Consider the following 71,536-nt stretch of genomic DNA (forward strand, 5'->3'; position numbering starts at 1 on the left):
AAATGTCTGCTACAATATATATCTAAGTGTGCTGAAAAATCGGGAAGGATACACTCCAAACTGCTAATGGTGGGTACTTCTGGGGAGAGGAGTGGGATGGCGGGGAAATGAAAGGAGTTCTGTGGAAAATACTAAAATTGCTATCCAACAACCCTTACCCACTTCTCTGTTGCTCACAAAAGAGCGGCAAAGGGATGAACCATTATTGGCCTGAGCCAAATGTGGCGATCTCATTCCTTTTTGCCTGTTAGTTGCTTTCTCAGCCTCCCTTGCAGCTAGAGGTGGCCATGAGACTCAGTCTGGCCAGTGAGATATGAAAGGAAACTGCTGGGAGAATAACTTCCTCCTCGATAAAAAGAAAACCTCTTTCTGACCTTTCCCCTCCCATTCTTGCTTGTAATACTGGTGTGAGGATGTGATGCTTGGAGTTGTTGTAGCCATGTTGCAACCATGAAGGAAATGCCTAGAGAATTATGGAGATGCATATTCAGTGTCCTGATATTTTAAGGCTGATGAATCAACCTTAGAATTGTCTACTTCTGGACATTCTGTTAGAAAATATCCTTATAAGGGTTTCTCTCATGTGTAGTTGAGGGCAGCTTAAGAGATAAATGCATTTTTACTTTTACCATATGTTTTCTGTTTTTCTGATTTATCCTTATAATTAAAATGTATTATTTATGTAATTCAAAGTTCAATTAAAAATATGTACCACTTGGCATTGGGCACCTTTGGAATCCCAATAGGCCTGAAGAGGCACTCTGGGAAAGGAGATTGGGAGGAGCTGAACAAAAAGAACAAATCGTTCTTTATAATTAAGTCCTAACTACATGGTATGAGGTGACCCTGCAGACTGGGGAATGGCTGAGAATACATTTCTTTCTCACTATTTGGGTTTAGGCCAGAGGTTACAAACTGTCAGCCTCTGGTCAGAACCTGGCTGGGGGACATGTTTTGCTTCTCCTGTCCAGGGCTTAAAAAAATTGGAATTAGCAATAGTGATTTAGGAATTGGGATACTGCACATAAATATCTGGCTTGCTGCTTTTCTTAGAAAAAATGAAATATCTGAAAAATATTTTTCATTTCAAAAAATGAAATATCTTAGAAAAAATGAAATTTCCTAACAGGAGTAATAGGCAGCTTAGTTCAGTCATTCCTTTTAGGTAGGAAAGGACTTCCAGTTTGCCACAGACCTTGATGCTCCCTAATGTTTGTCACCTAGTCTACGTCATTGATTTATATTACCTGATTCTGTGAGCATCTGCATTTGTGACCCCTGGCTTAGGTTTCGGATTCAAAGTGCACATGTGCATACGTGCACGCATGCATGTAAGATTCACAGACAACTGACTGTGTGGAAAGGCATGCAAACTTATTCACACAGGTGGGCAGACCTTGAAGAGGACTGAGTTTGGAGTGGTCACACTTACTCTGGACTCTTCTGTAAGACTAGAAGAGCTAAGAACACCCTTGACTGCCCTGCTGGGGCACCTGGAGTCTTAATCCAGCCCCAATAACTCAGACTTCTGAAGTGGGGTGGGGGATAATTCTGAGGCAAGACCTATATCTGTCGGTAAGGAGTAGTGTTTTCTGAAAGGTGGGTGGAGATTTGCCCAGTGCAGGCTTGAAGAAACTGGTGATCCTGGAGAGAGGCATGGGTTTGAGGAAGGGAGGCAAGGTCAGACTCTGGGGACAGTGTCCCAGTGCCCCCGACATCCCACTAGGAAGGAACCCCTTTACTTTAGGGCCTTCTCTCTGTACTCATTAGAACAAGACTGAGTTTGTGTGTTGGAGGAGAGTAAAGACCCAGCCACAGCCTTCCTTCAGCCTCCACCTTATTCTGCCATGGGTTGGCTCCCCCAGATGTCCACATCTTAGTCTCTGGAACCTGTGAATATGTTTTTTTAAAAAAATATTTATTTACTTATTTATTTTGGCTGTGCCAGGTCTTAGTTGCGGCACATGGACTACTTAGTTGTGGCATTCAAACTCTTAGCTACAGCATGCATGCGGGATCTAGTTCCCCGGCCAGGGATCGAACCTGGGTCCTCTGCATTGCGAGCATGGAGTCTTACCCACTGGGCCACCAGGGAAGTCCTGGAACCTGTGAATATGTTATGTTACACGGCAGAGGAGAATTAAGGTCACAGATGGAATTTCAGGCTGCTAATCTGCTGACTGTAAAACAGGAAGGTTATGCTGGTTTGTCTGGATGGGCTCAATGTAATCACAAAGGTGGAAGAGTGAGGCAGAAGAGAGAGAACCAGAGAGATGGCAGCATGAGATGGACTTGGCTCGACATTGTTGGCTTTGAAGATGGAGCAAGCGCCAAGGAAAGCAGCTTCTAGCAGCTGAGAAAGGCAAGGAAGCAAAAGCTTCTCTAGAGCCTCTAGAAAGGAATGCAGCCCTGCAGACACCTTGGTTTTAGCCCAGTGGGACCCAAGTTGGACTTCTATTTGACAGAACTATAAGATAATAAATTTGCTGTTTTAAGCCGTTAAGTTTGTGGTAATTTGTTACGGCAGCAAGAGGAAACAAAAGCACCAGGACACCTAGAGAGTCCACGTTGTAGGTGAGACTCCACTTTACTGCTGGAATCAACCTCCAGACGACATGTGAGATGATTCCAGTCGCTCCAGGCTTTGTGAGTTTCCCAGCCGAGGTCCCAGAGAAGAGCAGTACCCACTTCGCCTTGCCCAAATTCCTGACTCACAAAATCTATGAGTATAATAAAATGATTGTTTTTATGCCACTAAGCTTTGGGTGGTTTGTTATGCGGCACAGAAACTGGAACAGCGATCCATCTTAGCCTTGAACTTGAATCAGACGGAACTAGGAAAACAACACACACTGTTGAACCCAGAGCTCCCATCCCATCATTAATATTATTTTTAACTAAACCCTGAACTGAACGGAAGGAGACGGCGCCGAAATTGAAACTGAACTTGTATATTTTTTCATGCTGTTGAACTAGGATATTCAAATATTCTTGAGACAGTCGCATAAAGAATTCTACCCTAGCCCCTTCACTCCGTATATTTTGATTTGCCTAAGGTCACGTGGTCATGGCAGAGCTTAGAGGTTCTTAATCTTTAAAAACATTTTGTTTTACAAAGCAGCCAGCTGTGACTCTCTCTACCCTCCTTACCTTCCTTCAGAGCACATACCCTTATCAAAGTTTGCTGAGTAAAGGAAGGACTGAGCTGTGCCTGGGAGATGTGAATTTCTCACCATCCAAGGACAAGGGAGTTCCAGCCTGAACCTGATTCCTTGGGGGTCCCCGAGTGGAAGCTTCGTGCCCTTGGCTGAGAAATTGGAACTTTCCGTCAGGGCCAGTGATCCTCAGTATTTGAGTAGCCAGGCTGGGGTGTGCTGGGATCCAGGTGGCCTTCATCTCGTCTGGATCAGGACAGCACAGTTTGTGGCCTTCCCCCAAAGCAAAAGGAGGGGGGAAACTCTGAGGAGACTTGGGGCCCCTGGGGAGACATTCCTCTTTCCAGAGCTTTATCACTTTTTCCATAACAGTGCCCTCCCTTCAAGGTGGAAAGTCGCAGCTGGCGTCTGAGGATACTCTCAATGTGCTTTTGTTCTCCACCCTGCCCCCAGCCCAGGCAGCAGGGCGCTGGGCAGACACCAGCCTGCGCCGGACTTGCTGTACCGTCGCACAGTGCGATATAGTTGAGCCTTTCACACCATGGGACTAGACTTCCCTGGTTCGAATCCTGGCTATCTGCTAACTGTGCAACCTTGGCCGGGTATCTGCTATAGTTTCTCCATCTGAAAACTGGCATGGTGATAATATGAGAAGTTTTGAGGATTTAATATGCAAAAAGCACTTAACACTGCACCTGATACATGGTAAGAGTGACGGAACTGTTTGCTGTTGTTATTACATGACCTTGGGAGATTCTTCTTTCTCTGGGCCTCAGTTTCCCCAACTGTGCAATGAAGATGGCAGTTCCTACCTGCCTCTTGACAGCCGATCTGGGTGTGAATCCTGACTACACTTTCTTGCTGTGTGGCCTTGGACAAATTTCTTGTGTTCTCTTAGCCTCAATGTGCTCATCTGTTATCTGTTAAATGGTACCTATTAAGCAGATGGTGATGATGAAATGAGAAGATGTGTACCAAGCATGGAGCATGGGGCCTACCACATAGAAAGAGCTAAAACAAAGTTAGCTTTTTGCTTTTTTTTGGGTTTTTTTTTTGGTTTGTTTTTATGTCTGAGAAAGAACTTTCTAAACTATAATAGGCCATGTCCCTGGGAGGAATATTGTGGTTTTCTTACATGCTTTCCCAGCCATGCCTTATTTACAGACTCCTAGAATCAGAGAGATCAGGTTTGGAAGGGCCCTTTAACAGATTGGTTAATTAATCCATTCCACAAATATTTAGTGATCCCCTACGATGAGCCAGGTACTGAGGCAGGTGTTGAGGAGAGAGCAGCACCAAGGGTTTTGCCCTTGCGGACCTCTCATTCCTGTGGGGGAGGCAGACAGCAAACGTGTGAGTACATGAGTATATGCTACAAGCTCAGATTCAATCCCTTTATGTTACAGATGGGAAAACTGAGGCCCAAGAAGGGAAGAGAGTTTCCTAAAGTCCTCCAGTGTCTTAATAGGGCAAATACTCCCAAGCGAGTCTTCACGGTCTCAAAATATCTAACCCTAAACAAACTCTGGTTTCCCTAATGTTTTAAGATATGATAGCAGGAACCAGCATTTCCTGAATCTTCCTAGACACAGAAACTGTTATAAGTACTTGACACATCTTAAGTCATTTAATCCTCACATCAATCCTGAGGGAGGGAATTGTCATGAAGCCCATTTTATAGATGGGGAAACTAAGGCACAGAGAGATGGAAGAGAGCAGGGGTTGAATACTGACCCCCTGGTTTAGGGCCCATGCCCTCCACCACTGTGCTGTCTCGCTGTGTTGGCTGCATACTCACCCCTGCATCTAGTCTGCACTATTTCTTTCTTTCTTCCCTCCCCTGCCTTCCCCCAATCCTGGTCTCAATGATTTCTTCCACAATCTGAGTAGCTTTGGGTACTCCCTTTCTGGCCCTCAATTTCCCCATCTGTGAATTAAGAGGATTATTTTCATGACCACCCTGATTTTTAGCACCCTATCAGTTTGTAATTCTTTTAATCATATACGTGTTTTCTAGTCTGTTTTCCCCACCAGACTGTGAGCTCCAGGGAGCAACACCCTACTCCTTCTTCACCACTATGTCCCTAGAACCAGGCACTGTGCCCTGCACTTAGTAGGCCCTCAGTTAATATTTGCGGATGAAGAAAGGAAGGAATCACGCTGATTGTCCCCAGGTTTTTCCAAACCAGCTCCTGCGCTCTCTCCCTGGCCCTCTTCCTTTCTCAGCCTGTGGGGCCTCCTCCCTCCCTCCCTCTCACCTCCCAGGGCCGGCTTGGGCCCTCCATCCGGCCTGCATTTTTCTGGGTTTGATATCATTTTTTCCACTCTCCCGGGCTGCTGCCGGCTGCCTCTGCCAACTTTCCACAACTATAGCCCCTCCCCCCATGACCACAGGCCTCCAGAGACAGCTTAGGGTGGGGGAAGACCCTCCTCCTTTTCCCTTCCCCGGGCTGGAGTTGGGATAGGAAAGTAAGTACCATCAGTGCCCTGCTGGCAAGATTGGGGGGTCACCGCTGGGGACATGGCCGACGTGGGGGGCTGAGGCATCTGGGCAGGCAGCTGGCTGGGGGCAGGGGTGTCAGGCATCAGGGACACAATGGTCCAAACTGTTTGCATCATGTTCTCCTCTCAAAGTAGTGACACCACTTCCCCTTATGCTGGAAACTCCTGACCTGACCCCCAAGGCCCATCCCCAGCCATGGTGCCTCACTACCTCCTACTTCCCACACAGACACAGGAGGAGGCTGGGCCCTGAGGTCTGGTCCTTACCCTTACTGGCTGGGCGACTCTGGGGTGCTCACTTCCCCTCTCTGGGCTTCAATTTCCAAAGTTAGAAAACGGAATGAGTCGGACTAAATCGGGGGTCCATCCCGGGGATTAATGGATTGAGTTTCATGGAGTCCACCTGCCCCCTTTCAATTGTGTGCAAAATTGTGTTTGAAAGTCCATTTCCCTGGGAGTCTATAGTTTTTTGTCACATTCTCCAAGAGGACTGTGGATAAGCTGGCCACAGACTCTAGCCTCACAAGCCTGGGCTGGAATCCTGGCAACTTCACTTATAGCTGCTGTGTGATCTGGAGCACAAGCCTTCACTGTTCTATGCCTCTGTTTTCTAACTAGTTAAACATGGGTCGTGAAGATTAATAGTTGTGACAGCTTAGTACCCAGTCAGCTCCCAACAAACACCAGCTATTATATTGCTAGGATGAGGGCGAAGATTTTTTTTTCAGAGAATATTTTGTGAATTTATAATCTAAAAAAACGAGTTAATGAGAGAATAGGAGGTCATCACACTAAACTGTGGTTGCTTGTGCTGCACTGTGTCTCCCTCCAAGTCGTGGGGCAGGGGCTGTGCCCAGTGGTTCAGAGAAGGGCCTGAATGCATAATTGGTTCAGTGATTTTACTGACTAACCCTGACACCCAAGTCAGCAGGCCAACCCAGTCTGCAGCCCGTGTAGATGGAAAAGCGGGAGGTGGAGACGCCTGGAAGAGCCCAAAAGAAGAGATCTGGGCGCTCAGACAGGACATCCTTCTGGTCTAGTTTATTGTGGGGGAATTTCTGAGGGTTGGCCAGAGCCCAAGGACAAGGAAGACTTTTTACACAAAGACACGCACTGCATGAAAACCCCAATTTAGGCTTTGGCCCCATGGTCTGTCCATCACTTGCCCAGGGCAGAGAGGTCCGTGAAGTTGCGGCTGGGGAGATGCTCTGTACGTTGAGGGAGTGGACGGCCAAGGCCCACGATGTAGACTGCAAGCCACAGAGACTCTGCCTCTCCGTGGCCCTGGTGGAGGCTAGAATGCACCCCAGTGCCCCCCACCCAGAGAGTGGGTGGGTGGCCTCAGAGCACGGCCAGGTTGTGGCAGGACTTGGAGCGGGCCTTGAGTGCCCGGCGGCGGGCGCTGCGGGCAGTTAAGCGTGCCAGGAAGTGTCGAGCCCGCTGGCCTAGGCTTGCCCGTCGTCGGGGGGCCGGTGGCTCCCGGCCTGCGCAGTTCCTGCGGCGCAAGCGCAGTTGGCGCACTACGCCTTCGAAGAGCTCCGCCACGTTGTGCTGCAGCGTGGCTGACGTCTCGATGAATTTGCAGTCGAACACCACAGCGCAGGCGCGGCCCTCTGAGGGGGCGGGGTCAGTGAGCCAGGGCGGAGCCACAACCGGAAAAAGGAGATAAAGGTAGCAGGAGGTGTGTTCAATCTCAACCGGAAGCACGATTTTTCCTTTCCCCATCCCTCGTGCTGCGTGCCAGGGGACTCAGAGATAAATCTGGCTTTGAGGAGTTAGTTCACAGGTTAGTGATTGATACTGATAGCAGAATGAGGCTGGGAAGACCGGGAGGTCCCACGGAAGGGTCTTGACTGCCAGGGAAGGGGTCTAATCTGTGCAACAGAATTGTCTGGGGGAGCATGTTAAAATGCAGGTTGCTGAGCCCACCCGCAGATATTCTGATTCGGTAGGTGAGGCCTGGGAACTACCGATTCAACAAAATCTCCTGGGGATAATGTTGCAGAATTTTGGGACGTCTGCTCATAAAGCATATGGTCTTCCGTCTCCAGGATGCCACTGGGCTGGATGCAGGGGCCTGGGTTCTAGTCCTCAGTGGCTGGTGACCCTGTAGAACTGGCCTCCCCACTCTGGGTCTCAGTTTCCATATTTTTTATATTTCGCCCTGTGAGTAGGGCCATTTTTAGATCGTTATGGGTCCCACCTGATACACCAATTGTATTAAAATATTCCCCATCCCACTTTAAATACAATTTAAGTATAACTTTAAGCATTTTGGTTTGCAGTTGCTGGCTGACACAATATTATGTTTTGTACGCAAAGCTCTGTGAAATTTGAATTTATCATTTTCTCACTGTATTTTGGAGTCAATAATTGTCTTTTTCAGGTCTCAGATGTAAGCCCTTGGAAAGCTTACAGGCACTGAGCCTATCATGCCTGGTGAATAAAGTGTCTCAGACTAAGGGCATTGGGGCACATAGGGGAATTTTTAGGCAAAGAAGTGACAAGGTCAGCTCTGGTTCGGGAAAACTCTGGCAGCTGGTGAGGAGAACCGATTGAGTGGGGATAGATAGAGAAGTACCGGGGTTGGCCCAGGCTAAAGTGGAGATGCCAGGATGGGGCAGAGGCTCTGGGCATGGGGACAGGAAGGGAATGTGGGGTTAAGGGAGGTGGACTGACAAGGTCTGGGGACTGGTCTGAGGGAATGAGAGAGGACGCAAGCCAAGAATGGTTTCTAGCTTTCAGGCTTAGGCAAGTAGATGCAGGATGGAGGTGGCCGGGGTGGGGGTGGTGGGGCACGAGTCACTGAGATCGAGGAGCACTGGAGGAGACGCAGTGACAACGGGGCTAAGAGAAAGGTGGAGGAGGAGGGTGGAGTGGAGGGCTTACCTTCCACGGAGACTTCCCGGCAGCGTGCCAGGTCCGCCTTGTTGCCCACCAGGATGATGGGCACGTGGTCCGCCTGATATGTGCGCCGCAGCTGAATGCGGAGCTCAGAGGCACTCTCGAAGCTGCCCCTGTCTGCGATGGAGTACACGATAACGTAGGCGCTGCCCACCTGCAGGCACGACTCCTGGCTCCAGCTTTCATCCTGTAGGGGAGGGAACCCAGGCCCATCCTCAGACGGTACCTAGGCCCTGGCTGAGAAAGGAGGGGCTGGGATGGTCTATGGGTGGGATGGGGCTGAGGTTGATACTTTGGACAGGTTGGGGGACAAATTCTGCCATATTTCCCTGTGTCACCCTGGAAGACCACCGATCTTCTCTGAGTCACAGTTTCTCTGCTTGAAAAATTGGGCTAATGACACTACCTCACTCCATTCTCTCATTCATTGGTTCCTTCTGTAGGCCGGGCACTGGAGACAAAAGATTTATTGGGTTCTGCTAAGGAGAGTTCTGGCTTTGCCTTTTCAGCGCCTTTGTCTGGTTTGAGGAGGGTTTGGTCTTGCCAGACAGTCCTTTTGGCTTTTTGCAGTCCAGAGTTAAGAAAAAAAAAGGAAGGGAGAGAAGTGGGGACAGGAGGCTGTCTTCCAGGGGAGGTTTTTTTCTGGATACTCTTGAAGAGAGAGTTGAAGGAGCAACTGTGGCGTGTAAGGGAAGGGGGTGGGAGAGGCAAGGGGCATTTTAAGAAGTGGAGTCTATTCAAGATGTTTGACAAGGAAAGGAAAGAACTGGAGTAATTTTGATATTGTTTTGGATGACGCTCTTTTGTCAGGGACAGCACTCCGAGACTGAACCACCTAGGTAATGGCTTTCTAAGTGTTTCTAAGTGTTTAAGGAGACACAGTACCTGCCCTCCAAAAGCTCATGATTAGGAAGGGATGCTATGAAAATGGAGAGATATAATGCGGTGTGATAAGTACCATTAAGAGAGGCATATGCAGGGACGTCCCTGGCAGTCCAGTGGTTAAGACTCGTGCTTCCAATGCAGGGGGTGCAGGTTCGATCCCTGGTCAGGGAACTAAGATCCCACATGCTGTGCAGCTCAGCCAAAAAAAAAGAGAGCCATATGCAAGTGGCTGGAGGACCCATGGGGCTTGGGGCGGGGGTAGACCAGAAGAACTCAACTGGGCAGAGTGTGGGAGGGCTTCACAGTGGACTGGTGAGTGGGGTTACAAAGAATGAGCAGGCTGAGTAGGGAGGAAGAGAGTGGGCAGGAGTGGGAAATGCCAAGCGTGGTGGAAGTATTGTTTGTGAGGGGAAAAGAAGCCAGAAAAGTTTTCTGATAACCAAATAAGGTAGATAAATAGGAAAGCGTCAGATCCATGGTCAACATCATTGTCAAAAGGGGTAAGTTCTGAACAGCTGTACTGATCCTTCCCGGGGGCCAAATAACCCTGAACTGAGTCAGACAGATGTGGGTTCTTATTCTGGGTTCTTAGCTGTGACTATGGACAGGTTTCCTTCCTCCCTCAGAGTCTGTTTTCTCATTTGTAGAATGAGAGGGTGGGTCTTGACCATTCATTCATTCATTGCACAAATATTTATGGAAGATTTGCTATGTGTTGGCATCACAAAAGCTGGTTGGTACATGGATTGGTGGGTAAGAACCCCTTGGGGGTGTGATTAAAAATGCAGATTCCAGAACCCCACTTTTATAGGTTCTATTTCATTAGGTCTGGGGTGAGACTTGAGAATCTGATTTCTAATACTCTTCAGGTGACCCTGATGGTCAGCGAGGCTGACCAGCGATGACCAGCGAGAACCAAAGACTCTCCCAGTTCTGTCAGATTTTGCCTCTCGGACATCAACATGGACCCTCTCTGCATGGACCCTCTTTGGGAGCTGCCTTCACAGACACTGGCCAGGGAAACTGTAGGGAAATCAAGGGCCAGAGAAGAGAACACTTTCTCAAGGCCACCCAGCCAGCTGGGCACAGAATTCCAATTCCTGCCTTCTAGTCTGTCTCCCAAATGGGACTCCCAGTCTGATCACTCTTGTTAATTCACTGGACTCTGTCCCATAGGATTCTCAACTGCATCCAAAAAGTAGACCCTCCTTCACCAGTCTGTGAGCTCCGTGAGGCCAGGAGGCATGTCTGCCTTAGTCACTGATGGGTCTTCAGTGTCCTGGCCCATTATAAATATCCAGCCAGTGTTTCTTTCTTCTTCCTTCCTTTCTTTTTTTAAAAATAAAGCTTGGGTGTGAGCTGGCCACTGGATCCCCAAGGCCTTCCGCTGGCCCTAGGACGTGGGACCCTCCAGGCTGCTGCCCTCAGGCTGGCCCTGAGGCTGGCTGTGTGTGATGGGCCTGCAGGGACCTGACGTCGGACCCCTGGGCAGACCTTGCATATCTGGGTTTGGTCATGGTGCCCTCCCTTCACCCTGGCTGAGGTGGGGACCAGCCAGCCAGTGTTTCTTTTTTTTCTTTTTGCGGTACACGGGCCTCTCACTGTTGGGGCCTCTCCCGTTGCGGAGCACAGGCTCCGGACGCGCAGGCTCAGCGGCCATGGCTCACGGGCCCAGCCGCTCCGCGGCATGTGGGATCTTTCCGGACCGGGGCACGAACCTGCGTCCCCTGCATCGGCAGGCGGACTCTCAACCACTGCGCCACCAGGGAAGCCCCAGCCAGTGTTTCTTAATAAACAAGTGAGTGAAGGAGTGGAACCTCAGATGGAGGTTCAGAAGGTGATGCTCCCAGTGGGGATGGTCCTAGTGCATAAGAGTGTAAGCTTTGGGCTATTATAAATCTGGGTTTGAATCCCACTTGCTATCTGAGAACTTGGGACACATAACCTCTCTGAGCTTTGATTTCCTCATTGGTAGGATGGGAATCAGAAATACACTCATTGTATAGTTTTTGTCTTGATCGAATGTCAAAATATATGTCTAGTGTTTAGCACAGGGGCTGACACTTAGGAAGAAGGTGCTCCATAAATGTCAGCTGCTCTTAGAGAACCATCATCATTATTATGATGCTCATTTGGACCTGGGTTTCCTTTTATGCTAGTTAAAAGGAATTGGTCTCATAGCTCCTTCATCCCTAAATTTGGGCCTATCTCTGGAGCTGTCAGCCATTCTTGTCAATCACCCAACATTGCCCTCCTAAGCCCCACCCTGTGGGCAGGGCCTCCCTGAGTGTTAGGGGAGGGGCCTACCCCCTAGAGAGATGGGATCCCAGGTGATTTTTAGATCCTTTTTGCTTAGTTGCATTGCTTCAAAGTTCTACAATGAGCATGTGTTACCTGTATAGCAAGAAAAAAGACTCAACAAGATAAACAAAGGTAAGAAAACTCAAGCAAGATAAGAAAAGCATAATGGGGACATGTCCCTGCCCAATGCTCTCTTCCTGCTTTGGAATGGGCTAGGGAAGGACATCTTTGGTGTCCTCTTTTTACTAGCTACGAAGTCATGATCGATAAGAATTATCATTATTTACAATTCTTCACTCACGTTCAGCATTTTTGCATGCTCCAAACTGTGCTTATCTCTGTGAAACTGCATAAGAAGTTTAAAAAAACCAGCTGGTAAGGAAGGCAGGAATGATCCACCCATTTATTAGGTGAGAAAACTGAAGCTCAGAGCGGGTAAGTCAGGTGCACAAAGCCAACTGGTAAGACAAAGGAAGAGGGGGTTCAACCTCAGGCTAAATCTGGTGTTCCTTTTTCTGTACAATGTGGGTGGGTGGAATGGGATAAGGGTGCTCATGAGGGGAAGATTTGCAGGGGGAGAAGCACATCCTGGGATGGCTGTGAGGAGAGGATGAATGGAGTGAGAAAGGGGGGTCAGGGTCATGAGGTCCTCCTGGCTTTGGTTGGAAAGGCTGCTTAGGAGCTGCGGGTTTGGGGAGGTGCTGAGGATGGGCCCTGCCCTGTCCCTGCTCTGTAGTGTCCTAGAGGGTACAGGAGTCTGGTACTAGCCTCAGCATCCCTCCCCCCAGATCCTGCTTGTTGTACCATACCAGTTTCTCAGCCTCCCAGGTGTCCACGACCAGCAGTGTGGTATCCTCTCCGTCCACCGTGAGGGTCCTCTCGTACACATCTTCTGCAACTGAGGAAAGACACGGATTTCAGGGAGGAGATGCAGGTCTGGGGAGGATGCAGGCCTCCCTAACCCCTCTTTCCGCCCCCTCCACTTCTCCTTGAAGTGCTCACCATATTTGTTAGATGTCTGTCTCTCCTGATAGGCCAAGAAACACCATGAGGAGCCCCTGTCCCACCAGCTGCCAGCACGGTACCTGGCACACAGTAGGTGCTGAGAAAGGTTTTGTTGGTTTGGTTGATTGAATGAGTGTGGGGCGGTGGGGTTAAATTTGGGCTGGGAGTTCTCCCTGGCTTAGTTTATGCTTCAGGCAGGTCCCGTTACCCTCTCTGGAACTCTGTCTCCCTATCTGTCATACATACCGGTGTACGTGTGTACATATGGGTTCACACTCTGAGCAGTCAGGGCTGGGGAAAGGGCGTGGTCAGAGTGTCCCCACCTCCTCTCTGCCTTTAACCTGCCCTCTCCCCCCGCTCACCCTGGGTCCTCTCTGCCAGTCCTGCAGGGACTCATCTTCATTTCCTCTGTCCGGTCCCTGATCCCCATCATTCTGGGACCCCAGGCCCTCTCAGCTCACTGCACCTCTTGGGAATAAAGGAACCCAGGGCCCAACTTAAGAGTCTGGGAGTCTCCATTTTGGGTAGGACCTTAGTTCGGCTGCAGGTCATGGTGGGCATGGATGGTTGTGGGGCAGGGTCTGAGAGTTGGGAGGAAGTTCACCATTTCTTTCTACTTGGGACTTGTGGAACTCAGAATCGCTTCCCTTATGACATGAAAATGCATCACACACCTGTGAGAAATTAGCACAATTCTCATTCACTATTCAAGGAATTTCCCTCCTGTGGATCTTAGTGCAGGCTGTGCCCTGCACAACTCCGGGGGGTGATCATCACTTCATAGTCTGTGTGAAAGATGCCCCTCAGAGTTGAGCAGTGCATGAGTTGTACACCTGTTCTTGGCAGCGTTATGCCCCAGATAACAGGGATTTCACTCCATCGACCGCATCCCTTCCCAGCCCACAGGGTCCCTACCTCCCAGCTGTTCATGGAGATCCCGCTCTTGTTTTCCTGCAAAGAGGTTGGCCAGGCTGGTCTTCCCTACGCCAGGATCTCCAAGCAGTACCACACGGTAGAGGGCCTCCCAGGAGCCTTCAGAGTCGCTGGATTCAGAGGACCAACCACTGGGGGCAGATGAAGGTTGCCGGGTGGGGGTGTTGAGGGAGGCTGATTGGCCCAGTCGGGGATGCTGGGACTGTGTAGAAGGTGCTGTGCCCAGGAGGCCAGGCTGGTGGCCCCGGGTGGACAGGGGCAGTGGAGTACTGGCTCGGCGGCGCAGGGGGGTCTTTGCCTCTTGCTGAGTATTTAGTGTCATCCTTGGGAAGGGGGGTTTCCTTCTTTCCTTCGGCAGGAAGGGGGAGTGGGTGGTGAGCCAGGTGCTTTGAGCCCCTTCTCCTATGGAGTCCTGATGAGCTGCTGCGACGGCTTCCTCCAGAGCCGTCCTTCTAGTCCTTCTAGCAGTCCTTCCTTCCTTTGAGCTCAAATGGGAGGAGGAGGCGCCTCAGATCCTCCCTGTGGGGGCTTTCTGGCTTCAGGCCCAGAGAGAACCTGGGTCAGGCTGGGAGGGGTGAGTGCGTGTGAACACACACATGCATGCACACCCAGAGGCCATTTCCTATGCCTTGAGGATAACCCACTCCCCCATGATACACAGATAGGCAGAGGGGCAGCAGCCAGATAGGATGTCCACACAAGCACGCACACAGAGCTGCCCCAGCCATTCAGAACATGAGACCCACGTTCACGAAAGACACCCGAATTGCCCCCTTCTCTTCTTCCCCACAGGTCTCTTCCCCACGGTTCGGTTCGGGGTTGGGAGGTACGGAGGAGGGTTGAGAGCCCCGGGGGGATTCACTTCCGCTGCCCGATCCCACGAGGGCTGAGGAAGAGGCAGGACGGGCAGCTTGGTCCTGCTAAAGGCTAGGGGGTCTGGGGGTTCCCTCCAGCTGAAACCTGAGAGCCCCGGTGCCATGGGAACAGCGTGTCCGGCCCGCCCCCTCCGTGAAAAATTCAGAAGCGGCTGGCACTACGGCCTCCAGCTGCTGTGGGGGCGCGGGGGCTTCGAGGCAGCCGGACCCCAGATTTGGTGACAGGAAGGGGTCCCGGCGGTGAGGCGGGTGGAGAGGAGACCTACAGGGCCCAGGAGGGCATGCCATTCCCGGAGTCCGAGCTTCCCCGGCCCGGGGGTCCTGGGTGTGAGTCCCCAGATCCCGGGAGGGTTCCCTGTCTCAGGGAACAGCCCTCCGGGCCCGAGATCCGGGGGCCCTCACTCCGGGACGCGGGTTCGAGGCCCCCCTCTTCCCTGCCTGTGCCGCAGAACCCCCCGCCCCCCCCCCGTCGCCCCATACGGGCGCCTGGCGAACTCCGCACCAACTTGACTAAGTTGGTGGCGGGCTGCGCGGGCCTTTACCTCGGTGTGGGGAGGGGTCCAGGGTCCCCGGCCGCCACAGCTGCCGGGTGCACCAGGCTGTACCACTGCCTCGCAGCATTGCCCCTCAGGCCGGTCCCGCCCCAACGCCCGGGCCGGGGGAGGAGCCGCGACCCCGCCCCGTCCAGCCCCGCCCCATTAGGGCAGCCCCGGGGTCTCCGCCCCAAGGCCTTGGCCGCTGAATGACTTTTTGCAGAGCTCAGCTGATCCGCCACTTCAAGTACTTAGCCAGGGGTTGGGGGCGAGAGAGGGGAAGGATACGGGTTCTGAATTCCTGAGCCTGGATCCCCTCTGCATCTGCATCTATCCACTGCAGCAATGGGGCACACCAACTTTAGCCTTCACGAAAACCGCTTGAGGAACTTGTTAACTCTTCAGATTCCAGGTCCCACCCTGCAAGAGAGGCAGATTCAGCAGTCCTGGCAGAGAGGGTGGGGAATCTGCATTTTAAACAAGTGTCTAAGTGAGCCTGACCCAGAGTTCATAGACCCCACTTTGAGAAACTCTGCTTCGGATTGAGAATTAATTTTGGGAAGTGGCTTGAGGGGCGGAGGGAGCCCAGGAAGTCTGCACTGACGGGTTCTGAATGTCTTGTTTTGGCAGCGGTCATTCATTCTTTCAGCAGATTCTAGGGTAAGCGCCCCTTATGCAGCTAGGGCTGTCCTGTGCCTGGAAGAATGGCTGTCCCCTACTTGATGAATATCTACTGGACTCCTGTGCTGTGCCTGGCATGGTTGAGCACTTTGCCTGGATTATTAGCTCATTTAATCCTGATACCACACTAAGAGGATGAGCAAACTGCGGCTTACCTGGGCTTGGCACTCAGGTCTCTGCCTATTGTCCCTTTCTATCACGGTCTGTGCTTCCCCTGCCACCGCCCCCTCTCCCCCCACCCCCCGCCCCCTCAAGTCTTCCTAGGCCTGTAGGAGGAGAAAAGAGACACTGTGAACTTGGTACAGAAGAGAAGTTGGCTGTAGGGAACTTGTGATTTTGGCCATCCATGGGTCTTTGAGCAAGGTGCTTCCTTTTAGGTCATGATGGACCGGGGCAGGCATGTATGTGGGCCCCACGGCGACCAGCCTGTACCTGTGGGTGGAGCTCATTGTCATGGCTGAGGGGGTCCAAGTGTCCAGCTCAGAGCAACTCCCACAGCAGCCTGGTGGACTAGCTCAGCCCCTGCAGGTCTTTGGGCAGATGCTAAACGCCCTCACGCCTGGTTTCCTTCTGTGGCTTGGCCCTCTAAGCTTTCCTTTGCCACCTACAAGATGGGCTGTGAGCGGTGCAGCACTGTCTGGGAGTGAGACAACTCAATTGCTGTATGGCCTTAGGCAAGTCACCTCCCTTCTTTGGGTTTCAGTTTCTCTATTCAAAACTGAAATCTGAACAGTTGACATCCTTGCTACAAAACTTACAGTTGTCTACAATACAAAAGCCTGAACTTGGCATTCAAGACCCATTGTGCTCTGGCTCTGGTCCTCTACAAGGTCATTTCCAATCTCTTCCAACAAACTCCTTGCTCTAGCCAATACCCTACTCTTTCAGGCACATTCTGTTCCTTCTGCCTGAATACCCTCCCCGCTACTCATCTTCCAAGATGCAACTCAGATGCCTGTGTACCAGACACTGTTCTAAGCTCTGTACCCATATTATCTCAGTGGCCTCAAACTTTAGTGGTGCGTTAGAATCACCTGGAGGGCTTGTTAAACCATAGCTTGCTGGGATCCACCCCCAGAACTTTTGATTCAGTGGGTTTGGATTGAGCTTGAGAATTTGCATTTCTAACAAGCCCCAGGTATTGCTGCTGCTTGCTAGTCTGGGTACCACACTTTGAGAACCATTGTATTATTTCCTTTAATCCTCTAAATGAGCTAGGTATCCATTACTTTCTGTGAGGTTTGCATTATTACTCTTCGCATTTTCTGAGTAAGCCTAAATACAGTTGGCCCTTGAACAACACAGGTTTGAAGTGCGCAGGTCCAGTTAAGTATTTTTTTCAGCAGTAAATACTGCAGTACTGCATGATCTGAGGTTGGTTGAATCTGCAGATGCAGGACCTCGGATATGAAGAACTGCAGATCCAGAGGGCCAACTATAAGTTATAGGTGGATTGTTGACTGCCGTTGAGGGTTGGCGCCCCTAACCCCTGTGTTGTTCAAGGGTCAACTGTACATGCTTGTTTGAATGCGTCAGTGAGTCCTGGTTCCGTGTCTTCGGCATGGGAAGGGAACCTCCATGTATTTAGTCTTGCAAGGGAGGCTTGTCATCATTTCCTAGGTGACAACCTGGAGCTCAGAGAGGCTAAGTGACTTGTCCAAGGTATCATAGTGATTAGAGGGAGATGCTGGCATTGAACCAGGTCTCTCTGAAACCAAGCCTTTCCCCACCCTCTCAGGGGGGGAAGAGGTACAGTTTCTGACCCCAAGCATTGCTTCAGGACATTCTGTCCCCAGCTTCAGGGCTCAGCAACCTCCAGACGGTATGGCTGATCAGTTCCCCACGTAGCTGGCTGAGATCCACTCTATCCTTAGGGCCACAGGGCCTCAGGCTCCCACTTAGGTCTCCTGCTGCCCACACTCCTGCCTTGATCTGCAGCCCAATAAAGGCTGGGCCATAGGCAGCAAGACTCGGTGTGCTTGGTTCCTCCTCTCTTGTGTTCTCCCCAGTGGCCCCCTGCCCCGCTCTAGAGCCCTGTGGCCATGACACAGCTGCTTCTGCTTTTTGTGGCTTTCCTGGTCCTGGTTCATGTGCCACCAGGTAACATCACCTGTGTATGTGTGTGTGTGTGTGTGTGCGTGTGTGTGCGTGTGTATATGTGTATGTGTAGAAATGAAGGATAGGTTCTCAGCTTCTGGGGGACAGAGGAGGCCTAGACCAGCGTTTAAGTTCTGGCCTCACCACTGACTTGCTGGGCAGCTTAGAGTGAGTTGCTGAATCAGCCCATACCTCTGGTTCCTCATTTTTAAAATGGGATTCACTCAACAAATATTCATTATAAAGACATTTACTGTGTTCCAGGCACTATTACAATGTCTGGGGATCAAGCAGTGAAAGCAAACAAGGTTCTTGCTTTCATGGAGCTGATATTTTAGTCAGTAGAGACAGAAAATAACCAAATAAACATATAATATGTTAGAGATAAGTATTGGTACTACAAAGAATAAAAGCAAGACAAGACGCTAGTGTGTCAGGTGCATGTGGGGAGTGATGGAAGAGCTGATGGGGATGGTTGAAAAAGACCTCTGATACTTTTTTTTTTTTTTTTTTGCGGTATGCGGGCCTCTCACTGTTGTGGCCTCTCCCGCTGCGGAGCACAGGCTCCGGACGCGCAGGCTCAGCGGCCATGGCTCACGGGCCCAGCCACTCCGCGGCATGTGGGATCCTCCCGGACCGGGGCACGAACCCGTGTCCCCTGCATCGGCAGGCGGACTCCCAACCACTGCGCCACCAGGGAAGCTCCTTGGGATCTCTTTTAATCCAGGGTGAGGCAGGGAAGCTTTTTCCCTCCATCTCCTACTCAGTCCCAGTTCTTCCGAGTTGCTGGGTCATATATCTAGAAATATCACTGTGACAGGCCTAAGTGGTCCTCCTCTCTCCTCACTTCCCACACCTGCCCTAATTGCATCACAGCACCCTGATCACTTATTTCAGGGCACTTACCGCAACTCTACTTACTGTATTTATTTGCTTGGGTTTTAACCCCCTTCTCTGTCAGGTGGAAGCTCCTTGAGGGCATGGACCATGGCCACCTTGTTCACTGTGATACTCCCAGTGCCCCATGTTTGCTGAATTAATAAATGAAGGAGGTGCCCCACACCATGCTGTGACCAAAGACCCTTGGAGGGGATATTGACCCAAAGCCTCACCTTTTTCATGGCCCATGGTTGGAAATTTCTTCACTAAATCGTAACATTAAACAGGTCCCTATGTGTGCAATGCAGTTTGAATAGTGGTTACAAGTCTGGGCTCTGGAGCCAGATGGGCTGGATTTGAAGGCTGGCTCTGCTCCTTTAATGGCTGTGTGACCTTGGGCAAATTTGTTAATCTTTCCGTGCCTTGGTTTCCTTAACCCATATACTGGGATTATAATAAGACAAACTATAATCGAATACTGTTTTTATGAAAAGTGCTTAGAGTGTACTTGGGGTGTGGGTTAAGCTGAATGAGAAATTCATCTCTGATTTGTAACCAGTGGTTTAAATTATGATGTGTGGGTTAACCTCGACTGAGATCTGTGGTCTAAATTATAACTGATTGTATTATTTATGGGTAGTGGTCTAGCCTGTTACCTCTAGTCTAACCCTTGACCTGTGGTCATAGCTCTTGTTTTGTGGCCTAACTTATGACCTGAGGGCTGCTCTACGATCAGAGTCTATCTAACAAATGACTACAGAGCTAATTGGTAGCTTGTAGTCTAACTTGTGGTCAGTGGTCTAATCTGTGACCTTGATCTCTTGTTAAATCTGTGACCAGTGATATAACCTGCAACCCCTGGATGGCTCTGTGACCCGGAGTCTTCCCCGGGAGACTGTGAGAAGTGAGGGAGAAGTGAGTTCAAATGGTGCTGGAAGGGCCACGGGGCCTGCCGGCCTTACTGCACGAAGTACGAAACCTACATGCACCTGTGCCCGGATGCCTCCCTGTGCTGTCTCCCCTATGGACTTATGCCTCTGGCCTCCAAGCCTGAAAATGTTTAGCTGGTTCTGGGGCTGACATCCTTGCTCTCCAGTAAAGCACAAGCTGCCAGATGTCTCCTCTTGTCATTGCCTCACCACTCCTGGGGCTGGGGTGAGGGGTGGGGGAGGTCCAGAATGTGGGAGGGATGGAGGGATGGTTGATGGAGGGAAGTGAGGTATCCGAGGAGAGTGGGCATTAATGACCATTGTAAATGGTTCCGGTCCAGCCTGTATCACTTTCACTCTATCTAACTCCGGAAAAATTACTCTACTTCCATAAGCCTTCCCAGTCTCCTCATCCGTAAAATGGGGATAATGATAATATCAGGAGATTAGGGGTTTATAGAAGGAATGCAAAAAGAAAGATAGAGTTAATAGTAATGATAACAAGTTAATAATGATAATAATTAACTTAATAATGGTAATAACTTAATAATGGTAATAATTAGTAATAATAGAGTTAATAATAAGCCTCTGGTATTCAGAATGAGATGGTACATTCCGCCTGAAAGGCAGGGCCTGTTGAGAGTGAAAGGATTTTTCTGTGTTCATTTATCCTCTACGTTAGTATTTCAAGAGGCTGTCCAGGTAGGAAGGACCATGAGGATTTTATGAAAGTGACGTTTTCACATATGCAGGGAGGGGTGACAGAGGAAATGTCTGTTTCTCCCAGGACCAAGGAACTGGGAACAGCAAGGCAGGGAGAAAACATGAGCAGAGTCCGGGAAGTGGGTAGACAGACATGCATTCTAATTACCCCGTATCAGGATTGTGTTTGGCTGAAAAAAATAGGAAACTCAACTTGTAGGGGCTTATGATTCTTACATCAAAAGAAATCTGGAGGTAGGCAGCAACCATGTTACCTCCAGATTCAGGGCAAACATCTGGGATCCTCTTGGGTAACAAACGGCTACCAAAACCTCAGGCCTAACGTCCTTGTTTAAAGCAGGAAGTGGGGGAGGGTTGGCATGGGCTAGTTTCTCACTTGCACCAGGAAAGCAAAAACTTTCCCTGGAATCCCCCTCAGCAGACTTCTGCTTACTTCTCATGGGCCAGAGCTGTGTCACATGGCTACTCCTGATGTAAGGGGAGGCTGGGAAAGAAATTATCCAGCTGTTTTAGCCTCTATAGTAAACTTGAGCTTGGGAGAAAGGGAGTTGGAGAAGGCCCTCGGTGTTTGCCCACCTTCTCTCTGGGACTGAGCCCGGAAAGGGGCAGGCACATTGCATAAGTTGAGGGGAAGGCCAAGGGCAGAAGGGCTCTTGTCCACTGTCCTTTGAGAGTTTTTGGAGAAGGTCAGGGTAGCCTTGGTATAGGAGAATGGACCTTGCATGGCCAGGCTAAGAGAGGAGTGGTGAGTTTCAAAGTACTTAACCTCAGAAGGGATGCTGAGCCTGAGGCTGGAGCACAGTCTTGGAGGCTGCCTGCTGTGCCAGGTGTTAACTCTTTAGTTTCTGATATGAGAGGGATCTGGGGATCCCTAGGTCAGACAGAAACAGCTGGAGTGGAGGAGGAGACACCCAAGGGCTTGGGGCAGCACCTTCTACCAACCAGGAGGGAAGCACTGCATTATTTAATAACAAAGCATCCCACCGGAATATCAGTCCTGCCTCCGTACCTTCCTTAGTTTCTGGGTGGCCTAGACATTGAACTGATTGCCAGTGGGCCTGTGTTAGGACCCAATGTGGTGGGGGCGACGTGGGCTTGATGTTTAGAGCCTAGAAAGAGGATAAGAACCCCAGACAAGGCCACAGAATCACAGAGAGCTGACATGAAGTGACGTGTCAGTCTCCTGTCCCACTAGGCCTCAGTGAGTCTGAGGGATGCCAAGACCAGTTCACCAGCGACTTGACCTTAGCTGGAAGCAGTGGGTGTTCTCAGTGACAGACTCAAACTACCCAGACTCCAGCAGATGCCAGCCAGCACTGGACCATCGCACCTCCTCATTCCCGGCCACCGCAATTGGGAGGAGCAGGGAGAGGAGAGGAGGAATCCGAAACCCTGAGCAATTTTACCGAATAGATTAAGTCCCTCAGAACTCAGGAAACCTCAAGAGACTATTTAAATTGTTGAATTAAGCTGGATTGAGCTAAATTTAGTTCTGTACTCAGACCCCTTCCCCCTCAGTTGTTTTACAAAGAATAAAGAAGCTGTGTTTTCTTTGTATACTCCCAGATGTAGTGCAAGGGAATTTGTGACCTTCATGCGGTGGAGATGGTAATGATTTCTAGGAGTGAGGAGTCAGACAGACTCAAGTTCATACTCGGACATGTACAGGCCACAGGCCGTGTGATTGGGGCAAGTCACTTCCCCTTTCTGATGCCAGGATCCTGCTCTTCAAAATGGGCGTAATGACAGGTCTTTGCGGGGTAGCTGTGGGGTCAGATGGGAGCATCCGGCACATTATAAGTGCTCAGCAAGTGAAAGCTGCTGCAATCGCTATCACTTCTATGGAGCAAGAGGCCCGCCGCTGGCCTTCTGCATGGAATTTCAGACCTACCGAAAATCTTCAAGAATAGCGCAACGAATTCCTGTAGACCTTTCACGCAGTTTTTCCAAATATGGCTATTTTACCACTATAACCTTTTCATTTCCTCCCCATATATATATACATATATACACATACATATATAATCATATGCGAATATAGTTTCATATATATATGAATCCATATATATACATATGCACACATACATATGTAATTATACATGAATATAATTTCATATATATATATATATGGCAGATATGATACCCTTTTATACCTAAATAGCTCAGTGGTTTTTTCCTAAAAACCAAAGGCATTTTCTTATATAACCACAGTACAATTATAAAAATCAGGACATTAACACTGACAAATTTCTATTGTCTGATCTTTAGATTAGCTGCAGAAAATCCCTGGACCACATATTCCATTTAGTTGTCATGTTTCTTTGATCTCTTTTAATCTGGAATAGTTCTTTAGTCTTTCATGACATTGATGGTTTTGAGGCATCCAGGCCAGTGGCTTTGTGAAATGTCCCTCAGTTTGAGTTTGTCTGATGTTTCCTCATGATTGGCTCTAGCTTTGGCATTTTTGGTGGGAATTCTACAGAAGTGATGCCGAGTTTCTCTCAGTCACGTCAGAGGCAGCCATTGTCCTTCTGAAGGTTGAAAGAAGACAAAACAGATGAGATAGTTTTCTGAAGATTACACATTTGCAGGGCTATTTCCCACCCAGTATCCTAATAGACCCTCATCTAAGCCTATGGCCAACCTTCTAAATCCTAAGAATACACCTAAGAAGCCAAGGGAAACAAGGCAATTCTAGGGTGGAAGATTCCTCAAGATAATTTACAGATGAGGCTCCCAAGACCAGAGAGGGAAAGTAACTTGTCTAAAGCCACAGAGCTCCCAAGACACAGAGCTAGGACTTGGACTTAAAGCTTTGGACCTCAAGTCAAGACCAGTTCTGACACAAAAGACCCTGAATAGACAAAGCAATCTTGAGAAAGAAAAATGGAGCTGGAGGAATCAGGCTCTCCTGACTTCAACCTATACTACAAAACTATAGTAATCAAGACAGTATGGTACTGGCACAAAAACAGAAATAGAGATCAATGGAACAGGATAGAAAGCCCAGAGATAAACCCACGCACATATGGTCACCTTATCTTTGATAAAGGAGGCAAGAATATACAATGGAGAAAAGACAGCCTCTTCAATAAGTCGTTCTGGGAAAACTGGACAGCCACGTGTAAAAGAATGAAATTAGAACACTTCCTAATACCATACACAAAAATAAGCTCAAAATGGATTAAAGACCTAAATGTAAGGCCAGGCACTATAAAACTCTTAGAGGAAAACATAGGCAGAACACTCTATGACATAAATCACAGCAAGATCTTTTTTGACCCACCTCCTAGGGGATGGAAATAAAAACAAAAATAAACAAATGGGACCTAATGAAACTTAAAAGCTTTTGCACAGCAAAGGAAAACATAAACAAGATGAAAAGACAACCCTCAGAATGGGAGAAAATATTTGCAAATGAAGCAACTGACAAAGATTTATCTCCAAAATTTACAAGCAGCTCATGCAGCTCAATATCAAAAAAACAAATAACCCAATCCAAAAATGGGCAGAAGACCTAAATAGACATTTCTCCAAAGAAGATATACAGATTGCCAACAAACACATGAAAGAATGCTCAACATCATTAATCATTAGAGAAATGAAAATCAAAACTACAATGGGATATCATCTCACACCAGTCAGAATGGCCATCATCAAAAAATCTACAAACAATAAACACTGGGAAGGTGTGGTGAAAAGGGAACCCTCTTGCACTGTTGGTGGGAATGTAAATTGATAAAGCCACTATGGAGAACAGTATGGAGATTCCTTAAAAAACTAAAAGTAGAACAACCATACGACCCAGCAATCTCACTACTGGGCATATACCCTGAGAAAACCACAATTCAAAAAGAGTCATGTACCACAGTGTTCATTGCAGCTCTATTTACAACAGCCAGGACATGGAAGCAACCTAAGTGTCCATCGACAGATGAATGGATAAAGAAGATGTGGCACATATATACAATGGAATATTACTCAGCCATAAAAAGAAACGAAATTGAGTTATTTGTAGTGAGGTGGATGGGCCTAGAGTCTGTCATACAAAGTGAAGTAACTCAGAAAGGGGAAAACAAATACCGTATGCTAACACATATACATGGAATCTTAAAAAAAAAATGGTCATGAAGAATCTAGGGGTAAGACAGGAATAAAGATGCAGACCTACTAGAGAATGGTCTTGAGGACACGGGGAGGGGGAAGGGTAAGCTGGGACAAAGTGAGAGAGTGGCATGGACATATATACACTACCAAATGTAAAATAGCTAGCTAGTGGGAAGCAGCCGCATAGCACAGGGAGATCAGCTCAGTGCTTTGTGACCACCTAGAGGGGGTGGGATAGGGAGGGTGGGAGGGAGGGAGACACAAGAGGGAAGAGATATGGGGATATATATATATGTATAGCTGATTCACTTTGTTATAAAGCAGAAACTAACACACCATTATAAAGCAATTATACTCCAATAAAGATGTTAAAAAAAAAAAAAAAAGAAAGAAGACTAGTTCTGAAGTAGAACAAGAGCCACCCATTGGTAGGACAGGCCAGAGTGAAGGGGAAGCTTTGGGAGGAAGGGAGCTCCATGGCACTGGAGATGTGCAAGGTGAGCCAAGTGGATGGGGGATGCCAGAGAGGAATTTTTGCTCTGTATAGGTGCTTAGAAGTACTACTCAGAGCATAGACATTCCCCAGAGAATCACTGAATGGCTGAGCTAATGATAATAGATCAGTTTAGTAAGTACCAACAGCTTTACTTACATCATCTCACTTAATTCTCACAGTCGTAGGATATTATTATCCCCTCTTTTTCTATAAGGCAACTGAAGCTCTTAGTTAAGCAAGTTGCCCAGGTTGTACACCCAGTAAGTGGTGGAGCTGGCACTCCACCCTGGTCCTCTGGACTTGTTTTTGTCATCCATGCTCATCCTTTTTGTACTTTTTTTTTTTGCGGTACACGGGCCTCTCACTGCTGTGGCCTCTCCCGTTGCGGAACACAGGCTCCAGACGCGCAGGCTCAGCGGCCATGGCTCACGGGCCCAGCCGCTCCGCGGCATGTGGGATCTTCCTGGACCGGGGCACAAACCCGCATCCCCTGCATCAGCAGGCGGACTCAACCACTGCGCCACCAGGGACGCCATTTTTGTACTTTTAAAATAACATTTTTCTTCTAATTGTAGAAGTAATACATGTTCAATGGAGAAAACTTAGAAAACAGAGAAGCACAAATAAGAAGGCAAAAGTTGTCAGTATTTTTGCTATACATAAATACCCACAAATAAAAAAATACATAAAATGTGATTTACAAATAAAATGGAATCAAGCTGTACATTTTTTTGTCTTCGTTTTTTTTTTTAGTTGCCAGCGTATCATGAACATTTTCTATATGTGCTTAGTCTTCCAAAACAAGATTTTTAGCGCTAAAATGCCTCCTGAAAATTTTTTTAAATTTCCAATTTTTGTAACTTGAGTAATATGCTTAGAACACATTATGGGAAAATAAAACATAGATGAGCTTCAAAATATTCACCACTTTTTCATAATCCCTGTTAGCTTTTGTTACATATTTTGTCAGAATGGATATATACATTTTTATATAACTTTAAAAATGTTATATGTATATTTTAAACAGTTACAATATATGTGTATATATAGTGCTCATATATAAAATATGTAATATTCATATATATGTGTATTTTCACATGCTTCAGAGTTTCTTCAGTTAGAATAGAGGTTAGAGGAGTTTCTCATCCTGCAGATCAGCTGGATCCCTCTGGGCTTACAAGAAAGGAAAAGAACAAAGTTACAATGATCGATAGCGTAGGAGGTTCAGGGTGGGTTTTTGTGACTCCCCACCCCCTTCCCCACCTGGGTTCTTGAGGGCAGAGTGTTGAGTGGAATTTTTTATTGTGCCAGAGCTACATTTAAGTCTGAGAGCCAGGCGACAATCACATATGGCCCAAATTACTCTTGAAAATGGTTCAGGAAGTTGCCTTTCCGGAGACTGACATAGAGAGCTTTCCTCCATCAATGGAGCACATTGTGTTTCTCTGGTGATAACACCAAAGGAAGGAATAGTTTATGTTTAGGGGCCATTTTTATGAAAGATAAATATCTCTGTGCAGTGGAATCACACAATGAAGTGTGATGTCTTCATTGACAGGTACCTTCTTTGTGTAGGGATTGAGACAATTCCCTTCTCCCACTCATGCAGCCACTGGCTCAAGGAGGGATTCTCCTGGTTTATTTGGACTGCTATTGTTCATATTTGCACAACATTTATCTGACAAAGGACTCATTTCCAGAATATTAAAGAATGCCTACAAATCTGTAAGAAAAAGGCAATCTAATAATGGAGTGGCCAATATTTGACATTTTACCAAAGAAGATATACAAATGGCCAATAAGCCCATGAAAAGATACTCAAAATCAGTAGGCATCAGGGAAATGAAAATTAAATTCACAATGGGATGCCATTACATACCACCAGAATGATTAATGTAAAAAAGACTGACCATAGAGAGTGTCGGTGAGGATACGGAGCAACTGGAATGCTAATATATTGCTGATGGGAATGTAACATGGACAACCACTTTGGAAAAATAGTTTCAGAGTTACTGACAAGAATAGAAATATGTATATACAAAGACTTCCCTAATGTTTGTAGTCGTTATATTTATAATATCCCATACCTGGAAATAACCCAAATAGATTGTATTTATTTATAATACCTCATAACTGGAAACAACACATGAATAGATAAATTGAGTTACATCCATATGGTATGATAACAGTAAACAACAATAACAATACACTGAAACATACAACATGAATTAATCTCAAAAAACATTATGCTAAGCAAAAGAAGCCAGATACAAAGGTGTACATACTGAATGATTCCATTTATGTGAATATTTGAAAATCTCCCAAGTGCCCATCAACAAATGATTGGATTAGGAAGATATGATATATATCAATGGATTATTACTCAGCCATGAAAAAGAACGAAATACTGCCATTTGCAGCAACATGGGTGGACCTAGAGAATATCATGCTTAGTGAAATAAGTCAGACAGAGAAAAACAAAGATTATATGATATCACTTACATGTGGAATCTAAAAATTAATACAAATGGATGTACATACTAAACAGAAACAGACTCACAGACATAGAAAACAAGCTTGTGATTACCCAAGGGGAGAGGGAAGGGGGGAGGAACAAATTAGGGGTAAGGGATTAACAGATACAAACTACCATATTTAAAATAGATAAGCAGGCTTCCCTGGTGGCGCAGTGGTTGGGAGTCCGCCTGCCAATGCAGGGGACGCGGGGTTCGTGCCCCGGTCCGGGAAGATCCCACATGCCGCGGAGCGGCTGGGCCCGTGAGCCATGGCCGCTGGGCCTGCGCATCCGGAGACTGTGCTCTGCAACGGGAGAGGCCACAGAGGTGAGAGGCCCGGGTACCCAAAAAAAAAAAAAAAAAAAAAAAAAAAAAAAGATAAGCAACAAGGACTTACTGTATAGCACATGGAATTATATCCATTATCTTGTAACAACCTATGACAGAATTTAATCTGCAAAAATACTGAATCACTATGCTGTACACATGAAACTAACACAATATTGTAATCAATTATACTTCAATTAAAAAAGAATCCTGCTTGAAGGGTCAGGTAGACAAAGGAAAAAAAAGAAGGCAAAATTAATTTGATTTAAAAAGTAAGAAAATATCAGTAAGTTGAATAAAAAATCAAAACCCCCCTTGTCTCGTTCTCTCTCTCTGAGCACGCGTAGTTGAATTTGGGTAAGTTATCTTGTTTATGATGCAGCTCCATTTGTCTCAAAAGAATAGACGATTCTGGGAGAGAGGACTGTTAATGGCCAGATTCTCAAAGGGGAGATACTGCCCTCTAGGGGTTACTTTGGGAATTTTCCGGGGGCAATTTTTGATCATCCAAATTAATGGACCCCCTACTGGAATTTGTAGATTGGGGACCCGGGAAGCCAAACGGAGGGGGAAGGGTAAGCTGTGACAAAGTGAGAGAGTGGCATGGACATATATACACTACCAAACGTAAAATAGATAGCTAGTGAGAAGCAGCCGCATAGCACAGGGAGATCAGCTCGGTGGTTTGTGACCACCTAGAGGGGTGGGATAGGGAGGGTGGGAGGGAGGGAGACGCAAAAGGGAAGAGATATGGGAACATATGTATATGTATAACTGATTCACTTTGTTATAAAGCAGAAACTAACACACCATTGTAAAGCAATTATACTCCAATAAAGATGTTAAAAAAAACAAAAACAAACGGCATGCAACATGCGTGACTGTCCTGGAAAATGAAGTATTGATCCATTTCCTCCCCCAAATTCAAATGTCCTGTTAGATATTTATGTAGGTGAGAGCCCATTTGTAATTCTCTGAGCCCAGAATCTAAGGCTGTTTTGCAAGTATTTTTTGCACATTGAATTTTCCTGGAATGACATTACGGTGTAAATCAAGGAACAATTGTATTTTGTTTTGGTTAGAACTTTACTGTTTTGGAAAGCTGTTCACCGCTTTGGAAAGTCAGGACACAGCAAGCACTTTAGGTTGTATTTGAATTTGCACACATAACACACCCATTGGGGCCTGCATTTGTGGGGGTTTTTTTGGGTTTTTTTTGTTTGTTTGTTTTGGGTTTTTTTGCGGTACGCGGGCCTCTCACTGGTATGATCTCTCCCGTTGCGGAGCACAGGCTCCGGACGCGCAGGCTCAGCGGCCATGGCTCACGGGCCAAGCCGCTCCGCGGCACGTGGGATCTTCCCGGACCGGGGCACGAATCCGTGTCCCATGCATCGGCAGGCGGACTCTCAACCACTGCGGCACCAGGGAAGCCCTCTCCTTTTATATTATAGTTTATTTTTCTTGAAATTTTGTGAGTAGATAGGTTACAATATTTATGAATTTTATTTTTTAGGATAGAAAATATTTATTATAAACAGGAGCACTGGGTTGAATAGGAGTGAATGTCAAGCTCTTACTTAGTGGGATTTCATGAGGGGGATGAAGAGAGGAGCCATCCCCTTCCTCAGAATGCCATCAAGAATCCCTTGTTTCATTGATGTTCGTTTTTCTCTAAGCATAGGGACTCACTGTTTCATGGGGAGAGGAGCAGACATACGTATTCCTCCCTATAGAAGTCATTGTAAGGATACAGGGAAGTGTGAAGATATGGGACACTGTACACGTGCCGGCCATTTATACTCTTCTTTGCTCACAGCCTTGGCTGAAGTGCCAGTCACATGTATAACACAAGGGCTCCTTCCCCTTGCTCCAGACACAGTTGACTGGACACGAGATGTGCAAGCCAAGCTAATCCCATAGGCTGGCCAGTGACCTATGAGATGGGTTGGTACAAAATGATTAACTGGATCAATCAGATTCTCTGTCACAAGAATTTTAATTGGGAAATACAGAGAATAAAGCAGTTTATAAATGGAGTTGAAGCTGAAAAGGTGCCTTGGGAAAAGTCAAGACTGAAGAGTAGGGCGGGTAGTGGGAGGAGGGATGGGGTAAAGCGTATATGAGGAAGCAGACACTGTGAGTAAATACAAGTGATTGGAGGGAAGACAGAGTTCTCTACTTTAAAACATAAACTTGTTCCTGAACTTGTCTTTTAAATCCAGATATCAAAGTATTGTGTGATCTATCACATTGCCTGCCTCACAGATCTCATTTTGTATCTCTCTTCCCTTGTACACCTTTAGCCACACAGCCATTCTTTCAGTTTCTGGAACACGCCACCCTTCCCTCAATGGCCTGAGCACATGCTGCTCTACCTGAAATACTCTTCTGCAAATCCCCTCCCAACTCTTTGCAAGCACGATTTCTCATCCGACAGATCACAGGTGAAATGCCACCTCCTCAGAGAGGGTTACACTCGTTACTCATGGAGATCCACCTCCCTCACGACCTCCCTCCCTTATTCTCAATCACTATACTCTTCATAGCCTTTACCACCATATGTAATTTGAATTTATTTCTTGTCTCATGTCTTTTTCTCCCACAGGTTGTAGACTCCATGATGGCAAAGACCATGTTTGTCTTATTTACCAACATGGTGCATGGCAAATTGTGGGTCATCAATAAATATCTGTTATATGATTAAATGAACAAATGAGTATATGTTTTATGGAGATCATGGTTCAGTAGATCTAAGACATGGTTAAAAAAATCCTGTTTCCCAACATTTTAGATGCAATTTTCAATGATATATTTCAGTATTATGTACATGTTCATTAATTTTGCTTCACTTTTTCCTAGTTTGAACCTACAGTCCAATGAACATCTGGTTGAGGCTAAGGACCCCTGAGTTTGGCATGCCTAATGATTTCCATTGTCCCAGTTGTATTAAGATTATGATTCCAATCTTTCATATCACTAGCATTAGCACTCTATTTTTTCTGTTTTCCATTAATTCAACCAATATTTATCGAATACCTACTATGTGCCAGGCATTATTCTAGCTACTGAGGATTCAGCAGTGGACAAAACAGACAAATTTCTGCTCTTATGGGGAAAATCCCTTACTGATTTGCCTCAATAGAGAATCATGGCTTCTCCCTTAAATTCACAAACCAAGAGGCCCTTGGCCGAAGTGGAGACTGGTCCCTTAGAGGAAGGAAGGACTCTGTAACAATGCTACAAGTATATACTGAAAATCTTCCTTCAGACTAAAGCACCTGTGGCCATCTACCAGGGTGATTTTATACCTTGGAAAGGCAGTGCTGTTTCTGAGTTGACACTAATAACTAGGGACCCAAAATGTCACGTGTCAAAATTGGAGGATGTATGGAGGTCAGATGATACATACATTTTTGGACCAAGAATATCTCACAATTGAACCATTGAATGCCCCTGAACCCTTTGGTGAGTCCACTCCTTTTCTGAATGTATAATTAGAACAGACATATTTTGTAGTTGGCAGAATTTCACATTGGCTCCCTGACCTATGGAGTGAGGGCTACTATTGTAGAAATGGACAAGTGGAAGCCACTGAAACTTTCCCTACATACTATAGTAGAGAACCAACAGCAATATTGTTTCCCTGAGGAATTGCAGAGATTAGAGCCACCATCAAACACTTGAAGATGCAAGGGTATTGATTCTTATCACATTCACATTTTATTTTTCCCATTTGCCCTGTGCAGAAGGTAGATGGAGCTCAGAAAATGACTGTGAAACATATCTATATATCTGTCTATATCTAGATATCTAGATCTATCTATCTATCATCTACCCGTCTATCATTTATCTATCTATCTAAACAAAAAATGATTTATTTGCAACATAGCTCAGTCCTCATCACTTCAATACAGCACAGGAGTAGAAAAGAGTCACACTGCAAGGATGATAGTTAACTAATTCAGATGGCAACTCTGCAGAGACAGAAGTGGTAAATACCCGGACTTCACTCTCTCCTCCAAAAATCTTGCTGAGATCACCCCACTCCTTAAACCAAATGGGAGGCCAGAGGCAGGAGATCCTATTCATGCAGTCCTTCCAGGGGGTCAGACAGCTGGGTGGAGAAAGGTGGGGAATGGAACTGGAAGAACTGGAGGGCAGAGGGAAGGGTCTCCCGGCCTTAGGAGTTGTGGCCCCTTCCTGTAGTTACTAACACCTGGATAACTTCAACTTCATTTTTGGCTTCAAGTGTTCCAACAAATGTGTGACCAATTTCCTGTATTAAATCCCTTTTTTGGAAATACCTACTCTGTTTTTTGTTTTCCTGACTGTACCCTATCTTTAGGTAAAATAAAATATTTATTTTAATGCTTGGGTCTTTGACAGATAACCGTAATGTATATTCAGTGTACCTTTATCACATTCTCATGGGGGGTAATAAACACAATAAAGAAAAAAATATGGTAGATACTGACACATACTGTGGAGAAATTCAAGCCCAAAAGAAGCAAGGGAGAGCAGTTTTTGAAGAAAAATTTAAAATAAGGTATTTAGGAGAAGGCTGCAGTGAGAAGGTGATATTTGAACAGAGACCCAAAAGATGTTAGAAAGAGTCATTCAGAGGATTGGGGATGAGAGTGCCAGTGAGAGGGAACAGCAACTGCAAAGGCTGTGAGTTGGTGAAATGGAGCAGGACCCTATGGTCCTTGCCCCCCATGTCCTCAGCCTGTCTTTTGTCTGTGGAAAAACTTTAGCCAAAGGATAAGCTTAATCAGAGAAGTGAGAAAATGCAGAAACAGTCCAACAAGGCTAGATAATAATAGTTTCGTCATTAAGCATCGTCAAGGACCTTTAGTTCCTCCTCAAGGGCTGTAGATAATATTCTGAGCCATATCCTGTGAGCTATCTTGAAAATACTGAAACCCCCCTGTTGCCAGCATCTGAAATAAAATAAACTTTCCTTTCCTCCAAGCTTGCTCTTTATTAGCTTTATTGGCTTTTGAGCGGCGAGCAGCCGGACCCCACTTATGGTTACATTTGGACGATGCCTGGTGCATCCGAGGAATAGCAAAGAGGCCAGGATGGCTTGAGTGGAGTGAACCAGTGGAAGAGTAATCGAAGATGAGGTCAGAGAAATAATGGAGTCCAGACTGCGGGGGTGCCTTGTAGGCTATTGTAAGGGCTCTGGCTATACTCTGTGTGAGATGAGAAATCACAGGAGGGTTTTGAGGAGAGGAGAGCCAGAATCACTCTGGTTGCTCTATTGAGAATAGACTGAATGTGGATAAAGGCAGAAGGAGGGAAATCAGTTGGAGGCCAATGTAACAATCCGGGTCAGAAATGATCGTGGTTTGGACCAGGGTAGTAGCAATGGAAGTGGTGAGAAATGGTTGAAGACTGGATGTGCAGTAAACTGCTATAATGTGACAAGTGGGGTTCCATAAATGTCAGCAGGTAAAATACGGGTCTCATCATTGAAATGAGGAGTGCCTGTGCAGCTAGCAGGCTGGAGTTCTCGTCCTGTGTGTGAGGTCCAAATTTGTCTTTGTGATAGCTGGCATATCAAGCCATCATGAGGCGGTGTGGCTTCAGTTTAAGTATTGATGGTGAGGATCCTGAGTGAGGGCAGCGGGGGAGTGGGGGGAGTGGAAGGGAAGGACTGGGTGAACCTTCCAGGATATCAGCAGTGATTCCAGGAGTCTTCCAGTTAGATGGTGCCCATTTACCAAATGGGCAATAGCTATCAGGGAAGATTGGGCTGAAGGAACACCGAAGATTTGGGGTTGATCTGTTGCCTGAAATGGGTTGTCTGCCATTTGTATCTATATTTGCAAAATAATTTTTAACTTGGGAAGTCCTCTAAGATCTAGCCCTTGTCCACCTCTTTGGTTTCATCACATACAGTTCAGTTACTCTATCTCTTTTTAAAAATATCTATTTTCCTTTAGCCTTTTTTTTCTCCTAAAAAACATTGTTTGTTTATTTACTTTATTGAGGTATAACTGACATATAATAAACTGTACTAATTTAAAGTGTGCAATTTGATGTTTTACCATACATGTGCACCCATATGAAACTATCACCAAAATCAAGATAATGGACATATCCATCATCCCCAAAAGTTTCCTTGTGCATCTTTGTAATCCCCTCTTAATACCACTCCCTGTTTCTCCTCCTCTTGCCCTGTTCTAGTACTGATGTACTTTCACTACATATTAACAGTTTCTAGAGTTTTTTACAAATGGAGTAATACAATATATGTTCATTTTTGTCTGTTTTCTTTCACTTGGCATAATTATTTGGAGAATCATCCATAATCATTCATGTTTTTCAGAGTTTCAATAGTTAATCGCTTTTATTGCTGAGTAGTATTCCACTATATGGATACACCACAATTTGTTTATCCATTCACTTGTCAATGGACGTTTGGATTTTTTCCAGTTTTTGGCTACCACAAATAAAGCTGCTGTGAACATTTACTTATAAGTCCTCGTGTAGACATGTTTTCATTTCTTCTAGGTAAATACCTAGGTGTGGAGTGGTTGGATCCTGTGGTGTATTAAACTTTTTGAGAAACTGCCCAATTGTTTCCAAAGGGGTTGTATTACCATTTTACATTCCCACCAGCAGTGTACAATAGCTTCAGCTGCCAACCCTTGTTCCTCATCAGCAATCATTACGGTCAATCGTTTTAGACACTCTGATATGTGTGTAGCAGTATTTTATTGTGATTTTAATGTGCATTTCTCTAATATCTATCTATTTTCTTGTGCCTATTTGTTACATGTGTAACTTTTTTGGTGAAGTGTCAGTTCAAATCTTTTGCTCATTTTGTTATCAGGTTGTTTTGTTTCTTTTTATTGAGTTTTGAGAGTTCTTTACGTATTCTGAAAAAATATTTTATAGGATATGTAATTTTCAAATATTTTACTTTCTAGGATTTTTAGCTGATTTAGTTTTTGCATTTTTTTCTGTTCATAACTTTTATCTTCTTTTAAAAAAGCTTGATTTTATTATATATTGAGAAAGCAAAATAACATTTTAAAAATATATAAAAGTATAAAAAGCAATAAGACAACAAACATCTCTATAACTACCATCCAGATAAAAAAATAGAATATTAGCATTACCTTTTGCAATTCCTATATTCTTAGAGTAACCATTATCCTATATTTGTGCTTTATTGAAATTTTTGTCATCTACGTCTATGTCCCTAATAAAATATTTGTTTATATGTGCACAATTTTGAACAGATTCTGGAAAAAATTTTGTTAGTTTTTTGACTGGAATTTCAATGAATTTAGGAAACAATTAGTGTAGAATTGACATCTTTAAGATACTGAGTTATCTAAGTTGTGAAATATTATGTCTCTATTAATTTAGGTTTTTTATAGTGTCTTTCAATAAGGGCTTCTAATTTTCTCCATTAAATTCCTGAACATGTTTTGTTTGAAACATTCACAGTTATCAGGAAGTACTTTTTCTTTTGGTTGTTAACAGTTTGATTATGCTATGCTATTTTGATTTTCTTTGTGTCTATTCTGCTTGGAGTTCCCTAAGTTTCTTGAGTCTGTGGATTAATGTCTTTCGACAATTTTGGAAAATTTTCAGCCATTATCTTTAAAAAATATTTCTTCCCCATTCTCTCTTTCTTTTTGTTCTGAGACTCCAACTATATATATGTTAGACCATTTGATATTGTCCCATAAGTTTCTCATGCTCTGTTCTAGTCTGCATTTCTTTTTTCTCTCTGTGCTTTGACTGTATTTCCTATTGATCTGTCTTTGAGTTACTGATTCTTTCTTCTACTATGTTCAGTCTGCTGTCAAGCGTAACCAATAAATCCGCAATTTTAGATTTTGTATTTTTCAGTTTAAAATGCCCAGTTTACTCTTAGAGATTCCATTTGTGATAGACTGATACACCAATGATCCCCAGTGAATCATGCCTGCAGTATTCATGTCCCTGTGCAGTTTTTTTTCCATATTGACCCTGGGTCACATGACTTATAAGAAAACATAATAACAGAAGTTTGATAAATGATGCATATTGGGGCTTACCCTCTTAGACCTAGCCATCATGTTAGAAGCCAAGGTTAACTTCCTTGAAATGCGGAGGCCACGCCACATGGAGAGAGATGTAGTTACATCAGTGACCCCAGATTAGAATATCAGAAGAACCACTTAATTAACACACATAATTCTGAGAAATAATGAATGGTTGTTATTTTAATCCACTGAGTTTTAGAGTGCTTTGTAATGCACTGATAGAAAACTGACACACTATTTTTCTGTGTATTGGTTTAAATTATCCTTTCAGTCAATCTTCTCCTCTAATTTCCTTGAAATATTTATAATGGTTATTTAAAGGTTGTCTGTTGTTTCTACAACTAAAGATATAAAGAAGGAAACACAATGAGATGGGTAGGAGGGGTGGAGTCAAGACCCATAGCCCCTGGGGTGGGCGATCCACCAATAGGAGGGTAATAACCACTGCAAGGTTCTCCCCAAGGAGCAAGGGATCTGAGTCTCGCATCAGGTTCCCCAGCCCAGCAGTCCTTCATCAGGAACATGAGCCCCCAGAATGTTTGGCTTTGAAGGCCAGTGGGGTTTACTTTTGGGACAGCCAGAGCACTGTGGGAAATAGAGACTCCAGTCTTAAAGTGTACACACAAAATCTCACACACTCTGGGACCTGTGGCAGAAGCAGTAATTTGAAAGGAGCCTGGGTCAGACCCACCTGCTGATCTGAGAGAGCCTCCTGGAGCTCACCCTGGGACACAGACACTGGTGGCAGCCATTTTTGTGAGTTAATCCTAGCATGTGGACACTGGTGCTGGCAAGTGTCATTTTGGAATCCTCCTTCTAGCTCATTAGTTCTTGGAGACCTGGCTCCACCTACTAGCCTTTTGGCACTAGTACTGGGACACCTCAGGTCACGCAACTGGCTGGGCAGGGACACAGCCCCACCCCAGCAGGCCTAACTGCCCTAAGGCTCCCTGAGCCCACAGCTGCCTTGGGACATGGCTGTGTCCATGGACCCAACCCTGCACACCAGTGCACTAGCACTAACCCTAGGACCCCAAGAGCCCTGTGGCCAGAGACCCTGGGATCCTGCTCCACTCACCAGTGGGTGGGCACTAACCCTAGGACCCCAGCCCTGGGACTCCCAGATCCTGCAGACAACAAAATGTTTTTAGTTTTTGTTGTGTTTCCACATAGGTAAAAGGAAAATTTTGGAATTTCAAAGCAGTGATTTATTAGATGATAACGAGGTTCCAGAGATTAATAATATAGCTAAAGATAGCTAATAAGAGTACCATAGAATTACTGAGAACAACCTGAGTGAATCTCTGAAAATGAACACATTTATACCTTAAGGTTCTATCTTAAAAAATTCTAAAAACGTAAGGATCCATACGCACACCTTTCATTAGCTGCCAGAATGGTGATGTTATTGTGTGTCATGTAGATTCCAGAAAATTTCACACTTGTGAGAAAGTGAGATAAAATGGCAAGTAATGTCTTATTATTATAATGAAAATAGTTTTGACTTAATGGACCATCTATAAGAGGACTTCCTGAGAACCACTGGATAGACTAACAGGCAAACATAGGGGTCAGCCAGAAGTGTTTATTGACAGAGATTGAGAATCCACTGTGGTCAGACTCAGCGTAGCTTCACCTGCCTTTTGATGACTTCAGGTTTCAAGGAACTTAAGCTTTCCATGGAAGGTTTTTTGGCTGGTACTTGGGCTTCACACAGCACATTTTATTATTTGTGCAGAAAACATAGACCCTTTCCTTCCTGAAACATTTCTGGCGGCATTTGCCGTGACGATTCCAGCATTTTCGGGTGCTACCTGACAAGAAAGAAGAACAGAGACAGTGTCAGTCCTAAGAAGAGGTAGATTCTGGATTTGAAATGTCTGTAAAAGGATTAGAACAGATGAGATAGAGGGTGCTCAGTTTCCTTTGACTCTGACCCTAGTCCTCTCTTTTATTCCCTTCTTCTCCCTTTCGAAAAATTGTGGTAAAATACAAATAACATAAAGTTTATCAGTTTAAGTATTTTAAAGCGTACAGTCCAGCGGCATTAATTACACTCACAATGTTGTGCAACCATCATCACCGTCTAGTTCCAGAACTTTTTAATCATCCCAAACAGAAACCCTGCACCCATTAAGCATTTTCATTTCTCCTCTTCTCATCCCTGAGCAACCACCAATATGCCCTCCTTGCTATAGACTTGCCTAATCTAGATATTTTATGCCAATGGAATCATATAATGTGCAGCATTTGGGGCCTGGCTTCTTTTTACTTAGCATAATATTTTCAGCATTCATCTGTACTGTTTTTATAATTAAAAAAATTGAAGCATAGTTGATTTACAATATTGTGTTAGTTTCAGGTGTACAGCACAGTGCTAGATATTCTTTTCAGATTCTTTTCCCTTATAGGTTATTACAAAATATTGAGTATAGGGCTTCCCTGGTGGCGCAGTGGTTGAGAGTCCGCCTGCCGATGCAGGGGATGCGGGTTCATGCCCCGGTCCGGGAAGATCCCACATGCCGCGGAGCGGCTAGGCCCGTGAGCCACGGCTGCTGAGCCTGCGCGTCTGGAGCCTGTGCTCCGCAACGGGAGAGGCCACAACAGTGAGAGGCCCGCGTACCGCAAAAAAAAAAAAAAAAAAAAAAAAAAAAAAAAAATATATATATATATATATATATATATATATATATATATATATATATATATATTGAGTATAGTTCCCTGTGCTATACTGTAGGTCCTTGTTGGTTATCTCTTTTTATATATAGTAGAGCATATATGTTATTCCCAACCTCCTAATTTATGTCTCTCCCCACTCTCCTTTCCCCTTTGGTAACCATAAGTTTTTTTTGGAAGTCTGTGAGTCTGTTTCTGTTTTGTAAATAAGTTCATTTGTATCATATTTTAGATTCCACGTATAAGTGATATTATATGATATTTGTCTTTCCCTATATGGCTTCACTTAGTATGATCATCTCCAGGTCCATCCATGTTGCTGCAGATGGAATTATTTCATTCTTTTTTATGGCTTAGTAGTATTTCATTGTGTATGTATATATATACACACACACACTATACATATATATATATTTGGCTGAAATTCCATCAGTTTCTTCATATCCTTATTCTTGTTTTGTTTTGTCTTTGCCAAGGCCTATCATCAAGAAGGTGGCTGTACTTACGTTTTTTCAGATGGCGGTAAAATACACATGACATAAAATTTATGTTAACTATCTTAAAGTGCACAGTTCCGTGGTATTAAATATGTTCATATTGTTGTGCAACCATCACCACCATCCATTCCCATAACTCTTTTCATCTTGTAAAACTGAAATTCTATTCGCATTAAACAATAACTCCCCATTCTCCCCTCCTCCTAGCCCCTGGCAACAGCCATCCATATTTTTTTTTTTTTTTTTTTTTTTTGCGGTAAGCGGGCCTCTCACTGTTGTGGCCTCTCCCGCTGCGGAGCACAGGCTCCGGATGCGCAGGCTCAGCGGCCATGGCTCACGGGTCCAGCCGCTCCGCGGCATGTGGGATCTTCCTGGACCAGGGCAGGAACCCGTGTCCCCTGCATCGGCAGGCGGACTCTCAACCACTGCGCCACCAGGGAAGCCCCCATATTGTTTTTGATACCTTTCCTGCCCCAGAATCTTGACTAACTGACAAACTCAAGACTTGCAAAAACAGCTCTCAAAAGAACTGCTCTGACAGTTTTGGGGATGGGATTGCACCAATGGCCTCAACCAAGAGGCACAAAAATCTGGAAGTTTCTCATTATTCCAAACACAAGTTTTGCAGCAAAGATGAAATCTACTACTTGGCCCAAACAAGAACATGCACCCCTCTCTTCTCTTTATTCTATCAAAACTCCAAGCTGCCCTGACTTGGGTCTTCAGCTGCTCCCTGATGTCCATCAGCTGAATAAAGTCTGTAACCTCTATCTGTGTCAGTGAAACTACTTTCTTTAGGCAGTTTGGTGCCGTGACTATTCTTTATTTCATTCATTTTGTGTTTATTATTTCCTTCTTTCTGTTGTAGGTTTAGACCAAGTTTTCTTTGAGATTATTTTTTTGACCAGTATGGGGGAGACTAGGGAAAATTCGTGTTTTAGAGGAAAACTTGGCTCAAATAGGGAAATTTTGCTCGCCAGGGGATGTTTGTCAATGAGATGTTCGGAGACGTTTTTAGTTGTCACAACTGGTGTGGGGTGCTACTGGCGATTAATGAGGGCGAAGGTTCTGCTAAATATCTTGCAATGCACAGGACAGCCACAATAAAGAACTGTCTAGCCCCAAAAGCCAACAGTGCCAAAATGTCAATCATTGCCAACCGTGTCGGAAGTCCCTGGTCTAGACAGGTCACAGACTTCAGAGTTATCTGATTCTGATTACGTGGGAGTTTTACATCTCTATGAGCTCTTGATTCATGATTGTAATGCAAAAATAATTATTTCCTATATATTCAAGTAAATTCTGTTCCAGAGGGGTTCAATTGACTCCCTCCCTTCCTCTGCCCCATGGGGGAAAAAAGAACCAGTTTCTGTCTTGTAAATTCATTTCAAGAATCCCTTACTCCACTAATACCTTTATGCTTTTTAAAATTTTTCTAAAAAATATTTTAGTAGAGTATAGTTGAGTTATAATGTTGTGTTAGTTTCAGGTGTACAGTAAAGTGATTCAGTTATACCTATACATATATTCATTCTTTTTCGGATTCTTTTCTCATATAGGTTATCATAGAATACTGAGTAGAGTTCCCTGTGTTATACAGTAGGTCCTTGTTGGTTATCTATTATATATAGTAGTGTGTGTATACCTTTATGCTTTAAACCAGTTACAAAATCTGCCTTGTTCTCTCATTATGAGTTAAATAAAATCTTTAACATGTGTTCATTTTTATATCTGTATGAGAATCATTAGTTTACTTTAAAAAATTATCTTTTACAACTTCTCTGGAACCTTGAGCAAACTATCATCACAAGCACCAGATCCTGAAAAAATAAACTGTGAGAAATCTGGGGTTTTACTTCAGTCAGATGGATTATGGAGACTAAGATGGCTGTGGGGTATTTCTCAACTGCCTGAAACGAAGCTTGGTAAAAAGTTTGACCCATCACACTCTTTAAGTTCCTTTAAAACTTAAAAGCTACTCTAAGACAATATTGGTATGGAACTTTTAATTTGACAGTGGGGATTGCTCCAGGAACTGTCCCACCTATTGAAACCCCCAAAGTCTGGATTTGAAAGCTCCACCACATGTAAACTGGGAGATATTGAGCAAGTGACTTCCCTTCACAGAGCTTCATTTTTCTCTTTTGAAAACAAAAGACATAATAGCACCGATCTTAGAGAGCTGTATGTAGTAAATAAGATATTATAAAATCCGCTAGCATTAAAGATTTCAGAAGTGCAGTGACAGATATAATTAGGAATTAAAGAAAATTCTTTTCAGAAAAAAGTCTAACTTGAAAGGGATACAAAAGCAAATAATCTCAACGGACAATATTTTAAGAGAAATAGAAGAGAAAAAAGAGAAAAAATGTAAAAATTTTAAAAAAGAAATGGGATATCTTCTTCAGGCTGAGATGGAGTGACAGGAGCCATATTGATTTTCCTGCTTTAAACAACAAGATAATTGGACAAAATGTATAGGAAACAATGATTTTCAAACATGATCCCGGAGAGAAGGGAAACAAACAAGATGAGCCCTCTGGTTGCACCAGTTTACGGACTAGAAGCAGTTTCTGGGCTGTAGTGCAGGAAGAGGAATTCAAACAAGCTCTGGTGATCTTACTGAATGGAGGATATAGAAATTGAGGTTCGAGGAGTTCAAGGAGGTCAAGTCAGCTAGAATCTGTGGGTCACAGAATCAAAGAAGAGGGGGCTATACACAGACAGAGAGAGACACACACACAAAGGGGGCGTACTACAGAGCTCTGCAGAGCACTCCTCTAGTCTTTAGGTATTATCTGTGCAAGTGTAAGAGGAAACTACCAAAGGCCTAGGAAAGAACCACCAAAAAGAAGTAGGCAAAACAATTCCCAGCGATCACACAGGGCTGGGAATATCTTGTGTCCCCACCTGCCTGAGTGGAAAGACCTTGTAAAATCTTCAGCACGGTGGGGCTAAATTACCCCTAGATTAAAGGATGTCACATACCCATCCTAAAAAGATTAAATGCCAATCTTGAAAGGATTCATCTGATTCCAACTAACTTACTGCATACCAGAACAAAAACCAATACTCTTTAAAGGAAAAAAAAAAATTCCAGTAACCAAAAGTATAAAATCCACAGTGCAAAGAATCCAAATAATTTTCCAGGCATTAAAAAAAAAAAAAAAAAAAAAGCAGGAAAGTATGAACGACAACCGGGATAAAATCAATCAACAGATCCAGAAATGACAAAGATTATGGAACTAGCAGACAAGAATGATGAAACGACTATTATAAATACACTTCATAAGCTCAAGAAGATTGAGGAAAACATGAACATTATGAGGAGAGAAATAAAGATGTAAAAACTTCACATGAAAATATTTGGCAGATATATACTACTGTATGTAAACTAGATAAACAACAAGAACCTACTGTACAGCACAGGGAATTATATTCAATATCTTGTAATAATCTATAATGGAAATAATCTGAAAAGTTACCTATATAGTCATATATATAAAACTGAATCACTTTGCTATACACTTGAAGCATTGCAAATCAACTATACTTCAATAAAAAATATTGGAAAAAAAAGAAGAAAAATTTTCTAGTTTATCCAATGGTAAATTTGTTCAAATGATACCTATAAGTAGTAAAAATCAGACAAACAAAACTGAAATAAACCCCTAAATGATTAAAAAAACTTGAGATGAAACATTAAATATTAAATGAAAAACATACTTAGTGATGTTAACAATAGAGTACACACTGCAGAAGTAAAGATAAATGAACTTGAAGACATAGCAACAGAAACTATCCAAAAGGAAGTAGAGAGAAAAAATATTGAGAAAAAAAAACCCAAAACAGAACATCAGTGACCCATGGGACAATAATAAGCAGTATAATTTACATACAATCAAATTACCAAAAGGAGAGGAAAGGGGAGGGACAGAAACTTTTCTTTTTTTTTTTTAATTTTTGAATTTTATTTTATTCATTTTTTTATACAGCAGGTTCTTATTAGTCATCAATTTTACACACATCAGTGTATACATGTCAATCCCAATTGCCCAATTCATCACACCACCACCCCCAGCCCTCTGCCACTTTCCCTGCTTGGTGTCCATACGTTTGTTCTCTATATCTGTGTCTCAATTTCTGCCCTGCAAACCGGTTCATCTGTACCATTTTTCTAGGTTCCACATATGTGAGTTAATATACAATATTTGTTTTTCTCTTTCTGACTTACTTCACTCTGTATGACAGTCTCTAGATCCAACCACGTCTCTACAAACGACCCAATTTCATTCCTTTTTATGGCTGAGTGATATTCCATTGTATATATGTACCACATTTTCTTTATCCATTAGTCTGTCAATGGCATTTAGGTTGCTTCCATGTCCTGGCTACTGTAAATAGTGCTGCAATGAACATTGGGGTGCATGTGTCTTTTTGGGTTTTTTTAGTGTGTGTGTGGTACGTAGGCCTCTCACTGTTGTGGCCTCTCCCATTGCGGAGCACAGGCTCTGGACGCGCAGGCTCAGCGGTCATGGCTCATAGGCCCAGCCGCTCTGCGGCATGTGGGATCTTCCTAGACCAGGGCACGAATCCGTGTCCCTTGCATTGGCAGGCGGACTCCCAACCACTATGCCACCAGGGAAGCCCTGCACGTGTCTTTTTGAATTATGGTTTTCTCTGGGTATATGCCCAGTAGTGGCATTGCTGGATCATATGGTAATTTTATTTTTAGTTTTTTAAGGAACCTCCATACTGTTCTCCATAGTGGCTGTATCAATTTACATTCCCACCGACAGTGCAAGAGGGTTCCCTTTTCTCCACACCCTCTCCAGCATTTGTTGTTTGTAGATTTTCTGATGACACCCATTCTAACTGGTGTGAGGTGGTACCTCATTGTAGTTTTGATTTGCATTTCTCTACTAATTAGTGATGTTGAGCAGCTTTTTATGTGCTTCTTGACCACCTGTGTGTCTTCTTTGGAGAAATGTCTATTTAGGTTTTCTGCCCATTTTTGGATTGGGTTGTTTGTTTTTTTAATAGTGAGCTGCATGAGCTGTTTATATATTTTGGAGATTAATCCTTTGTCTGTTGATTGGTTTGCAAATATTTTCTCCCATTCTGAGGCAGAAACAGTTTTTAAAGAAATACTGGTTGAAAAGTTTCAAGTTTGATGAAAATTATAAACCCATAGAATCCAGAACCTCAGTGAACCCCAAGCAGAATAAAATCTAAAGAAAACCATGCGGGCTTCCCTGGTGGCGCAGTGGTTGGGAGTCCGCCTGCCGATGCAGGGGACACGGGTTCGTGCCCTGGTCCGGGAAGATCCCACATGCCGCGGAGCAGCTGGGCCCGTGAGTCATGGCCGCTGAGCCTGCGCGTCCGGAGCCTGTGCTCCGCGACGGGAGAGGCCACAGCAGTGGGAGGCCCGCGTACCGCATTAAAAAAAAAAAAAAGAAAAGAAAGAAAGCTATGCAAAGCCATAACATAATCAAACTTTTGAAAATCACGTTAAAAATCTTAAAACCAGCTAGAGGAAAAGACACATTAAGTACGTGGGAAAAACGGTAACAATAATAGAAGACTTCTTATCAGAAACCATACACAAGAAGACAGTAGAAAGATATCTTTAAAACAACAAAAGGAAAAAAGACAATCCAGAATTCTTTACACAGCAAAAGTCCTCCCCAAATGGAGAAATAGACTTTCAGATTTTTAAAAACTAAGAAGATTTGAAGAGTAATGTCAGCAACATTACTACTCTCCTCCTACAAAAACACCAATTTGGCAACCATCCAAACATGAAGATATAAAACTTAGAGCAACCATTAAAAAAAAAGAGGTATAACTATTAAGGCAATACTGGATACAGATTGGAATCATAAAGAGTCAAGTAATCTGAAAGAGGGGAAGCAAAGAAGATAAAGTGAACAAAGAAAGGATAGGCAGATAGAAAACAAATAGACGGTAGGTTAAATGCAACCATATTGATAATTATATTAAGCATAAATGATCTGCACATCTCAATTAAAAGGCAGAAATTGTCAGATTGGATGAAAAAGCAAGACCTAATCACATGCTGTCTATAAGAAATTCATTCTAAATGTAGAGACATAGCTATATTAAAAGTAAAAAGATAAAAAAATACCATGAAATCACTAATCAAAGGAAAGCTGCAGTATTATTAACATATTAGCTATGCTAATATTTAAAAAGTAGATTTCAGAACCAACTAAATTACTAAGTATAAACAGGTCATTTCATGATGACAGTCTCAATTTATCAAAAAGACATATTAATCCTAAATCAAATACACCAAAAAACAGAGCTTGAAAATACATGAAACAAAAAGCTGAAAGAACTGAAAGGAGAAATAGACAATTTCACAATTATAATTTCAGATTTCAACATTCCTTTCTCAACAATTGATAGAACAAGTTAATAGAAGATATAGAATACTTGAACTAATGAGTTTATCAACTAACTTAATAGATATTTACAGAACACTCCAAGTGCTCACAGAATATTCACCAAGATATACCATTGGTGGTATATCTCAAGATATACCAAGATATATTATTGGTGGTATATCTCAAGATATACCAAGATATACCATGTATTCTGGGTAATACAGGATCTCAATAAAAATGGAAGGATTGAAGTCTTACAAAGGTGATGTCTGTCCACAATAGAGTTAAACTAAAAATTAATAATAGATATGCACCTGGAAAATCCCTAAATACTAGAAAATTGAACAATGTACTGGTAAATAACTAATGGGTAAAAGAGAAATCAGAAGAGAAATTCGAGAAGTTTGAATTGACTAAAATTAAAAGTACAATACATAAAAATATTTGTGGAACCAAGATAAAGTAGTAATTAGAGGGAGAGTTATACTTTAAAAAGCGTATTTTAGATAGAATGGTCTTAAATCAATGATCAATACTTATATCTTAAGAAGTGAGAAAAATAAGAGCAAGTGATACCTCATTGTAGTTTTTTTTTTTTTTACATCTTTATTGGAGTATAATTGCTTTACAATGGTGTGTTAGTTTCTGCTTTATAACAAAGTGAATCAGTTATACATAAACATATGTTCCCATATCTCTTCCCTCTTGCGTCTCTCTCCCTCCCACCCTCCCTATCCCACCCACCTAGGTGGTCACAAACCACCAAGCTTATCTCCCTGTGCTATGCGGCTGCTTCCCACTAGCTATCTATTTTACGTTTGGTAGTGTATATATGTCCATGCCACTCTCTCACTTTGTCACAGATTACCCTTCCCCCTCCCCATATCCTCAAGTCCATTCTCTAGTAGGTCTGTGTCTTTATTTCTGTCTTACCCCTAGGTTCTTCATGACATTTTTTTCCCTTAAATTCCATATATATGTGTTAGCATATGGTATTGGTTTTTCTCTTTCTGACTTACTTCACTCTGTATGACAGACTCTAAGTCCATCCACCTCACTACAAATATCTCAATTTCGTTTCTTTTTATGGCTGAGTAATATTCCATTGCATATATGTGCCACATCTTCCTTATCCATTCATCTGTCGATGGACATTTAGGTTGATTCCATGTTCTGGTTATTGTAAATAGAGCTGCAATGAACACTTTGGTACATGACTCTTCTTGAATTATGGTTTTCTCAGGGTATATGCCAAGTAGTGGGATTGCTGGGTTGTATGGTAGTTCTTTTTTAGTTTTTTAAGGAATGTCCATACTGTTCTCCATAGTGGCTATATCAATTTACATTCCCAACAACAGTGTAGGAGTGTTCCCTTTTCTCCACACCCTCTCTAGCATTTATTATTTCTAGACTTTTTTTTTTTTTTTTTTTTGCGGTACACGGGCCTCTCACTGTTGTGGCCTCTCCCATTGCGGGGCACAGGCTCCAGACGCGCAGGCTCAGCGGCCATGGCTCACGGGCCCAGCCGCTCCGCGGCATGTGGGATCCTCCCGGACCGGGGCACGAACCCGTGTCCCCTGCATCGGCAGGCGGACTCTCAACCGCTGCGCCACCAGGGAAGCCCTCTAGACTTTTTAATGATGGTAATTCTGACCAGTTTGAGGTGGTACCTCGTTAGAGTTTTGATTTGCATTTCTCTAATAATTAGTGATGTTGAGCATCTTTTCATGTCCCTACTGGCCATCTGTATGTCTTCTTTGGAGAATTGTCTGTTAAGGTCTTATGCCCATTTTTTTATTGGGCATATACCCAGACAAAACTATAATTCAAAAAGATACATGCACCCCTCTGTTCATAGCAGCACTATTCACAATAGCCAAAACATGGAAACAACCTAAATGTCCATCGACAGATGAATGGATAAAGAAAATGTGCTACATATATACAGTGGAATACTACTCAGCCATAAAAAAGAATGAAGTAATGCCATTTGCATCAACATGGATACAACTAGAGATTATCATACTAAGTGAAGTGAGTCAGAAAGAGAAAGACAAATACCATATGATATCACTTATATGTGGAATCTAAAATATGGCACAAATGAACCAATCTACAAAACAGAAACAGACTCATAGACATAGAGAACAGACTTGTGGTTGTCAAGGGAGGGGGTGGTGGGGGAGGGATGGACTAGGAGTGTGGGATTAGTAGATGCAAACTATTATATACAGTATGGATAAACAACAAGGTCCTACTGTATAGCACTGGGAACTATATTCAATATCCTGTGATAAACAATAATGGGAAAGAATATAAAAAAGAGAATGTCTGTATGTGTATAACTGAGTCACTTTCCTGTAGAGCGGAGATTGGCACAACATTGTAAATCAACTCTACTTCAATAAAAAAGACTGTATTTCAATACACTAGCAACAAACAACTGAACCTTTAAAAATATCATTTACAACAGCTTAAAAATACATAACAGTGATGAATTTAACAAAATATATGTGTATTAGTTTCATATCGTATTGCTGCTGTAGCAAAATTACCACAAACTTAGTGCCTTAAAACAACACAAATTTATTGTTTCACTGGGCTAAAGTCAAGGTGCCAGCAGGGCTGGTTCCTTCTGGAGACTCTTAGGGCAGAAGCTATTTTCTTCCCCTTTTCACTTTCTAACAACTACCTGTAATTCTTTGCTTATAACCACTTCCTTACATTACTACAACCATTGTCTTATCTTCTCCTCCACAATCTGATCTCCTGCTGCCCTCTTATTAGGTCTCTTGTGATTACATTGAGTCCACCCAGAAAACCCAAGATAATCTCCCCATCTCAAGACACATGCAAAATCTCTTTTACCATGTAAGGTAACATATTCATGGGTTTTGGGGATTAGGACTTGGACATCTCTGGGGAGTCATTATTCAGCCTACTACAATATGCAAAATATAAAAACCACAAAACATTTCAGAGAAAGAAAGGAAGACATAAAGAAATCGAGAGAGATACCATGTTCATGGATTCAAAGACTTAATTTTGATAAGATCTCAATTCTCCTTAAATTGATCAATGCAGTCCCAAGAATATTTCCAGCAGGCTATTTTGTAGAATTGAAAAGCTGATTCTAAAATTTATATGAAAATGCAATTGACCTAAAACAGATAAAACAATCTGAAAAAGAATGAAGTTGGAAGACTCACAGTACCTGATTTTAAGGTTTACTGCAAAGTCATAGTAACCAAGACAATGTGGTATTGGCATAAGAATAGACATGTAGGTCAGTGGAATGGCAGAAAGAGTCCATAAACAAATCCCAACCTATATGCTCAACTGATTTTCAACAAAGGTGCCAAGGTAATTCAAAGGGGGAAAAGGAAATTCTTTTCATTAAATGATGCCGCACATCCATATGTAAATAAGTGAAACTCAACCCTTACCCCACACTGTACACAAAATGAATCATGGACCTAAAATGTAAGAGCTAAAACAATAGAACATCTGGAAGAAACCATAGGAGAAAATGTTTCTGACCTTGTGTCAAGCAAGATTTTTTTTAGATAAGATACAAAAACATGAGCCACAAAAGAAAAAATGAACACATTGGACTTCTTCAAAACTAAAAGTTCTTACCTTTCAAAAGACACTGTTAAGTAAATCAAAAGGTAATTTACAGTCTGGAAGAAAATATTTACAAAGCATACATCTTTTAAAAAATGTTTATCTAGAATATGTAGAACACACAACTCAACAAAAAACCTGATTAAAAGTGGACACTACAACAAAGAAGACATATACATGGCAAATAAGCACATCAAAGTGTGTTTAATATGATTAGTCATTAAGTATTTTAGCCATCAGTAAAACAACAGTTAAAACTACATACCCACTAGAATGGCTAAAATTAAAAGACAGACAATACCATGTGTTGACAATGATGTGAAGCAACTGTAAATCTCTTATTGCGAATGGGAATGCAAAATAGTATAGCCACTTTGGAAAACAGTTTGCAGTTTTTTATAAATTTTATCATAGCCTTATCATACAACCCAGCAACTCCACCCTTAGGTATTTACTCTAGAGAAATGAAAACTTCATTGGACCATTCATAGTAGCTCTATTTATAATAGCTAAAAACTGGAAACTGCTCAAATATCTAACAGCTAGTTAATTGATAAACAAATTGTGGTATGTATTCATACAATGGAATACTACTCAGCAACACAGGGTAACAAGATATCGATACATGAACAACATGGATGAATTGCAAAAGCATTATGCTAAGTTAAAGAATCCAGGCACAAAAGCCATTCTGTTGTTTAATTCTAAGAAGCCAAACTAAAGTGACACAATGTAGATTAGTCATAGCTGGTGGCTGGGGGACTGGGGAGGCGACTGCAAAGGGGCATGAGAGATCTTTTTGGGGTAACGGAAGTGTATTATACTACAACTGTGGTAGTGGCTACCTGGATGTATACATTTGTTGAAACTCATGTTGTATACTTAAAATGTGGACATTTAGGGCTTCCCTGGTGGTGCAGTTGTTGAGAATCTGCCTGCCAATGCAGGGGACATGGGGTCAAGCCCTGGTCCGGGAAGATCCCACATGACGCGGAGCTACTAAGCCCGTGCGCCACAACTACCGAGCCTGCACTCTAGAGCCCGTGAGCCACAACTACTGGAGCCTGCGTGCATAGAGCCCGTGCTCCAACAAGAGAGGCCACCACAATGAGAAGCCCACGCCCCACAACAGAGTGGCCCCCGCTTGCCGCAACTAGGAAAAGCGCGCGCGCAGCCAAAAATAAATAAATAAAATAAATAAATTTTTAAAAATGTGGACATTTAATCTTATGTAAATGATAACTCAATAAAACTGGTGAAAAAGAAATGATAAGGAAAAAATTCGATAGAAGGTGAGAAAAATCGATAGAAGGTGACAAATACTGAGGATAGGGAAAGGAGATTCAACAGAGACAAGGTGAGGCCTTGAGAAAGAAAATCAGAGCAAGATGTCAGAAAAAATACTACAAACTATAATTCAAGAAAACCTTCTTCAAATAAAAGATGACTTGAAAATGCCGAAGAAGTACACAGTATATCTGAGAATATTGGTGCGGAAGAAAGAACATACAGAAGTAATATGGAATATTTAAGTACAAATCCTGAAGTCCTCACTTTGAATAGGAATTATCAATATGAAATCATGAGGTATTTCACATATATTCAATGTGTTGACTTTCTCACCTGCTCTGAAAAGATATAGAAAGAAGGGCTAATTTAGTAGCATTAATGTCTCTAGCATCTAGATCACAGTTTTTAAATACCATTTTCCTACTTAAAAAATTAGGGCTTTTTGAAGAAATGGCTAATTCAAGGTCTGGTGCAGGAGTTGTACAAGATAAGCCCAGAATATCTTGTCACACCAGATAACCAGTTGTGTACCAGTGAAACTGCTTTTGTAAATTAATAAAAGGACGAAGTGCTAAGAAACCCTGTTTTCTCAAACCACACTTATCAGAATCTTTGTATCTGAAATCATATCGGCAAGGCTGGAACGTTACATTTTTCCCTGAGGAATCAAGTCTTTTTATACAGAAGAACAACCTTGATTTCAGAGCCAGGGACAGAGTGTCAGAGAAAGAGTTTGGGGATATAAAATTCCACATCTCTCTTAATTTTGTACTTCCGATGGAAATGGGACCTAGAACAGATGTTAACCTCTTTACACACCATCCTATGGCCCTTGAAGTCTACCAAACTCTGCTTCATTTACATTTTATCTAAAACTCTGCTATTCTCCTTAGTCCTATAATAACCTTATTTGTTCCTTCATTTGGTGAGATGTTCCACAGTTCCTTTGGTGTGTATCTTCCTTTGCTTCAGTAAGTTAATATGCTTAACTTTGTCAGACCGCAGGTGTGTCCTCGTGGTGTTTATAAGATGGACTTTATCACAAGGAAACTACCAAAGACTAACAGGGGTATGTAAAATAAGGCTTAGGCTTCCACTGGCTGAGTTTCAGTAAGAATAAAGACTGCAGTGGGGACTTCCCTGGGGGCGCAGAGGTTAAGAATCTGCCTGCCAATGCAGGGGACACGGTTCGATCCCTGGTCCGGGAAGACAAATAAGCCCGTGCGCCAGAACTACTGAGCCTGCATGCCACAACTACTGAAGCCCACGTACCTAGAGCCCGTGCTTCGCAACAAGAGAAGCCACCGCAACGAGAAGTCCACGAACCACAACACAGTGGCCCCCGCTCGCCGCAACTAGAAAAAGCCCGCGTTTAGCAATGAAGACCCAAAGCAGCCAAAAATAAAATAAAATAAAAAACTTATGAAAAAAAGACTGCAATGAATGAAAAGTCATCAAATATATTTAAATCTATGAGTTTATGATGATATTAAAAACTATTTTGTCACATTTGGTGGATGATAGGAAAAGAAATCATTGTCTTGCAGATTCATATGTAAAGAAAAATCGCCAAGCATTTATTCTGTCTTTCTTACATGAACTGTACTGCTGCATAACCAAATAGTAGATGATGAGGAGTGTCTTTATTATATTAGTATTCCAGCTAACTAGTGAAAATCACATAATAGAATATCACCGTTTTGCAATAGGCAAAGAATTAACGCATCTCAGCTTTGAGCATTAATTTGTCACTGAAAGAGAGATAACAAACATATTATTTGCCTTCTGATGAAAAAGGCAAATGCCATCCCCCAACGTTTTGCCAAAAAGCCTAGAACTTGAGCCTGATCAAACCTCTGGATCCAGTCACCAATTTGCAGGAAATACAGAGGTCCGAGGAACACGTTGAATTCACTTTGAATATGCGGTTAGCAAAATCTGTACTGTGGGAAACTATGGGTCAAATGACCCAACAGATAAATTATAGAGACAAGAAAGGGAAGAAGATATAACCAGTAAATTAAAACACTAAAAATCTTAAGAAATATTAGATTTTAAAAGTGAGCATGGCAAAAATAGGGTTTCTAGGGATGCAGCCCTGGCAATGAAACTATAAAGATGAGCAAATAGTTGATCGCTATAAAAGTCAGGATAGTACTTAATTTGGGGAGAGAGACAGTTGTGATGGGGCATAGGTGGAGGGGTTTTTGAGGTGACTGTCAATGTTCTGTTTATTGACCTGGATGGTGTTACAAGGGTGTGCGCTTTATAACAGTTCATTAAGCTGCACATTTGTTTTATGTGGTTTTCAGTATCTGTAATTGTGTTTTATTTTACAAAAAAGGTAAGAAAAAAATCCCCACCATTTAACAATGAAATCTCAATTTTTTTTTTTTTTTTTTTTTGCGGTACGCAGGCCTCTCACTGTTGTGGCCTCTCCCGTTGCGGAGCACAGGCTCCGGACGCGCAGGCTCAGCGGCCATGGCTCACGGGCCCAGCCGCTCCGCGGCATGTGGGATCTTCCCGGACCGGGGCACGAACCCGTGTCCCATGCATCGGCAGGCGGACTCTCAACCACTGTGCCACCAGGGAAGTCCACAAGATAATACTTTTAAGAACTGAAATTTATCTAGAAAGGTCAGGGATTTCCAAATTTCAAAGAGCTCCTTTATATATTATTAGCTGAGCCTGGTAGATTCAGATAATACCACCTCACCATAAGCCACGGGAGGCAAAGGCTTGAGGGTCCGGCCAAAGAAACTTCCATTTAATATCCTTTACCATCACCACACCCAATAGGAAGTAGAGGGAAATACTCTCCCTAGGGGAAACTGGAGTGCTTAAATCCACTTCCTGCAGCAGCAGCAGGAGGAGGCCTTAGAGCTCCACCAGAGCCCACACCTTGCCTCTGCCAGCCAGGATGACGATGGACCCACCAGCAAGCTAGAGACAGAGGCCTTCCTCCCCTCCCCCACTAAGGCCTGCTGGTCGACCTGAACATCTAGGAAGCAGAGATAAGTAATGTGAGAAGGACAGGGGCAAAAGAATCTCTTGCTACATACACCCAGATTGGTCTGGAGAAACTGCCAGAGAAGAGGGCATTTACCTTTTGCCCTCAGACTGCAGCCCAGGAAAATTGCTAACAGCATCGGCACAGCACATTATGGTGCCACCTGGAGGGGGTTTTAGAAATGGCTGAGGGAAGTGGCTGAGCTTCTCCCTCTCCTCTCCTGTGGCATAAAATAGACCCAGAAGGTCCCCAAGTTCCCTTGTGTCTCTAGTGAAGACAGGAAAACCAGTGATGATCTGCGAGCCTGAGAGACCCGTCAGGAGTAGATCCCTATGCAGAAGGCAGTGGGAGGGGCTGTGTGTGAACAGCCTAAACCTAGGGATCGGATGGAAGATTTGGCTGAGATGAAGGGCTGAGTCAGTGGGGCTCTCGACAGGACCAAGAGGTTTCATCAGTCACGGGATCACACACAATGAGGGACATCGTCCTAGAAGTCAGTGAAGGTCCAGCGCCGAGCCCTACCTCCTCACGCTCCTGCCCCAGGATCTTTGCACTTCACGTTCCCTCCAGCTTGAATGTTCTTCTCCACAAATCCACATGGATCACCCCTTATTCTCCCTCAGGTCACAGTGACCCATTCCATGAGCACCCCTTTAAAACAGCAAATCCACACCCCCCAGGTATTTGCTATCCCCTTTCTCACCTATTCTGCTCATTATACTCACCACCTGACATTTTGTATGTTTCAGTTATTTAAAAATTTTTTCTGTTTCTCTCAGTAGAATGTAAACTCCGAGAGGCTGAAGACTTTGCTTACCTTGCTTTGTTCTGATATGTTCACTGTGCTACCTCCTGCACCTATCAGAGTGCCTAGAACATGAAATCCATTCAATCATGTTTACTGAATGAACCAATAAATTAAATCATGACGTATCAAGTTACCTTCTCCTGAACCCAGGGGCTATCCTGGGAAGGAGCAGGGGAGCAGAAGGAGAAGTGCTCAAAGACTGAGTATTTATTCAAAAGAGACTGAATTAACTTGAAATGGTTTTAAACCAGGACTGATGAATATTTATTTAACTGCTGAGTTTAGGCACAGTTCCTAAGTGCCCTCCACCAACCCTCCCCCTAAACTGTCCCATCAGCCGGATGGAAGTTCCTGGGAAAATTTAGATGAGTTATATAAAATGAAGAAGTTACACTTGTTTTTGCATACCCAAATTTCAGTGTGTTCAATGTTGTGCCCCCAAACTGATATTACTATATACACGCCTTTGTTGCAGCAGACTGAGAAGTGAGGAAATTGCAGCTCTGAGCCGCTGAGCTGCTTGCTGGAGGTCACAGAGTTAGAAAATGGTTGAGCAGTTTCTAACCTGGGTTCTAAGGCTTTCCTGTCTATCCCCAGCTGAGTGGTGTTTCAGGCATTTGCCACAGGCAAAATACAAGGGTTGAGGTGAGGAAATGCACACCTTCCGACCCTGTGGACAGGTGAGCTCAAAGCCTTGGCTGGGCAGAAATTTCTGCCAGGTGAGCAAGAGGGGCCAGGTAGGTATGCTAGAGTTGGTGGAATGGGCAAGTCTGACCATGGCCCCCCTCTGCTTCAGCCTTCCCATGGCTCCCCCACCTGGCATTCAAGGCTCATCAAGACCTGGACATTGAGTGCTTCCTCAGCCTTACCCCTTGCCGCACCCTTAACCCACCCCTCCGTTCTGTGCCAGCTCACTGAAGGCACAGTGCTCTCTCCCACATCCGGACTTTTGCATTAGAGGATTTCTGCCCGGGACACCCTTCCTACTTCCACCTCTTCTCCTTCCCCTTCTAATTTCTAACCACTTTTCAGGACTCAAGAGTATCCCTCCGGGAGGACTCTCTTGGCCCTCAGCCAGGGCTGGTCCCTCCCATGTGCACCCCAGGACCCTAGATCCCCTCTATCACAGCTCACGGCACTCTGGGTTGTAAATGCTATTTCATCCCCCCTGCCCGTGGGATTCCGTGACCAGGTCTCACTCTCCACACCTCCCCCTCCCCTGAAGAGGTCCAGGTTACCTGGAGTGAGCTGGGACAAGAGGAGCAGTGCGGCCAGAGTCAGCAAAAGGAGCTTCATGGCTGGAAGTGGCCTAGTGAAGCTGCAAGTCCAATGCGATGGCAAAGCTAATGGGGGAGAGCTCTGGCCTCTCTGGCTCCCGTTCCCTTGGTCCAACCGGAACAGATGTCACCCGCACGTGCCCTCAGCCGCCCGTGGGTACAGCCCCCGCGCCCCCTGAGCCCCACAGAGTGCAGCCACACGTCCTGAAGTGGCACGCTTTCTTTTCTTCATTTAGGTCAAGCAACAAGGTCCGACCTCCAACCAAGGGATCACAAGGGGGCGCCACGCACACGGAGTCCGGAAGGTCCGGAAAAACTTCGCCGAGAAGGTGGCACTGAACAGCGCTTTGAGGAATAAATACAAAAACGCCAGGCAGATGAGACTAAATGGTGTTCCAGGCAAAGGAAAGTCTGTACAAAGGCTTCTGTTGGTGTTGAATATGAGAAGTATGATGTAACTGGGGCGAAAACCGGCAGGAGAACGGTAGTAAGAGATGAAGCTCCCCTGACCAGCCTGGCTGTGCCGTCTCAGAAGTACTAGCAGCCACAGCCCCCTGTCATCTGAGGGCTACCCATGGGGTCAGGCCTTCTGGACGCCAGGCTGTGCCCCTTCCTCGGAGGTCCAAGAACCAGCTATTGGGGGGGGGTCCCTCCTCTGAACTCTTAGGTTTTGAATATCCGTTCTCTTCCCTCAATTCCTGCAGCCTGAGGGTGCTAGCTGCATTCTGTGGTTACTAATATCTGTTTCCTCAGGGTCCTCTTTTTGCTGTTTCTGCCTTCCGACAACAGTGTCACCAATTCCCTATATTAAATATCCTACGTGGCTTCCGTTTCCTGATTGGACCCTATTTGATACAGAGGTCAAGGGTATAAAATCATATATAGGGCTTACAAGACAAAATAACATTGAAAACCATTTCTGTAAGGGCAGAAAACAGATTGAGGAGGTTGAAGACTGAAAGGTAGAAAGAGAGAAGTGTAAACAACTCTTTCTAAAAGCTTTACAATGAAGAGGAGACAGTAGCTAGGAAGGGACTCAGTGCCTAAGGCCTGGAAATCCATGACTGTCGTTCACTTCTGTTAAGGAGGCTCATTTTTTCAAACATAATTAAGGCTCAATCAGGGAAGCAGCAGAACTGCTATCAGCATTATGGAACAAGGAATTTATTATAAGGATGAGATTCTATTCAATGGTGGGAGGAGCTGGGAAAGTAAAGATCTTTCTGGGTGGTAGTGGGGTCACTGAAGGAGCTGGTGTAGAAGTCCGTGAAAGGTTGTTTGCTCTTCAAAACTACTGCCTGTTTGAGTTCATAGAGAAGTGTTTAGTGGAGGGTCTGGGGACTGGTCGCTTGGTCAACAGGGCTGACAGTTGGGAAGGAGAGTAGACATGCAGCAGAGAACAGCAAGGATAGACTGAAACCCGTAGACACCCCTCACCACCTCTAACCAATGACAACCTTCAGAGCACAAGGTTGCTGCTTCGTGTCCACCTCCCCAATCTCTTGCAAAAAAAAAAAAAAAAAAAGAAAGAAAGAAAAAGAAAAGAGTTTGTGGCAAAGCTTAACTCAATTCCATACAGGGAAAGGAATTGTAAAATGTAATTTCATCCTAGCTTGGGCTGTCTGAGTACCCGTCAGGCTGTGCTACAAAAACATCACCAAATGCATATGTTCAAACTAATTGAATTGTATACATTCAATATATGCAGTCTTTTGTCTACTCAACAAAGCTATAAAAAATTGCAAAATGCAATTTTCTATTCTGGTGGCTAGGGAATGGGGCAGAAATGTATCTGTTGGAATCTTTCCTTCCTGAGAGAAGAGACTCTACTGTCTACAATGTCTGGATAGTGGACTTTCCTGGTGGTCCAGTGGGTAAGACTCCGTGATCCCAGTGCAGGGGCCCCAGGTTTGATCCCTGGTCGGGGAACTAGATCCCACATGCTGCAACTAAGAGTTGGCGTGCTGCAACTATGAGCCCACATACCACAACTAAAAGATGTCACATGCCTCAACGAAGACCCGGTGCAGCCAAACTAAATAAATACATAAAATAAGCATTAAAAAAAAAGCCTGGATATATATAGGATTTTGGTGTGGAGGGTGGGGAAGGCAGAGCTGAAAATATACAGTCCTGACTCTGTGACTAACTTTCTGTGTCATCTTGGGAGAATCACTTTTTTTTCTGGGCCTCAGTCTCTTCGGTCAGGTATTTGGGGCAGATCTGCAGTAGGGAAGCATCATGTATACTTCTCTAGATCCTGAAATGACATAAAAAGTAAGAGAATGCGGGAATCTATGTTTTAAACACCCAAACAGGGCAAGGTAATTGGGTTTGCACCTGAGGGTAGTCTGGGTTGCCTTCAGTCTCCAAGTCTCTGAAACAGTTAGGTCAGAGGTCTTTTCCCTTGACCCCAACTCCCAAATACACCGTGTGGCTCTTGCAAAAACCACAGTCTGCCTCTGGGCCTGTTTCTTGCATAGTCAATGTACTACTTTAGCTCTGGTTTTGAAGCCTTTGTTAGCCTCCTGAGGACGCCAAAATATGTGTAACCACAGTGAGCATCTTAGTCACAGAGGACAAGGGAAGAGGGGAAGGCTCTACCACGTGTGTTCCCCTAGGCACACCTCTGACATCATAGCCTGTCCGTGGTGAGTCAGGAAGACCAACTTCCCATTCTAACCAGGAATCGAAGAAAAACAAATTCAAATGACAGTGAGGTATCATTTCTCCAAATTGGCAAGAATTCAATTTTATTAACAATTCCAGAATTTTCTATGATATAGGGAAAGAGTAATATCTTGATCATGAAAATGCAAACTGGTGCAACTTTTTTGGAAGCGTGTTTGCCAATACCAAAATCCTTAAAATGTGCATGCCCTGCACTCCAGCAACTTCACTTCCCGGCCTGTGTAGGGGCCATCTGCGTGCTCAGCAGTGATGTCCCTTTCTTCTAGTCACAGCCCCTTGATTTTCCTTTAGGGAACCACCTCTCCTTCACTCTCATATTCAGGCAGGGCTTCTAACCTTGTTTTTGGACATTCCGTTCTCCACTGATCAGAATCATCATTTAAAAATATAAATTAGATGATGTTGGTTTATCTGATGACTATCCTTTGTAATTTAGGATGAAATTCAAATTCTTCTCGCTGGCCTACCTGATACAGCTGCTGTGTACCTCTCTGGGTTTATCTCATACAAATTCCCACTCACTCCCTACTCTTCAGCCATGCTGGCCTTTATTCTTTCCATTGAACACACTAAACCTGTTTGTGCTTGCTATTCCCTTCAGCTGAAATATTCTTCCTGATTTTCTTGTGATTGGCTCCTTTGTTTCACTCATGTCACTCTATTCTGAATTTATCGAGCCCCTACTGTATACTAGTCCAGGATCATGAACTTTTTTTTTTAATTAATTAATTTATTTATTTATTTTGTGGTACATGGGCCTATCACTGTTGTGGCCTCTCCCGTTGCAGAGCACAGGCTCCCGACGCGCAGGCTCAGCGGCCATGGCTCACGGGCTTAGCCACTCCATGACATGTGGGATCTTCCCGGACCGGGGCATGAACCTGTGTCCCCTGCATCGGCAGGCGGACTCTCAACCACTGCACCACCAGGGAAGCCCAGGATCATGAACTTTTAAGTCCGATAGACTTAGGTTGAGTCCCTGACCTTCAAATTGTAAGCTTTCTGATATATATCTTAACCTCTATGGGCTTAAGGTTTTCACAGATAAAAAGAGATCTTAATGTTATCTAGCTCACTGAATTGTTAAAAAGATTAAACACATAAAGTTCTTAGGACAATACTTGAAAAAGAGTAACTTCTCAGTAATTGTTAATGACCATTCTATCACATATAATAATCACTTAATTAATCCCAAACTGTAGAGAAAACAGCATCTAATAAAAATGCCTGGGGCTTCATCTGGAAAGACTCGAAGTTTTTCCACTCACATCTGGCACCTGAAGGCTAGGCTCACCTGGGAATGTCAACCAAAGCATCTATGTGATCATTCCGTATGATTGGGCTTCACTGAAGTCCTACATGGGACCTCAGGGGTCCAAGAGTAAATGCTCCAGCAAACTGGCAGTAGGTTTTATGGCCTTTTATAACTGAGTCTTGGAAGCATCACTTTTGCAGAACTATATATACGTCCAGATTCAAGGAGATGGAAATTTCTTCTCTTGATGGGAGGCATTTCAAAAAACTTTCAATTATATTTTAAAAGCAACTTATGCACGTTAGACTTTCAAGTGGACATGTCAAGTTAGAAACATTATGAGTCAAAAGAGATTGGAGAAGAGCTTAAGGCTATCAGGACAACTTTTGGAGTTTTCAGGTTATGGTTGGGGAAACTGAGGCTCAGGCTGTTGAAGTGATTTACCCAATGCCAGTTACATAACTAACATGAGGAGGTGATGGGATTACATACTAGCCTGAACATAGGCTTGCAAATAACTCCCTGCCTCCTGGACAATCATGAATATTAATACAAATGCATATTGTATTTATTTGAATCTCTCTAATAGAAAACTGGGGGTAGACAGCATTATAATGGGGTCCTATTTTCTGGGATTGTTAAAGAAACTGTTAAGCAGGAAAATTAATCCCCAGGCTGAATTCTCACTCCATTGTTTCCCTCTTTTTTATATTTAGTTTAAATTTTCATCAAAGTCATACATCCACATGATTTTAAAAATTCAATTTATTTAAACTAAAAACAAAACCAAAACCATTCATCCACGTGATTTTGAGTCAACTTTGAATAAGAAATTATAATAAAATATAGAAGTCACACAATTCTCTTTCTCCATTTCTTGCTCTCCAAAGAAAACCACTTTCACATCTTTTGTTGGTTTCTTTGGATTCTATTTCCATATTTATAAGTAATATGCTTACCTGTATTGCTACTTATTATTTCTTTTTTCAGTTTCAGGTATTATCCATTGAATTCCTGCTATGAAAGATGAGAATTTAGCTGTCTTTCATCTCTTTTGAATACTTTCAGAATCATTTGTTATTTATTTCATCAATTTTATCTTCCTGGCAGCCTGTCTCCCTGGGCACTTGGACCTGCTCTACTCTGAGTGGATTGATTCTATATCTGGTGACCTGCTGCCATCCTGGATCTCCATTTACATCATCCTGGGGTTCCTTTGAGAACCCATGGATGAATGCCCTGCTTTTTGGATCCAAGGTCTTTCTTGTTCTACTCCTTTATTTTGGTAGAGCGCCTCCTGGTAGCTTCCTGAAAATGTCTGACTTCATGTACTAATCTCACATTTGGTTAGTAGTTTGCTTGCTCATTTCATATGGGAAGTGTTTTTCTCTCTGAATTTTGAAGGCATTGCTCCACTCGCTTTCTGCTGAGTACTCAATGGGCCCTGTCAATCTGGAAACTCATGAACTTGAATTCTAGGACATTGTTTTCCTTGACTTATTTCTTTGATGATTTCCCACCCTTTGTTTTCCTGCTCCCTATTCTGGAATTGTTATTTTTCAAATCTACAATTCCCTGATTCTCTAATTTTCTTATGTTTTTCTCCATTGTTTTTTTCTCTGCCACTTTATTCTTATCTCTAGACATTTCTTTGTATGTTGTCTTTGTATGTTGATTCTCTAAAGTTTTTTTCTCATTCCTTCTTTTTTTTTTTTTTTTTTTTTTGCGGTACGCGGGCCTCTCACTGTTGTGGCCTCTCCCGTTGCGGGGCACAGGCTCCGGACGCGCAGGCTCAGTGGCCATGGCTCACGGGCCCAGCCGCTCCGCGGCATGTGGGGTCTTCCCGGACCGGGGCACGAATCCGTGTCCCCTGCATCGGCAGGCGGACTCTCAACCACTGCGCCACCAGGGAAGCCCTCTCATTCCTTCTTTTTTCTTCTTTAAAAAGTAGCATCCTGTTCTTGTTTCATGGTTTCTCTCTTGTACTGGCCAGATTTCCCTGGGAAGAATCCTCTACAATCCTGATACATTGAATGTGTCCCCCTCTAAATTCATATATTGAAGTCCCAACCTCCAGTGTGATAGTATTAGGGGGCAGGGCCTTTAAGGAGGTGATTAGGTCATGAGGGTAGATCCCTTATGAATGAGGTTAGTACTCTTTTAAAAGAGACCCCAGAGAGCTCTCTTGCCCCTTCTGCCAAGTGAAGACACTGTGAGAAGGCCGTCTGTGAACCAGATGCTGAATCTGCTGTTGCATTGATCTTGGACCTCCCAGGCTCCAGAACTGTGAGAAATAAATGTTTATTGTTTAAACCACCCAGTCTGTGGTAGTTTGTTATAGCAGCCTGAACAGATTAAGAAACACGGTATCTGTGTCTTCAGGTTTTTTCTGTGAGATGGTGCCAATTTCCCTGGGAAGAATCCTCCACAATCCTGCTCAGAAGGTATACGTTTGCCTGTCACTATCCTCAAGGTTGAGATGGAGAAGAAAGTTGGGTTTTAACTTTATATATAAAATTTTACTTGACTCTCCTGGGTTCAGTATGATACCCTTGCTCTCAACTGGCATTGTGTCCCCTGTGCCTCTAACCAGACACTCTTTGTATTAGCCTCCTCAGACAGTAACACTCTAGTTTTCTGCTGGGATAGTAGAGGGATAGTCATCACTCTACTATCCCAGCAGAGATGAGCAGATCACCGAGGTAATCTGCAGAGCTTGCCTACAGGGGATCAGATAGGGATGGAGAAGGGAGGCAGGGCTTACAGCAACCAGTGCTCAGATCTTGGTGGACCACATTCTTGCTTGCAGCAGAGGCTGGGCAGGGATCCCAGCCAGCAGATTTGCTCATCTGCAGAGCCAAGCATGTGACCCCATGTGGCCAGGGAGCTCAGTTGCCAGTTCTGCCTGATTTGGGTCCCCAGCCAATTAGCCATAACAGCCGTGAGCTCATTCTATTACCACCCGGGCAAGGAAGCAAATTCACACCCCTGCCCAACTGCTGAGTGCAGCCTCCAGTCCCCCTGATCAGGAAGCTTGGCCAGAGATCCTGGGAAGCCACAGAGCCCATTCTACAGTCACGCTAGGGTAGGGAACCAAGCCAGCAGCTCTGCCCAACTGTTAAGCATAGCCTCTGGGCCCATATAACAAGGGAGCCTGAACAGTGACTCTGGGCAGCCTTGGAATTCAACTTAGGGCAGAGTCTAGCCTACAGCTCTGCCCTGCAGCCCAGCCCAGCCTATGGCCTTACCCAATTGCTGAACACAGCCTGGGCAGGGAATCTAACCAGTGACACCACCCAATCATGGAGCATAGCATGTAGCTCCACCCAACCAAGGAGCACTGCCTCTGGTCTCATCCAACTGTGGGATACATCTGTAGGCCCCAACAGCAGAGCACAGCCTGTGGCTTGCCTGACTGTGAAGCCCAGGCCTGTGGCCCTGCTTAACTTTGGGACACAGCTTATAGACTTCCCTGACTGCAGAGCACAGCCTGAGGCCTCCTTGGACGACAAAGCTCTGCCTGTAACCCCACCTGAACACAGAGTCCAGCCAGTGACACCATCTGGTTGAGGACCCCAGCTTGAGACCCCACCTGACCAGGAGGAATTGTGGAGCCTAGTCTGTAGCCATTCCCAATCGTGGAGTACAACCCGTGACACCTCCCTGCCAGGGAACACAGCATGAGAACTTGCACAATCAGAAGTAATTGCAGAGCCCTTCCAGTGGTCTCACCTTACCACAGAGCACAGCCATCAGCCCTGCTTGAATGCAGAGCCTAGCCAGCAGGTCCATCCAACCATGGAGTCTAGCCTGATGCAATCCCTCTATCCCTCCAACCACAGAACATGTCACACTCAGTTGTTAAAAGTTGAAAGCTTTTCCTCTAAGATCAGGAACAATAAAAGGGTACCCACCTTCACCACTGCTATTCAACATAGTACTGGAAGTCTTAGCCAGAGCCACCTGATGAGAACAACAAATAAAAGGGATCCAAGTTGGAAAGAAGTACAATTTTCTCTGTCTGCAGATGACATGATCTATAGCAAATCCTAAAGATGCCACCAAAAAACTGTTAAAACTAATAAATGATTTGAGCAAAGCTGCAGGATACAAAACCAATATACAAAAATCGGTTGTGTTTCTATACATTAAGAATGAATTATCTGAAAAAAAATAAAGAAAAATAATTCCATTTACAATAGTATCAAAAGCAATAAAATACTTAAGAATAAATTTAACAAAGGATGTGAAAGATCTGTACACTGAAAACTACAAGACTTTGATAAAAGAAGTTGAAGAAGATACAAACAAATGGAAAGATATCTTTTGTCCATGATCAGAAGAATAAATATCATAACAGTGTTCATACTACCCAAAGCCATCTGTAGAGTCAATGCAGTCTCTATCAAGATTCCAATGACTTGGGAGATTGGGATTGACATATATACACTACTATGTATAAAATAGATAACTAATGAGAACCTACTACATAGTGCAGGGAACTCAACTCAATGCTTTGTGGTGACCTAAATGGGAAGGAAATCTAAAAAAGATTGGTTATATGTATAAGTATAACTGATTCACTTTGCTGCACAGGAGAAACTAATGCAACATTGTAAACTGTATTCCAATAAAAATTAATTTAAAGAAGATTCCAGGGCTTCCCTGGTGGCGCAGTGGTTGAGAGTCCGCCTGCCGATGCAACGGACACGGGTTCGTGCCCCGGTCCGGGAAGATCCCACATGCCGCGGAGCGGCTGGGCCCGTGAGCCATGGCCGCTGAGCCTGGTGCTCCGCAACGGGAGAGACCACAACAGTGAGAGGCCCGCGTACCTCAAAAAAAAAAGAAAAAAAAAGGCTGGCTTTCTGCATTCTAGGCTCATGGTAGGATTCACTTCTTGGCCCTCTTGTGGTTGTATGGGGCCATGTCACTGTTGTAGGCAGTGAGTTATGAACTATGCATTACTTCCAAGGTCAGGGCCTATAACGGCCAGTGCAAGACCCTCCAGAACTCTCTTGCCATCTGCCATGGTGATCAGCAACACTTGAGTGGCTATTCAATCAGTTTGGGTTTCAGAGTGAGAAGATATGGAGAAGTGTCACTAGCAAACCTGCAATAGATATGCAGCATGAGTGAAAATTAAACCTTTGTTCCTATAAGCCACCAAGATTCTTTTTTCGGTTACTGCATCATAACCTAGTTTATCCTAATATATTGGATATTAGGGGACACTAACCTATACAGCTCTGTATTTCTGGTGCTTAATAGAGGACCCTAATACCTAGTATATGCTTAATCGAGATTCAATTTATTTGGCAAACATTTCTTGAACGTTTTCGAAAGGATATGAAGTTCATTTAAAAATGTTTGCTTTCCTTTTCCTAAAAAAGCTGTAAGCATTTTAAGGACAGGAACCCTCTTAGACAGCTCTTCTCCCATCACCTCCCCAGCGCCTTAGTCCTTAGTCCACAAGAAACTCAAAATGGCCTGGGTAGTTTTGGATGGGGTGAAGTTAAAGAAGGACATTCTAGAAGGGATGAAAATATGACCTGACGTGGAGAGATCAGTGTATGGTTCCTGGGAAAGAAGACAGTGAAATGAAGTATTGAGGGAAAGAGCAACTTCTAGAAAAGTTTAGGCAACAGTAAAGATAAGAAACCAGGGAAGACATCCTGGGAGGAACAAGGAGAGCTGGAACAGGGATAAGCTTGGAAACACTCTCTGATAAAATGTTGGGACCCTTCCTTATCATCTTTCACTAGAGCTCAAACAGAGTTACATCGTATACACTCCAGACACAGAGGAGAGATCTGTCCTTGAGCTTGGATTCTAAGTAATCACTTAGACTTGAGACCCAAAGTTTTGATAATTTCAACCTTGATTTGGAAAAGCACAGTGAGCAGAGAGGTCTCTGAATCACTGACAATCCTTGTCCCTTTTATTGAATATTGACTCTGTTCTCAAGAAGGAGAACCAGGGGAGCTTCAGGGAGGAAAGAAGTCAAGTCAGATGCTTCAAGAAATCAAGAAAGGTGAACATTCATAGTGAATAACATTGAGGGCTTCCTGTCTACCAGGTACTGCTCTGTGTGCTTTACAGACATGACCTCTTAATCTTCACAGCAAACCTCCTGAGGTCAGTAATATTGTCTCCTTATCAGAGATGACAAAACTGAGGTTCAGATACACTAATTGGCTTGTTCAGCATCACATGGCTAATAACTGGCCAAGTGAGAATTTGAACCCAAACTTGTCTGTCTCCAGAGCTCATGTTATTTTCATTACCCCACACAGCCTCTGGTGGTAGATCGTCAAACATCATTTCAAGTAACATGAACCACGCCCATCCCCCAACCCCAGCCTATCTATTGCCATTGCTAATTACATTTAGTACCAGGAGTCAGAGAGTTGGAATGTAATAGAAAGTGAGAAAATTTCTAAGCCTTATTTGGACCAGTTGGTTTCATTTTCTTTCATCACTCCCCTCCAATATCCCCCACCCCTAAAAACTAAAGAAGTGGAATGCAGATTATTTACTTCCCTTCGATGCAGTGATAGAAGCGGGAAAAACCAGGGGCTGGTGGCAGAAATCTGAGAAAGGAGTGGAAGGGTCCTGGGCAAGATGTGATGAATCCACTGGAAACATAAGAAAGTTCATTTTCTAGGCTAGGCCCACTCCAACTAGGGAGGCCAAAGCAAGAGTCGATGGCCAGGCAGGGAACAGATGCAGAGTTTTCTGAATCTCAGACACCACCTTACCTTGCACTAGGCCAGAGGTGGCAACAGTACCCACTTAAGGCTCAGGAAGAGGTAAATCGTGTTGAGTAAAGGCCACAGCACTGCAGGAGCATATTTAAAGAGGTCAAGCACGTTCAATTGGCCTCAGGGCCAGGTTTCTGACTACACCTTCAGTATGGGGACTTTGGGCTCCTGAACATTTCATAGCAAAGTCCACTCATCAGCGTGAACCCCTTCCTGCTGAATGCCTCCTACTTTTCCACATCCTCGGATAATCTTCTCAATGGACCATTTACAGACTCATTTTATTTGGCTGTGCCGCATGGTCTGTGGGATCTTAGTTCCCTGACCAGGGATTGAACCCAGTCCCTCAGCACTGAAAGCATGGAGTCCTAACCACTGGACAGCCAGGGAATTTCCTAGACTCCTTCTTTCTAATTCCATAATTTTATCTGGAAAGCACACATTCTCACAAAGATTACCTCTAATCTTTATTCATTTCTCTCTCTTTTTTTCACTCTGCTTCCATAATTTTCTTTGCTCCTTTTCTTTTCTTACTGACAAGCATTCACCTCACTCATCAAGTACATATGACTTCATGTTTGCCAAAAAAGAAAAGCGCAGATTTGCAGATATCAGTAAGGGAGGCAGTTCTATTATTTTCTGTCCTTTCACAATAGTTTATCTCTATTAGCTAATAAATCAGATTCTTTTTAATTGTAAGTCCAATTTGTTCGTAAGTCCAACAAAGTTAGCCTAGGTACCCAACTCACACAATTGGCTATTGTAATAGGTTTATAATACTTTACACAAATAGTACATAAAAAACAACCACAAAAATGAAGAAAATATTTTAAATATTACAGTCCAGTACCTTGAAAAGTACAGTAGTACAGTACAACAGCTGGCATACAGGGGCTGGCATCTAGTGAAAAGGCAAGAAGAGTCACCGACTGGAGGAGGGAGAGGAGGTGGGAGATGGTAGAGCTGAAGGATCGTCAGCAGTAAGAGACGGAGGGCGAGCTGCAATTTCACTCACATCTGACACTGATGGTACAGTTTCTGGTTCCTTGCTGGATTCAATTCTATCTATGTTCTTGAAAAAATGATCCAGCGATATCTGGGTAGTAGCTCTTTTTTTCTCGTCATAGATGACATGGTAACACTGGATTGCATTCTGAACAGCAGCTGCAACCTTTGTGTACCGTTCTATGTTTGGGTTCTGTGCCTCAAAAACTAACAATCCCTCCTCAAATAAAGGAAATCCTCTTGTCATTTCCTGCATGGTGAATCTCTTCGGTTCTTCAGTTACTTCTTCTTCTCTTGTCTCTCTTTGTCCTTTCTCTGAGCCTCCAATTCCATCAGGTCTTCATTAGCAAGCCCATCGTGTTGCACAGCAAGGAATCCAACGAAGTTGTCCTCTTGCAGATCTAGCTCCAGCTTCTTGCTGAGGGTCAGTAAGTTGCTGAAGACCTCTTTGAACTCCTCATCCACCTTCTCAAATCCATGAAAATCTTGAATGCGGACAAATGTTCTTCCAAACCCCATTCATAGTGACGACCGTAACCCTCACGCCTAACAAAGTCAATGTGTTTTTTGTTTGTTTGTTTGTTTGTTTTGCGGTACGCGGGCCTCTCACTGTTGTGGTCTCTCCCGTTGTGGAGCACAGGCTCCGGACGCGCAGGCTCAGCGGCCATGGCTCATGGGCCCAGCCGCTCTGCGGCATGTGGGATCTTCCCAGACCGGTGCACGAACCCATGTCCCCTGCATCAGCAGGCGGACTCTCAACCACTGCGCCACCAGGGAAACCCAAAGTCAATGTTTTTTATGGCCTTGTAGATGTTATAGTCCTTCCAAAATTGTCGCAAGGTTTTTCCTGATTCGTCACTCACCTTTACTGCCTGACAAAAAGTGTGATGTAAATAATATTTCTTGAAAGTCGCTATAACTCCCTGGTCCATAATTTGGATGAGTGATGTAGTATATACTGGCAGATGCACTACTTTGATGTTGGGATGAAAGTTGTCCATGAATGGAGGGTGGCCCAGAGAACTGTGGAGCAGCAAAAGAACGTTGAATCGGATGTCCATCTCCAAGCAATATTTCTCTACCTCCGGGATAAAGTGGTGGAAAAATCAGTCCTGGAGAACGGCCTGTGTAACCCAGGCTTTGCGGTTACTCTTCCACACAACGGGAAGAGAGCCCTTGGCTATGTTTTTAAGGACTCCTGAGTTCTCTGAATGAGAAACTAAGAGTGGCTTCAGCTTCATATTGCTGGGAGCATTGCCACCAAACAACACAGTTAGCCTATCCTTTGCTGCTTGGTAGCCTGGCGTCAACTTTTCCTCCTTACTGATGTAACTTTGGTCTGGCATCCTTCTCTAGTACAGTCCTATCTCATCCACATTAAAAACCTGCTCAGGTAAATAAGTACCTTCATCAATAATTTCTTGAAGTGTTTCAGGAAATTCCTGGGCAGCTACCATATCTGCACTCACTGCCTCGCCACTTATTTTACATTGTGAGAGTTGGTTCTAGCCTTGAACCTATGAAACCAGCCATGGTTGGCATTAAGAGATGTGCCCTCTGATTCTTCACCGTGTTTCTTCTTCAAGTCTTCATAAGGGCTTTTAGTTTTCTCTTGAATCAGCATTAAGCTGAGCGGGACTCGACACTGATGCTGATCCTATATCCACACACTGAGAAGTTTCTCCATCTCCTCCATCACTTTTCCATGCTTCTTCGATATTATTGTCGACGTCATCGCACAGCAGACTTCACGTGTTCCGTGATCTTGTCCTGTTCTTTAGAATTGTGCTGATGGTTTAATGATTCATGTTATAAGAACAAGCAATGTCTACCATCTTTTCACCTTGCTCCACTTTCTCAGTTATTTTCACTTTTGTTTCCATCGTTATCACTTGGCGCTTCTTAGCAGTACCTGCTACATCACCACTGCTCTTAAGCTTGCTTCCGGACATCCTGGGCTTGAAATAAAGATATTGCACTCTATACAGTACTGTACAGTAAAGTACACTAAAGCACAACCACTTGTAGAGGGTGCACTCATGTGACAACATACGGCAGACACATGAACTAACTTACGTGATTGGACATGCCAATGCACGTTCGCATCTTTGAATGTTTGCAACTTGAATGTTCGTATGTAGGGGACTTACTGAATTCCCTTTTCATCTGGCTTCTTTTACTCAGTCAAATGCTTTTTAGATTCCTCTAGATCGTGTGTAGCAGCAGTTAATTCTTCTTTATTGCTGAGTAGTATTCTATTGTATGGCTATAGCATCATTTATTGTTTACTACTTGATGAATATTTAGGTTGTTTCTACTTATGATGGATAAAGCTGCTATGAAAATTCATGTGTCTGGGACACATGACTTGATTTATCTGGAATAAATACCTAGGAATGAATTGCTGGGTTTATGATAAGTGTACGTTTAACTTTATAAGAAATTGTCAAACTGTGTTCCAAGTGGTGATGCCATTACAGTCAGCACTAGTTTTAAACATCCATCCATACTTATTTGTATACACCCAATTCTCTAACTTACGACTGCTACATAACACTCTATGGAGTGTGTCCATCACGTTTTACCTTTCAACTCTCCCAGTGATGGAGTCCAGATTATCTACAAATCTCTGTCACCATGAACCTTTCTTTAACAGAAGTCCTGTGCATATTCTCTTATGGACATGTGTGTAGCCTTCTTTGGGACATGTACCCAGGAGTAGAATTTTTAGGTTAGAACAAATGCTTACACTTAATTGGACTGAAGGTCATTAGATTCCTACCCAGAATGGCTGCCTCTATCTCAGAGGAAGATCTAGGTTTTGTGGGGCCTTATACCTTTACAATTTGGGGATTCTTTTTAAGAAGAACACAAAATTAAAAATTCAAAGTTAGGTCCAAAAATTAACATTTATTTAGAAGAAGCTAAGAAATTACAATAGATTATTGGGATCTCTTAAGATAATTTACCTGAAATGCTTACTTACCGATGTTTTCTGATTGCAACCTGGTTTTCCTTCTTTACTTAGAATATTTTAGAATTCCCATCACTCACATGGGTCCAAGCAAGTGAGGGGCCCTAAACCTTCACAGTTGTTTTGTCTCTGATCTACAGCCCACCAGCAGCATGTGAGTATTCCTCTATCCCATGTCCCTGACATTATTTGGCATTATTCATCTTTCTAATGTTTGCCAGTCGACATCTAGCTGGCTGCCTGATTTTGCATGGCCCATGAGCTAGGACTGGTTTTTACATTTGTAAGTAGTTGAATAAAAATCAAAAGAATAATAATTTTTGACATGAAAATTATGTGAAATTCAAATTTCAGTGTCTATAAATGAAGTCTGATTGGAACAGAGCCACATCCATTTATTTACATACTGTGTATGGTTGCTTTCATGCTATAAATGCAGAGTCGAGTAGTTGTGACAGACTGTGTGCCCTATAAACTCTAAAATATTTACTACCTGGGCCTTGACAGAAAATGTCTGAAGACCCCTAGTCTAGAGCATTAATTTTTCTTGGAGACGACAGTCCTATTCTATATCGGAAGGAATAGTTTCTGATATAGTTTGTTAGTTTGTCTTTGTTTCTACCCATTTTGAAATGATAGACCCTGCCATAATTGTGCTAAAAAGCATTTGGCTCTTTTCTGATCTAACTGCTGACCTTATGGATTAGGAAGCCATTTCTATGTAACACTCCACCCCAAAACTTTGGCTTAAAACAGCGATCCTTTATTATTGCTCATATGTCAGCAGCTAGCTGGAGTTTGGCTGGATTACTCTGCTTGAGGCTGGAGTGACAGGGGCAGCTCTATTTCTCACTGTAGATCTGTGGGTCATCTGGAATGCCTCTGCTCTCTGCTCCATGTATCTCTCACTGTCTTTACACCATCAATGCATATTCTTCTCATGGTGATGGCAGAGGCACGAAAGGGCAAGTGAAAACATTCATCACCTCTTAAAGCCTGGGCTCAGAACTGGCACACTGTCACTTCTGCCCGTACTTCATTGACTAAAGCAAGTCACAGAGCCAGGATAAAAATGAAGGGACAGGGAGTACCTTCCTTTTAGGATGAGACCTTGACAAAAGTGTGGATTCAAGTAGGGGTGAAGGATTGGGGTCAATAATGCAATCTGCAATACATTATAAGAAATACCACAATAGTGGTAAATGGCTTTTCTCTGCTACCTACAAGGATGCTACTTGTTCTGATTAAACTTGTGCTGTTAAAAGTAAGGTCTGTGATCTTCCTGCTTATCCCACTTCACAAATGTTGACATTTTAGTTTCCAGTGGTGACGGCCATGGAGCTATCAAGGTATTTC

At 43.8% G+C, this 71,536-nt stretch overlaps 3 protein-coding genes across 5 annotated transcripts; 1 reads left to right on the forward strand and 2 right to left on the reverse strand.

The window, feature by feature from the left end:
- Positions 1-6,692: 6,692 nt before the first annotated feature.
- REM1 (RRAD and GEM like GTPase 1) lies at positions 6,693-15,191 on the reverse strand. 3 transcript variants are annotated; one of them, XM_060032803.1, is made up of 5 exons: positions 15,103-15,191; positions 13,668-14,221; positions 12,557-12,645; positions 8,547-8,748; positions 6,693-7,270 (listed from the first exon to the last, which is right to left on the reverse strand). In XM_060032803.1, exons 2-5 carry the CDS (start codon positions 14,005-14,007, stop codon positions 6,999-7,001), a joined length of 903 nt encoding a protein of 300 aa, XP_059888786.1. In that variant the 5' UTR covers positions 14,008-14,221; positions 15,103-15,191; the 3' UTR covers positions 6,693-6,998. The 3 variants fall into 3 exon arrangements, with proteins under 3 accessions (XP_059888786.1, XP_059888785.1, XP_069397548.1); XM_060032802.1 differs by having other exon boundaries at positions 13,668-14,250; positions 15,103-15,163; XM_069541447.1 differs by having other exon boundaries at positions 7,038-7,422.
- Positions 15,192-17,816: 2,625 nt separating this feature from the next.
- On the forward strand, positions 17,817-19,814 carry DEFB124 (defensin beta 124). The gene is made up of 2 exons (XM_060030964.1): positions 17,817-17,874; positions 19,660-19,814. Exons 1-2 carry the CDS (start codon positions 17,817-17,819, stop codon positions 19,812-19,814), a joined length of 213 nt encoding a protein of 70 aa, XP_059886947.1.
- Positions 19,815-37,476: 17,662 nt separating this feature from the next.
- On the reverse strand, positions 37,477-55,573 carry LOC132438573 (beta-defensin 36-like). The gene is made up of 2 exons (XM_060032806.1): positions 55,456-55,573; positions 37,477-37,710 (listed from the first exon to the last, which is right to left on the reverse strand). The coding sequence occupies exons 1-2, from the start codon at positions 55,511-55,513 to the stop codon at positions 37,565-37,567; spliced, it is 204 nt and encodes a 67-aa protein (XP_059888789.1). The 5' UTR covers positions 55,514-55,573; the 3' UTR covers positions 37,477-37,564.
- Positions 55,574-71,536: the final 15,963 nt, after the last annotated feature.

Source organism: Delphinus delphis, chromosome 15, assembly GCF_949987515.2.
Source record: "Delphinus delphis chromosome 15, mDelDel1.2, whole genome shotgun sequence".
Lineage (NCBI taxonomy): Eukaryota > Metazoa > Chordata > Mammalia > Artiodactyla > Delphinidae > Delphinus > Delphinus delphis.

What these genes read in the sequence shown, in the direction of transcription:
- REM1 (XM_060032803.1), bottom strand. Translation starts at nt 14,007, where the DNA reads ATGACACTAAATACTCAGCAAGAGGCAAAGACCCCCCTGCGCCGCCGA. An exon ending in TCTCCATGAACAGCTGGGAG is followed by an intron (nt 12,646 to 13,667) that starts GTAGGGACCCTG and finishes GTCTTTCCTCAG; the next exon opens with TTGCAGAAGATGTGTACGAG. An exon ending in CCTGGGAGGCTGAGAAACTG is followed by an intron (nt 8,749 to 12,556) that starts GTATGGTACAAC and finishes CCTCCCCTACAG; the next exon opens with GATGAAAGCTGGAGCCAGGA.
- LOC132438573 (XM_060032806.1), bottom strand. Translation starts at nt 55,513, where the DNA reads ATGAAGCTCCTTTTGCTGACTCTGGCCGCACTGCTCCTCTTGTCCCAG. An exon ending in CTTGTCCCAGCTCACTCCAG is followed by an intron (nt 37,711 to 55,455) that starts GTAACCTGGACC and finishes CTTTCTTGTCAG; the next exon opens with GTAGCACCCGAAAATGCTGG.
- DEFB124 (XM_060030964.1), top strand. Translation starts at nt 17,817, where the DNA reads ATGACACAGCTGCTTCTGCTTTTTGTGGCTTTCCTGGTCCTGGTTCAT. An exon ending in CCTGGTTCATGTGCCACCAG is followed by an intron (nt 17,875 to 19,659) that starts GTAACATCACCT and finishes GTGAGAAGTGAG; the next exon opens with GGAGAAGTGAGTTCAAATGG.